This window comes from Cornus florida, unplaced genomic scaffold (assembly GCF_030987335.1).
Source record: "Cornus florida cultivar Cherokee Brave unplaced genomic scaffold, ASM3098733v1 CherokeeBrave_3.0.0_Hap2_Chr03, whole genome shotgun sequence".
Classification (NCBI taxonomy): Eukaryota; Viridiplantae; Streptophyta; class Magnoliopsida; order Cornales; family Cornaceae; genus Cornus; species Cornus florida.
The window spans coordinates 5,968,714-6,029,661 of NW_026775573.1; the positions used below are offsets into that span (position 1 = coordinate 5,968,714).

Sequence of the window (60,948 nt, forward strand, 5' to 3'; positions counted from 1 at the left end):
GTATACTAGGGATGGTTTGGTTTCAAAATACCAAAACCTACCTACTCTAGATTAAGAATTGGATTAACTAAAAGTTAAGTCCTATTAATTATAGTGTCATGGCAACGACTAGTTGAGCGGCACTACCAGGATTCGGGATGGACTTTAAATATATTATTATGGTACCTCGATATGAGCTTGAGTCTCAGGATCGACGGTTAGGGAGCGTATATGCATTGGGATGCATAACTAGATACGATGGTTAGAGGTGTACCCTGTTTAGGTCTAGGTACACATGCCCACTTCGTGTGCGTTTTTAGCATGTTACCTCTATTCAGGTTGAGACCGGCCTGTAGTCCAGTGAGAGTCATTTAGTATGACTATATATATATACACTTACGGACTATTAGCTATTGTTAAATTGTTTAGGATGTACATACGTATCGGGCCTCTGTTTGGATTGTAGTAGTATAGAACTTGCACGTGAGCCTGACCCACTTCTATTTTTCAGGTACACGACAGTTCCAGGCTTAGACGTGTTTGTGCTGAGCAGAGGTCTCTATTCACTCTTCCGACGATGTAGGATTCTCTCCATAGTTTATTTCTAGATGCTTATTACAGTTGCTTTATTTTCCGTTTGGATGTTAATAGGGGTCCACTAGAGATGGATTCCCGAGTTGCAAATTGATGGAGTTTTAGAGTTTGGGTTTGATGGATTTTAATAATTATAATATTTTGCGGATTCTATTTTTAGTTCCTTTCAGCTCTAATTTCATTTCTTATTTCATTTTCAATTCCGTGTTCATTATAAAATATTAATTGTTTGATATTCCCTCGGGTTTGGGCCTGGGCCTGATCAACCCATGTCTCTTATCCGAGGGGTATCACACTTTCACTCTCAAATCATCAAGTTGTTTCTTTAATTCGTCTAATTCAATCGGTATCATATGATACGGTGCCATGGAGATTGGCGCGGTATTAAGCATTAAATCAATAGCAAATTCCACCTCTCAGTATGGAGTCAAGTCCTCCGGAAACACATCTAGAAAGGCGCGTACAACCACGGGATAATCAACCCCACAAAACTCCACGTCATCATCAGTAAAAAGGCTAGTCAAGAAGAACGTCTGTCAATCCCAACTCCTAATACCATGGAATGAATGAGTGAGAGGATCACACCGATCTCCCACAAAACGGAAATAATCCTCATCCGGGGTACACACTAAAACGCTACCCCTGAAACAATCAATGACAGCTCTAAAGGACGACAACTAGTCCATCCCAAGAATGACATCGAATCCCGTCATCTCGAGAAGGATGAAATTGAACTCAAGAACACGTCTGGCAATCGTGATGGAACAACTCCTACAAACTCTACTAAGAGTAACTGAACCCTTGATAGGCATGTCAACATAGAGCGGTCTGTCTAACTGACTGACCTCTAAACCTAATGCCCATGCAAATGATGAAGCAATGAATGAATAAGAAGCACCGGAATCAAACAATACACGAGCCCAATAATGGGATACAAGAAATATACCCCTGACAACTGAAGGATGCTTATATGTTTATATGCTTATGTGTTAAGGTGTTTAATTATTTGAAAGGCATGCTTAATTGTTTAACTGCTTATATGATTATGTGCTAAGTGCTTAATGTTGTTGTATATTATTAGCACGATCATGTTTATCATTAGTTGGGTATTCTGGGAGTATGAAAGGTGTTTATGTGTTTCCATTCTTGTCAAATCATCCGTGTGAGGACTCTGTTCTCGTGTGTATTTTAGTGTCATCATTATTGATCCGTTTCCTTCTTCTTATAGCGTCATGCCACCACGAAGGGATCCCGGGGAAAGTTCTAGCTCGAATCCCGTGGAAAGGGATTATGAGCAAGTTGAAGAAGATATCTTGTTGTGTGATTTGGTCCCACCAAGAGGGACAAATGAGGGGGACCGTTGATCCACCTTTTCAGATAAATGAGGAACAATTGCAGTTAGCCGTTCAGGCAGCTCTTTTCAAAGCATTTCGACCGGCAGGTGCGTCATCATCACAGTTTGTGCCACCACCGGCACCACCACCACCTCCAAAGACAAATGAGTTGAATGATACTCTTTATCACATTGCAGAGTTTGTGAAATGCCAACTCTGTTTGAGGGCGGCCCAGATCCACTTGTTGCGGATAGTTTCATGGATAGGGTGGAGAAGCATATTAATGCCATGAATTTGGCAACAGACAAGTTGAAGATCATATTGGCGACTTACAATTTTATTGGTGATGCTGAGATATTGTGGAAGACCATTTCACACACCCACAATTTGGATACTATGACATATGATACTTTCAAGAAGTTATACTATGAGAAGTACTTTCCGGCGCCTAAGCGGAGGGAACTAAAGAAGAAGTTTGATAGGTTGAAGCAAGGAAACATGACAGTTACAGAGTATGAAAACAAGTTTACATCGCTTTTGAGGTTTGCACCGGGGATTGCTAATGATGAGGAAGAAAAGATAGAAAAGTTTGTTGATGGTCTTGATCTCACCATCAGGCCAATTGTAGCTGCCTCAAAACCGTCAGAGTATGCAAAAGCAGTGCGAAAAGCTTTAATAGTTGAGGCGGAAAGCAGGGACAGTAAGGCTATCAAGGAGTCCTACAAGCACAATAGGGGTATGAGTGCTTTCTCCGAGGGTCAATCAAGTAAGAAGCAGAAGTATGAACAGTCAGGGTTCAGGGGATAGCAGCCAGTCAGATCTGCACCCACAGCTTCAGTGTCCATAGGGTCTTCTAGACTGAATGTTACTTGTTTTAGATGCGAACAGCCGGGACATTATAAGTCCCTATGCACTCAGGCTCAGGTAGCTCAAGTGATTTGTTTCAAGTCTGGGCAGTCAGGGGATCACAAGTCCCAGTGTACTTAGATTCAGGTGGCGTCTAGTGGATGTTTCTGGTGTAGCCAGCAGGACCATAGGGTGAAAAATTGTCCACAGCGAGGCAGTGGTTTGGGCAGAGGTGGAGGTTCACAACAGAGGCAGATGCAGTCTATCATAGTTTAGTCAGGGTTTCGACCGCTGCAACCACCTCAGCCGTCTCAGCTATCCATGTCAGCCCAGAGTTCTCGACCAGGCAGAGGAACTTCTTCGAGTGCACCCACTGTAATACCCCTAATTTCAAAAGGATAGTCCTAGTATTTATTAAATTGTTTAAATTACATTTATTTTTATTTAATTGTTTATTTGTTTTTTTAATTTATTTAACTGGCCTTTTGTTTCTATTTGTATTAATTGTTGACGTGATCATGTGTTAATTGTAATTGTTTTCATTGTGGTGATTTAATGGTCTTTAATTATTTACTTGTTTTAATTGAATTAATTTAATTATAGATAATTATTTAACTGATGAAATTTAGTCGTTTTAATTGAATTAAGTTAATTAAATTTAATTATTTTTAACGTGACTGTATGGAAGCACACATATAGTTATATTAGGGTTTTATTTACACGGATGTAGCCGACTTAGGGTTGGTTTTGTATTAGAATTAGGGTTGGGTTGAAGCCTATAAATACAGTATTATACGTTGGTTTAGGGTTATAAAATAAAACCCTATTCACTGATACTTATACCGTGAGATAGAGAGATACAGAGAGTGGAAACTAGGACATTATCGGAGAGGTTCAAGGATACACTAGACGGAGTGTTTCTGGGTTGAACCAAGAGCACCTGAGGTGTAGAACAGGAGTCTCAGACGTGGACAGAAGTTTCAAGGACAGTGGTTTAGAGTTTCAAAACTGAAACTCAAGGCAAGTCACTATTCTATTCCTTCCCTTTAATTCGTGTTCTGTGCATGCTAGTTAGACTCCAGGGATTTAAATAAAGGTTAAAATAGTGGTAAACTGTAATAGCCCTAATTTTCAAAAGGATAGTCTCGGTATTTTGTTTAATTGTTTTCTGTTCATTAATTATTTTTGGTTCATTAATTGTTTTGAATTATGTCATTTTTAATTATTTGATTTGCTTGACTTATTTGTGTTATTTGAATTAATTAGTTGGTTTATTTGTTTTCTTTGGTTTAATTAATTATTTGAATTATTTACATTAATTGTGATAATTGTGATTATTTAAGTTAATTGTTTTAATTATTTATTTGGCTTTAATTTTCTGTAAATTGTATGTTATTTTCTGTTTTACGTTAACTTGGAATTTTATTGTTTCTTTAATTGAATTAGTAATTACATGTTTTAATTTATGACTAGGTATAAAAGTGTGGTTAGGGTTTTAGTTCTGTTTAGGTTTAATTTAATGAGCCAACAGGGTTTATAAACTAGGTTGTGTTTATGGGGCGCGTTTCAGACTTTAGATATAATTGGACTTAGGGTTTTGGTTGCCTATAAATATATAAGATAATCTGCTTAGGGTTTAAAAAAAAAATATAAAACCAAAACACGTCTGTGGAATTAGAGACGAGGAACAGAGGAAGTTGTAGTAGGAATCGCCGGAAATCGTAGAAGACAACGTAGAGATTTTTAACAAAAATCTCAAGAGGCAAGTTCTATCCTTACTCTCTCCCTTAGGCTTCGTGTTCTTTGCATTCCTAAACTGTTCCAGGATTAATTGTATTTTAAAATGTTTCTCTGTTCGTGCTTAAGTTTGATATGTGTTGCATGGTTATTAAACTGTTAAAACTTGATAGTTGTGTGCATAATTCTTGATTTAAGTTCATGATTAATAATGGTATAAGGACTTTAACATGGACCGGGGACACACTAGGGTTAGGTTACAGGTTTTGGAAGTCAGAACAGTGAGGCGTAGAGGCTGCAGAGTCCATCGGAGGAGGGAACGACGAAGCAGAGAGGGAGGGAGCCGGCTCTCCTTTGGAGGGAGCCGGCTCCCCTTGGTGTGGAGGCGGCTCCAAGAAACTGGAGCCGGCTCCAATGTTTAAAGGAGGCGGCTCCAATTTCTGGAGACGTCTCCTTGCACAGTTTTTCAATTTTTCTTCGGTTCTAGTTGGTTTTTCATGCAGTGAATGATTCTGGAACTTTTCAGATGAGGTTAGAACTGAATATGTAATGTTTATAAGAGCATAATGTCTGGGTTAAGGTTCCAGAAGGAGTGTCAATTAATCTGTCCACTTGGAATAGCTTGGACAGTAAGGAACTGGAACAAATAATTATACTATGTTTGGGTTGATAGACTTGCAGTGGTTAGTTCTCTGTATTAGTTTTCTGAGATGAACAATGGTTTCAGAACATGTTTCACCATATACCATGATCTTGTATTTGAATTATATATGGGTAGGATGCATTGAACTAAGTTTTAAATTTAGCATCAATTGGATTTTGTGAAACAACCAAAACTAAGCATGTATATATACATACTGTAATTCTATCTTGACGCTTGCACTTTTACTGCTAGTATCAACTGTTGGAGGAAATGAACTTGTTGATGGTTATATTAAATGTTTGTTATATCAACTGCTGGATGTGGATTCTACTGAGTCTGTGAAACATTAAAGATTAAGCATGCCTATGTATATGCTAAAATTTTGTTTTGATGCTTTCATTAGTACTGCTAGTATCAATTTTTGGAGCATGGACCTGGTTGATATTTACCCCAAATGTCTGTGATATCAACTACTGGATGTGGAATACTATTAATATTTAAACTTAGTATTATATCAGTTTTTGTGTAACAGTATGTACTGACTATGTTTACTCTACTTATTGATGCTCACATCACTACTGTTGTTATCAATCATTGGATGTATGGAATTAGTTGATATTCGCTTCAGTTGCCGATATTATCAACTGCTGGATGGTTGGATAGTATACACCGGCATGGGACGGTGGTATACTAAGGATGGTTTGGTTTCAAAATACCAAAACCTACCTATTTTGGATTAATGAATGGATTAACTAAAAGTTAAATCCTATGGATTTGTAGTGTCATGGCAACAACTAGTTGAGCGGTACTACTATGGATTTTGAATGGATTTTAAATATATTACTACTATGGTACCTCGATATGAGCATGAGTCTCAGGATCGACGGTTAGGAAGCGTATATGCATTGAGGTGCATAGCTGGATATGATGGTTAGAGGTGTACCCTGTTTAGGTATAGGTACATATGCCCACTTTGTGTGCGTTTTAGCATGTTACCTCTATTCAGGTTGAGACCGGCCTGTAGTCCAGTGAGAGTCCTTTAGTGTGACTATATATATATTTACGGACTATTAGCTATTGCTGAATTGTTTAGGATGTACATGCGTATCGGGCCTCTGTTTGGATTGTAGTAGTATAGAACTTGCGCGTGGGCCTGACCCACTTCTATTTTTAAGGTACACGACAGTTCCAGGCTTAGACGTGTTCGTGCTGAGCAGAGGTCTCTATTCACTCTTCCGACGATGTAGGGCTCTCTCTATAGTTTTATTTCTGGATGTTTATTATAGTTGTTTTATCTTCCGGTTGGATGTTTAATAGGGGTCCACTAAAGATGGATTCCCGAGTTGTAAATTGATGGAGTTTTGGAGTTTGGGGTTTGATGGGTTTTAATAAGTATAATACTTTGCGGATTCTATTTTTAGTTCCTTTCAGCTTTAATTTCACTTCTTAATTCATTTTTGTATTCTGTGTTCATTATAAAATATTACTTATTAGATATTCCCTCGGGTTTGGGGCCTGGGCCTGATCAACCCGTGTCTCGGATTCGAGGGTATCACATAAACAAACATAATAACATGTTTTATGCATATCAGAATATTTGTTTAACCTCGTGAATTAACTACTTTGCATAATCGTTGAGTTTTCTGGTACTTGTTTCTTATGAGGTTTATGATTAAACGTTGTTTTAATTGAGATTAGTAATACAGTTGGATGCCTTGTAATTAATCTGGGACTGAGTTTGAACTCTAGAACAAGTGCTTAGAACAGTCTTTAATTTTACTAAAGTAATCTGCATTAAGTTTGTGATGATTTGCTTAAAAGGTTTCTAACGGTGGTTCTGTAAGCGTGGTTTTAAAACTTGTGTTGCTATGCATGTTTATATTCGATCTCAGTGGTTTAAATTTATCTAGGACTAAGATTGAACCTAGAAGGAGAATTAAAACATATTACAGAGGCTCTGTTAGTCACCGGAGTTGGAGATGACAAACAAAAATGGACGACGGCTCTCAGAGGAAGAGAGCCGGCTCACCAAAAGAGGGAGCCGGCTCTAGGGCTTGAGGAGTCGGCTCCACAAGGGTGTAGAACCGGCTGCACAAGGGGTAGAGCCGGCTCCACATGAAGTGGAGGCGGCTCTACTAAGGGGGGAGCCAGCTCCAATGTTCTGGAGGCGGCTCCAACCTCTTCTCTCTTCAATTTTCGTGTTCTGGGTTTGGGTTAGCCTGTAAGGAGTTTTCTAAATTATTCCAGAGGCTATGGATGGTTTATGCAACTGTTCAAGAGATGTAAAAAGGATTAGGAAGTATGTTAGTATTAGTATTGAAGCATGAGACAACCTACGGTTACATAATACACTGGTAGGTGGAAGGGTGAATAATTAACTTAAGTTGCTTACTGTTTTAGCAAATTGGTTTCTTTGCATGATCTTAAATTGGAAATCATGTCTCAGCTGTTTTATAGGCATATATTATTTATTCTGGAAAAAAAATAAGTATGCTTAAATGGAAATTAATTGATGTTTTAATTATACTGTATATTGCATCAAGTTATGGTATTAATTGGAGGAGTTGTATGCGTAGTCCTACTTATGAATTTGAAGGACTGGAATAGAGTTTCTGAATCTTATATTAGATGTATATTTTAATCATAAACATATTAGACTGTATGTATGTTTTTCTGGGGTATGGTTGATGACTATCTATTACTGTGTTGTCAACTGTATTAATTGGAGGATGGTATGTACCGGTATGGGACGGTGACATACTAGGTATGGACTAGTTCAAATACTAAGTCCTGCCTAATTTGGATTAAGGTACGAATTAACCATATAGGTTAAGTCCATTACCTACTTGTGTCAGGTCAACAAAATAGTTGGATGACTTAATATGGTTTCAGGACGGATGATTATACATATACTAGACTACTACACAGATGGATGGTATTTTTTATTAGGAGGAGTACGGACTTTATGTATTTATTATATGGTACCATGGTATGAGCTTGAGTCTCAAGACCATGGTTAGGGCGCGTATATCGCCTATGATGGATAACTGGACATAGGTGTTGTTCCCTGGTAGGTTTAGGTATATATGACCACTTTATGTGCGATTTGCATGGTATCTCTACTCAGGCTAAGACAAACCTACTAGACTAGCGAACGTCCTATAGTGTGTACTATATATATACATATGGACTATTTTAGATATTGTTGAGTCTTCCTAGGATGTATCTGCGCATCGGATTACTGTTTGGATCGTAGTAGAATAGGACTTGCATGTGAGCCTGACCCACTCTCTTATTTTTCAGGTGTTCGTCAGTTCCAGGGTTAGAGCTTGGACGTGCAGAGCAGATACAGGCATTCATTCCTCCGACTACGTAGGAATCTTTTCTATGTTGACTTTAAGTTTCTATTTCAGATATTTTAGTTTCAATTGGGATTTTTAATAATAAGGGGTCCACTAGATGGATTCCCGAGTTGTAACTTATGGAGTTTTGGAGTTTGGATTTAATAGATTTCATTAATTATATTTTGAGGATTTCAATTAGCATTCTTCCAGCTTATTATTATTATTTATCTCATCTTGTATTCTGTGTTCGGTTATATATTAATTGTTTGATATTTCCCTCGGGTTTAGGTCCGGGCCTGATCAACCCGTGTCTCGGATCCGAGGGGTATCACACCCACTCAGCAGTCCGGCTATCAAGCAAGTAGTTCTAAGGGACAGAGGACCCAGGGTCGTGTGTTTGCAATAAAAAAATAAATCATAGAACATACAATATATCAACACTAAGCATGCTCGTTTACCGTAATGAAAATAGTCACGTGTATGAACTCAAATAACACATGGAACAAAATTATCATTTTAATTACACATAACTACAACAACAAGAAGCTAGGTAATCAAAATTTAGCATGCTTAGGATCAAATTTAAGGGGAAAATTCACAAAAGGCTAAGAAGTTGTAGATTAGAACATCCTACCTCAATTTGATGAAAACCCCCAATTTGAGCCCAAGAACCCTATAATTTCGAACTCCCTAGAGTACACCAAAACTGAAATTGCTTACACCCACTTGAAGATCTCGCCCGAGTCTGGAGTAAAAATGGCCACAAAATGATGTGTGTGATATAAAATATGTTTAGTGCTTTGTAGGGTCCACAAAAAAAACAAATATCTCTTTTATACATATGCATATTTAATAAACATTACACTCAATGGTGATACATATTGTTTCGAATTCAATAAGGACCAACCTTAACATGAACATATAAATCTTTTTTTATATATATAAATTTGCTACTCTTTATTTATTTATTTTTTTCCTAAATAAAATTACGTTAAACCAACAAAACAAGAATACAAAGCTACAAGAGAGCCAATTGTTGGGGATAATTAACTCTCTCCAACCCACTCAACGGTCGGCTGTTGTTGAGAGTTAAATCCCTTCTTCATCACACACAGCGGAAGCATCATCACATCACATCAAACAAGCATATATATAGATAACAATCCTACATATCCACGCACAACACAATATTTTACATGGTTCACCCAACTCTAAGGTTACGTTCATGAGAGAGAGATTTCACTATTATGAATCAAGGAAGAAAATATACAACCACATGTCAAAACCCCACTCACTCACTCATCATCTCTGTTGAGGCTACATGTATACACTCGGGAATTACATATACTCTCCCATCTCCTCACAACACTCACCCTTAAACCCCTTACATCTTTTCTCTCTTCTATCTCTCTCTCTAAACCCCTCATACCCATCTCTATTTATAGAATCTTCAAAACTCAATTCCTTGTTGGACAAATATTCCTTAAATCCAATTTCTTGTTGGACAATGATCAACTTACCTACAAGAAGTTACCATATCCATCTTCAACTCTAAAATAGTAAGTATAACTTCTTTCCCAAATCTTTAGCCTTTTTCCCCAAGTCTTCTAGATTCCAAAACCAATCAGGAAACTATTTCTCGCAGTTCCAAAACGAAAAAGGAAAATAATTTTCTGCACACAAATTTTGAGCCACAAACCCAACAATCTCCACCTTGGCTCAAAATTCAATCTTCACGTGCTTCTCCATAGCTTCACCTCGAACAAGGATCTCTTCATAACTCTACCTCAACTGAAGATTTTTCCACCTCAAATAAAGCACTATGATGAACTTGAGAAACACTATAACAATCTCCACATTTTCTCAAATTCATCATTCTTCATTTTTTCAATCTTATCTATCCACCCCGTTAGTGTTCAATTGCTCACACATGGCAACCCACCAATCTTCAACTCATCTTCATCAATTGCTTTTCTGGTTTAAAGCAACAAACCTCTCCTCCTCATATTCCCCTTTGCTCTGATACCATTTGTCACAGGCTTAGAGATTTAGCGCAGCGGCACGGCCCGTGCGGCACCAAGGCATTGCTTCAGCTCGCGCAAACGCCCTGGTCAGCCACTACGACCTGTCCTCCCAAGGATACATGCTGACTGGTTTCGGCCTGCCTTGGCCTCGTCAGGGGAATGGCTCCAACTCCCGACCAGTTTGTGCAGGGATGGCCAACTCCCTTCTTTATAGTCAAGTCTAGGACTAGCGACAAGCACCTCGAACTGAACCGAGTCAACCTACCTGAACTCTGAAGAGGTACCAACCTGTGCTCCTGCACACCCCTTCCCTGGAACCAATCCCAATCAAACTCTGTTTTTTGCAAACCAGCATGCGTGTCTTCCATCCTCCAAGCGTCTTAGGAATCACTTCGTGACACTTTCCCCCACCCAAATCTTGCGACGCCCTCGTCGCAGTGCGGCGCTTCACTACTGTGTCCACTCCCTTCCAAAGTCTGCCTCTAAGCGGTATGTTCGCCTTCCCACCATCGCTTCGTTGTGCAGCTCCCTGCACTGCACTCGCTCAATGATAAGCCTCAGACCAAGGGGACATCCACTCCTCAAAGACTTGACTCTTCTCCGTCATGCCGCCTCCGCGACATCCCGAGCAAGCAAAGGCCTTCTGCCGACTTGATGCTCACCCTTCACTATGGTTTGTATCACCCAAGGACTAAGCACAAACTTTGGTGCTTGCGGCCCTCCGGCCCTCCAGTGCACAACTTCAACGGACGCCTCTTCCTGGGGAAATGGAGGCTCTCCCCCCCAACTGCATTGATTCCCCCTCATCAACGTAATTTCAGTGCACCATCTTCATTCTCAGACCCCTCCCGGATCGACAAAGGGGCACCTAACTTTGCTTTACCCCAAGTCCTGCTCTGATACCAGTTGTTGGGGATAATTAACTCCCTCCAACCCACTCAACGGTCGGCAGTTGTTGAGAGTTAAATCCCATCTTCATCACACACAGCGGAAGTATCATCACATCACATCAAACAAGCATATATAGAGATAACAATCATACACATCCACGCACAACACAATATTTTACATGGTTCACCCAACTCTAGGGTTACGTCCATGGGAAAGAGAGATTTCACTATTATAAATCAAGGAAAAGAATATACAACTATATGTCAAAATCCCACTCACTCACTCATCATCTCTTTTGAGGCTATTTGTATACACTCGGGAATTATATATATTCTCCCCTCTCCTCATAACACTGTGATACCCCTCGGATCCGAGACACGGGTTGATCAGGCCCAGGCCCAAATCCGAGAGATATCAAACAATTAATATTTTAAAACGAACACGGAATACAAAAGTGATTAAAGAGATAAAATTTAAGCTGAAAGAAACTAAAATAAATCCTCAAATATAAATATTTAAACCTTGACAATCCAAACTCCATAAGTTTAACAACTCGGGAATCCATCTCTAGTGGACCCCTAATAAAATCCCAAACTGCATGGAAGAAAACTGAAGATAAAATCCAAATCTAATATCTGGAAAGAAGTCCTACGTTGTCGGTAGAATAGAAGTCTGTATCTGCTCTGCCCGATCAAACTCTAACCCTGGAACTGACGAGTACCTGAAAAATATAAGGGTGGGTCAGGCCCACATGCAAGTCCTGATCTACTACAATCCAAACAGGAATCCGATACGCAGATACATACTAGAAAGACTCAACAATATCTAGAGTAGTCCATATATGTATAAGTACACACTATAGGACGCTCACTAGTCCAAAAAGATCTGTCTCAGCCTGAATAGAGATACCATGCAAATCGCACATACTGCGGTCATGTGTATCTAGACCTACCAGGGAACAACACCTCTGTCCAGCTATCCATCCTAGGCAATATACGCACCCTAACCATGGTCCTAAGACTCAAGCTCATACCATGGTACATATAATAAATATATAAAGTCCGTGTCCTCCTATTACAAAATACCAACCATCTGAAAAGTGGTTTGATAAATGTAAAGCAAATCCATCCTGAAACCATATTAAGTCATTCAATTATTTGATTGATATGACACAAGTAGGTGATGGACTTAACTCATAGGGTTAATCCATACCTTAATCCAAATTAGGTAGGATTTAGTGTTTGACTAATCCATACCTAGTATGTCACCGTCCCATACCGATACATACAAATTCTCCATATAGCATAGTTATTAAAACAACACTATATAATCAACAACCATCCTCCAGTATATGCATTGGTATAAATTCATACATATATCAATATTAGGTATTCACTACAGAACCTAAATATCATGCTCCAATCATTTAAACAGCTAGAATAAGACATATCATTTGAATCCTCCAAAACAGCCAATAAATTGATACATATTAAACAAGTTAAATGTCAATTTAAATCCAACTAAGTATAGATAAATGTAATTAATTTACCATACTTATAACACAGTAACAATATAGGGTTATATATAATTGAATTATATATAAAAACTTTGCCAAGTTCCAGTTATATAAACCTTGCAAAAACAGTGCAACGTATAGCCATTATTTGATCTGTTCATTGCTCCTACCCTTAAACCATTATGGTATTAAATGTTTTAAACATTTATTTAAGTCCCTAACATTTAATTACATCTCACAGTAGCTTTTAAACGGCTTCAGAAAACACTGCACAGCCAAACAACCCCTTAAAACCAAATATATGCGCAATAAAAGAGAGCAGGCTCAAATTAAACATTGAGCCTACTTAATTTTCCACTTGGAGCCGGCTCCATTAGCATTGAACCGGCTCCAAAAAAAGATAGAGCAGGCTCCTTTGCCTTTGAGCCGGCTCTAAGGCTTTTTAGAGCCTGCTCAATCCCCTTCAGTAGCCTTTTGCCCGTTCTAGCTTCATCTTCTCCAGCTCCGGTGATTACAGAGCCTCTGAGGTGTTTCTAAAACTTTGTTCTAAGTTCAAGCTTAGTCCTAGGCACATATTAAACCACTGATATTCAACTAAAACATGCATAGAACACAAGCTTTAAAGCTACGATTACAAAACCTCTGTTGTCCAATTTTAAGCAAGTTCCAACAGAAATTTATTTCAGTTTAATTTAGTGCAACTAAATCATGTTCTAAGAATTTGTTCTAGAGTTCAAACTCAGTCCCAGATTAGTTACAAGGCATCAAGTCGCATCCCTAATCTCAACCATCAAAGCTTAATCGTAACCCATAGAAGGAAACAAAAACAGAATAGTAAGATCATGCAAAACAATTAATTCACGAGATTAAACATAAATTCCTATATGCACAAAACATGTTATTATGTTTATTTACAACCGTTTTAGCATTTATTAAATCCCTGGAGTCCAACTAGTCATGCACAGAACATGAATTAACGGGAGAGAGAAGAACAGAACTTGCCTTTGAATTTCAGATTTGAAATTCTAATTCACCGTCTCTGTAAGCTATGTTCGTGTCCTATACTGCAAGTCTGCTCCTCCAATGCCTTGGTTCAACCCCAAAAACACCTCTCCTTCCTCCTTCTTGGTCCAACCTTAGTCTAAACCTCCTCTCTTTTCTTTCTCTGTATCTCACTATTCTTTGTAGAACTCTGTTACGTAAATAAGTTTTATTGAATTTTCTAAAACCCTAAACCCACATGCGATTACATTTATAGACTTAAACATTAACCCTAATCGATAAATAACTTGGCCCATTGAATATTCTAGGTTTAAAACAGTGTCGGCTAAACTAGAAACATAAAACCCTAAATTCAGATAAATAAAATAAAATAATTAAATTAAAGCAAATAAATAATTAAATGCCCTAAAACAATTAAACCACACCAAAGAAATAAACAAATGCAATTTAACCAATTGATTACATAAAATACAATTTAAACAATTAATTAAATAAAAATACTATTTAAACAATTTATTAAATTCCAGGACTGTCCCTTTTAAAATTAGGGGTATTACAAACACTCACCCTTAAACCCCTTACATCTTTTCTCTCTTTCTTTCTCTCTCTAAACCCCTCATACCCATCTTTATTTATAGAGTCTTCAAAACTCAATTCCTTATTAGACAAGTATTCCTCAAATCCAATTTCTTGTTGGAGAAGGATCAACTTACCTACAAGAAGTTACCAAATCCATCTTCAACTCTAAAATAGTAAGTATAACTTCTTTTCCAAATCTTTAACCTTTTTCCCCAAGTCTTCTGGATTACAAAACCAATCAGGAAACTATTTCTCGCAGTTTCCAAAACGAAAAAGGAAACTAATTTTCTGCACACAAATTTTGAGCCACAAACCCAACAACCATACCCTCACATTACAATTGAAAAGGGCCATTTCCATAAACCAGAAAAGAAAGAAAAAAAAATGTAAAGAAAAAGAGCACCAACGAATAACACATGGCAAAAAAACAATGTCACTTCCACCTCTTGAACAACTGAATCAGAAATCTCATTATAAAAGGCACAGCAGCTGCAAGCAGAACATAACGAAAATTCACTGATTCACCTGGTACAATAGCGAAAACTGCAAAAGCATACTTACATTGAGGCCATAGCCACCCATATCTTTGGTTTTGTGGGTCTATTTTCTTCAATCACAACTCCCTTTAATTTCTAGAGATGCTCAGTTTCTTCTTCGAAAACTTCTTCTATATGGATACCATTATTCGGTTCTATTATGATTGGCCAGAAACTAAACTGTCCAGGGCTTTCCATGGGAGTACTTGTATCTACTACATCTCCTTCCATTGAATTTGGCTGATTTGGCTGTGGCTCAAAAAATAAGGGAAAAACCACTACCATATTACAAGTAAATTCACCTAGAAGGCTCCCAAAACAGATTTTCTTGCTGCTGCTGGAATTGTTGGAGATTTCTAAGTCTGTTCTATCTTTTGTAGGAGGGCCGTCTGTGGTCAAGGAATTTCCAACTTCTGAAACCAAATCCAATAAATCATCAGGATTTCTAACTCCTCCTTTAGCTGGAAGTTCTAATAAGTCTGATAGTTTAGCCATCTTCTTTGGCCAGTTGGACAAGCCATAGTCTTTCTCCCATAATTTCCTTCTATCAGTCCTCTTCCTTTACTGCCTTCACTTTTGTGTGCGGGTCATATATGAATCATTATGAATAGGGAACTTGGGATGATCAAGCCTATTCCATCTATCATTTTGCAAAGTGGGGGGCTTAACCATTCTTGGTCGGAGATGTTCATTCCCCTTTTTGACCCATACTTCCGAGGCTAATTTTGGCCTGGAATCTCTGTTACCTTCAGAGGTTCTGCCTTGCCATCTGCTATTTTCATACTTTCTGCTTGGACGAAAACTTGCCTCATAAGGAACCTTATTCCTTTACATGCTTCTTGGAAAGAATTCTGGTCTCCTCTCTGCTGCCCTTCTTTCTATATGGACCCAGCTTTCCCTTTCTGGAATAGTTACAGTAACTGAGTTTTCCACATTTTGGAAAGTTTGTCGATCATGCACCTTCCGCTTCTGTCCTCTATCAGTGTTGAAAAAACTTTCTTTCTGCTCCTCTTTTGGATAATCCCTATGGCACCCTTCGTTCTGAGTTTTACACTTGGGGCAACAACCTTGCTGGATTAAGCTATTTGAGCCTCACGGAGTTGTTTTTCCAACTCGGCCATCGTTTTTTCCAAGGATGCTGCAGCTTCAGGACTTCCAAGTTTTCCACTAGCTCTTGAATCTACCAAGTCCACCTTTTCCTTAGGGTGTTCCAAGGCAAGAGAAGTCACATTTGTGGTAATAACCTTGGGGAAAGGATTTCCATCAACACTTATAACCTCTGTTTTTTAAAAAAACTTTAACTTGCCATCTTCATTTGCCTTTTGTATAATGTTGCGGAAGAGTACATAATTATTAGTGGAATGCCTCCATGAATTGTGAAATTTACAATACTTTTTCTCGACCATTTCTGAGGCCAATGGCATCTTATAGCCTGTTGTGAAAATCAGTTACTTGTCAGCCATAAGTAAATCAAAAATTTGCTCAGCTTTAGAGATATCAAAAGAGTAGCTTCTGGAAGGGTCTGCCCCTTCCACTTGGAACCAGAGGTGGCTTGCGAGTTGGCCGTGGCAGACTTTGGTTTTGTCAAGGCCTCACAAGTATAGGCCTTCTTTATGTTAAGCTTGGCTACATTTACTTCAAACCTCCCTTCAGTTTCAGTGGTATACACCTCATAATTAGGATCACGATAGTAGGTGCCCTTGGAGGAGCTCTTCCGATCTTGCTCCTCACGAAGAAACTCTTCATACTTAGCCACTCTGTCGGCCAAGTCAAACAGGTCATGGAATTATACTCCTTCAAACTTCTTACGAAGTTTTAATTCTAGGCCGTTCACAGCCATCTTCACATATTCTTCTGGTGGCAAAGACAAATTACATTTGTACTTGGCTCTCCTAAATCTGGAAAGGAAGTTCATCACTGACTCTCCAGGTAGTTGATGAAATCTGGAAAGGTCTATCATGGACACTTCAAGCTCAACTCTATAGAACTGAGTATGGCATAAGTCCTCAAATTGCTGCCAACTTTGAATGGAGTTGGCTGGCAAGTTAGAATACCACCTTAAAGCATAACCCATCAATGTATTTAGAAATAAACGTATCTTCAGCCATGGATTGGCTGCTGCTTCTCCACATTAGACAGTGAACCTGCTAATATGTTCCAATATGGACTGTTCACCCTTTCCATTAAACGTTGCAAACTCCGGAATTCTGAAATTCCTTGGGAACTCAACTTCATCAATGAACTTTGGATAGGGTTTCGTGTAAATTGGCCTTCCACCCCTTCGAGTTAGGCCAAATTCCTATTGAAGAAATTCTGCAAATTGGCCTCTATCAAGCGTCATAGACTGTGGAAGGTTGTTGTCTGGCCAACCTTGAGATTGATTGGCCACTTGATGCCCCCCACCCGCCATAGGCAGTGGGTTGGCATCAACATAGTTGTTCCTGCCACGGTTCATTCCTCCTTGGTCAAGAAATGGCTCCCTTAGAAGAAGTTGCCCCCCAACTGCCATTGGAATGACTATTGGTGGCCTTGGAGGAACAGGTGCGGCTGGCTGAATGTTTACAGGTGGAACATTCTGTTGTGCTTGAGGAATGTTGTATGGCCATGGTTGGCCAAGCTGATCATGCGAAGTCTGCTGTGGAAATGCCACAGGTGGAGGATTCTGAACTTGCTGAATAGTTGGCATGGGCGCTGCTTGTGGAACAGTCATCTGTGCCACTGGAGCGATCACAGGTGCAGGTGGAATATAAGTCTGTGCCATTGGAAGGGACTGTACCTGCTGTTGAGGTGGAGGGAACGGCCCTGCATGTTACTGAGAGGAACTACCTTCAGCAAATGTGGCTGGCCTACCAGCTTGGAAGGTCCACTGTTGAGACCCATCAGAATTGTTTGGCCGATGGGCCAAACTTTGGTTTGAGCTTCCAAGGGTCTCTTCCAACATAGACTCAAACCTTTTAGAGATTCGGTCTACCATTTCTTCTAACTTCCGCTCGTTAGCAAGAGCGGCTTTTGCATGGTCTTGACTAGCTTTAGATTGGTCTTGCGCTACTCTGGCTAAGTCTTGGGCAACTCTAGCTTGGTCTTGCGCAAACCTATCATACTGCATTGCCATCTTGCGGATGTTGTCCATGATGGGTCCATTTGCCGTTGTTTGAACAAATTTTTCCACCATATCAATTTCATCAGGTGCAAATCGTGAACTTTTGACTGGAAGTTCACTGGCTTGCATCTCTTCTAGTTCGGCAAGGTCTTGGACAGACTTGCCTTGCCTTCTTCCACCGGCCATTGAATAATCTATTGAGATGTTGTAATACCCCTAATTTAAAAAGGATAGTCTCGGTATTTTTTTAATAGTTTTAATTGCATTTAATTATTTAGTTGTTTTCTTGGCTAATTGTTTACTTGTTTAATTGATTTAATTATTTGTTTAAATTGAATTGTATGTGATGATGTGTATTTATTTAGGAATTTAATTGTTTTATTTTTATTTTTATTTTTATTTTATTTATTTTATCTTTATAATTTTATTTTATTTTATTTTTATTTTGTTTTAGTTTGTCTTGGAATGGGAAAAGGATTAGGGTTATTTTAGTTGCCTATAAATATATAACTATAGAGTTGTGAAAGAGGTTAGAAAATATATCACGTACTATATTTTAGAGAGAGAAAGAAAGAAGAGGAAGGAAGAGAAAAAGGAAGAAGGAGGCTAGGGTTTTTATCAAATCCCTAAAGGCAAGTTTTAATTCTTCTCTTCTCCTTTGATTCGTACCCTATGCATGCTAGATTAATTCTAGGTTCTTAAATAAATTAATTTAATCAAAATTCATGGATTAATTTGAAATTTTAAATTCATGTTTTAATAGTGAAATTTAATTCTTTTCTTCCGCCGAACTTAGCACTGTTGGTGTCTATGATTTTAATTTAATTTATCTATTTTATTTTTTCATGTGAATTAATTGGAGATTGCAACAGTTTGTACTTTAAGTATAGAAAATCAAAAGTTGGTTTTATTTATAAGGGATGCACGCCGAACGAGGTGAAGAATCAATTTATGGATATAAACATAAAGTTAGACATTGCTAGGTCACAAACTGATTCTATGCATAAAGGGGTGCACGTGATGAAATTGGAAAGTTGGAATTCCATGTCTTTCACAAGGCAAACACGCCGAACGAGGCAACATGTAATACTGTTATGGTAGGAATAAATCAATTTGGTATAAATAAAAAAAAAAGAGATAAGTATGCATTAAATATTTTAAGGTTAATTTGTTTAGGGTTGGAATACTAAATTAATATTTATTATTTTTGAATTGATAGATCTATATTAAATATTTAATTGATTTAAATAAATTCATTAAAAATTGGAAAGCATGATTTAAGTTTACATGCTAAGTATGGAATATAATTAATTTTAAAAGGGATAAATTAATTAAATATAGTTGGACTAAATTATTTTAATCAATTGTTTAGATTTAAAATTAATTTAATCGGAACATGGAGATGTACAATTTAATTGAGATGCATGTTAATTTCTTATGATGTAAATTAAATGCATGCTACTTAAAATTAATATTTTTGTTTAAGTAAATGCAATGGATGTGTATATGATTTATATCATGTTTATTTGGATTATTACATGTAAATATTATTTACATTATTCTTGGATTGGAAACTTTTATTTGATTATGATATGGATTAATGCACCATTACGGGATGGGGGCATGTTAGGGACGGATTAACTTAAAAGTTAAGTCCTACCTATTTTTAATAAAGGAACGGATTAACCATAGTGTTAAGTCGTACTTATTCGTGTCAGGTCAACGGAATAGTTGGATGACATATTATTAAAATAATAATTGGATTGTTTATTTTTGATGGTTGGATATGACGGATTTTAAATATACAATTATACACCATGATATGAGCTTGAGTCTCAGGATCAGTGGTTAGGGTGCGTATATTGCCAGGGATGTGTAGCTAGATATAGCGTAGTTGTGTACCCTAGTAGGTCTAGGTACTCATGCCCATTATATGTGCGTTTTGCATGTTGCCTACTATTCAGGTTGAGACAACTCTATAGTCTAGTGAGGTTCCTTTAGCGTGTATATATCTACATATGGACTATTTAGTTATTGTTGAATTAATTAGGATGTGTACGTGTATCGGGTCTCTGTTTGGGATATAGTAGATTAGAACTTGTTTGTGGGTCTGACCCACCATTATTTTTCAGGTGTTCGTCAGTTCCAGTCTTAGAGATTGTTCGTGCCGAGTAGAGACAGTCATTCACTCTTCCGACTCTACGTAGGACCCGTCTTCATTAGTTACTTATTATTTTTATTTCGGTTCAGCTATTTCAGTTAGGATATTATTAGGGATCCACAGGATGGATTCCCGAGTTGTAGTTTAATTAATTACTAGTATCCGAAGATAGGAGGATTTTATTATTGGGTTTTTAATTATTATTTATTTGAGGATTTTAAAATAGGAATTTATTATTTAGTTTCCTTCAGCTTATTATTTATTTATTCTTTATTATTCTTTTGTATTCAAATGCTTGTTTAAATATTAATTGTTTGATATCCCTTGTGTTCTGTACTCGGACTTGATCACCCGTGGCTCTAGAATCGAGGGGTATCACAGATGTCCCACTGGGCATACCAAGAAATGTTCAGCTCGTGGAAACCGTGGTCCTTTCCAAGTGCGGAAAAGAAGGTGAATGTAGGGTGTGCCAGGAACTACTGTCATTCTAAAGTAGATATCCCAACAACTATCCAGTAGGAGATTGTAAGGATCAGGCGATTGTATGAAGGACTGGAATTACCACCTTCAAAGGTTCTTTTTGCCTTGAAAAAGGACTTCTGGATTAATCTATGGCTAATGGAAAGGAAAGCGGTATTGAAAGTGCAGAATTTCAAAGTAAGGTACTGGAAAGTAAGAAAGATAAGTGTGAAACTTGAATTAAACATATTGAAGGTGCATTACATGAATGTAAAGAGACATGAATGTAAAGATATTGAAATGTTATTTTTGTTGTGTGATTTGAACAGAATTTGCAAGTAAAGCATAAGTGCTCTATTTATAGAGCTTTCTATGCATGTAGCAGCTTAGTGCGGCAACTCCAGCGACTTCCACGTGTATTGATTTCAAGCTGCCAAGTACTCCACGTTCTTCTAGCAGTTGTAACTTCCTCTTCCCATCTTCTTCCTCCTCTGCCACAGACTTCTCCCTTCTTCAAACACGATTTAATTAGCCCTGTTAACCACTTTCTTTAACAACTGTTTCGGTTAGTGGTAGTTCCCTTATGAAGTTCCACTACTCTCAACCGACGTCTTCTTGTTTAGCTAGGTGTCCCACGATCCTTGTAATTGTTTCTTTTTTTTAAAAGTCCTTCTCTCCCTCTAATTTCATATCCCATGCACATATATGGGAAGTTATTCAAAACCCACGTTTCCCTCATTTGACTGAACTTTCCTACTTAAGTCTTCCATAAACATTGTGGCCTCCTGAATTTCAGCGTCTTCCTTACGTCGTGGGTTAGTCATCCTCAATTCCTGTAACTTCCCATCTCAAGACTCTCCTTCTAGGTTTAGAGTTCATGGCATCATGGGTTTCCTTTTGAATTTCAATACCTTCTTTTCCTCTGCACCCACGTTTTCGTTGATTCTAGCAACCTACCTCAACCAGAATTTCCTTTCTGATTTTTGAAATCCATGACGTCGTGTACTCATTTGTTTCAGCAACCCCCACGTTCTTTTCTCTTGCAGGCTTGTATCTTTACTTAGCAAAATTGGTAACTGAATATTTGCCAAAAATCCCTACAAAGTAGGAGACATTTGTGGCACCACGTTCTCCTCTTCTTGATTAGTCATCTTTTTGGTCTTGTCATAATTAAAGACCACATAAAAACTTTTAAAAGGAACTGATATATCGTGGTCAGGGCTATGGTAAGTTCAATGGAACTCACCACGTATGGTAAGATTCATTCACATAGGGAAATGTGGGCCTTTTTTAAAGATAGCAAAAAATGGAAACAAAATCCATACAGCAAACTATACTGGCCCACTTGTAATACCATATAGCTTCTAATAACAATTTATGAGGGTTGCGATCCAACGTGGTACGTTCCACTGGAACTCGCCACATACTTCCTTCCTATTGGTGAATAACTGAAAGATTAAACTTCAACAATTCCATAATGTGCTTCCTCTTTTGGACATTTTAAAGAATTGATCCAACGTAGCAAGCTCATTGGGACTTGCCACATGTCGCCTTTCCAATAGGCCAAAAATAGTGGAGTAAACAATACTGTGTGTGTGTGTGAGAGAGAGAGAGAGATGTATTAAAGTTTGGTATTGATTAGTGATGTTTATATACAAAGAGGTGGGAAAGGCGGGGGAAATGGCTCTTCCTCTCTGTTTTTATATTTTTACCCCAGAAACAACTGTATGTCTATTATGAAGGCCTTCTCCTTGTGAATTTGTGTGTGCATGATCTCATTGCGCTCTCAATCCAATTGTTCAAGATCAACAACACTCTTAGGAATCTGCGTCTTTGAGTATTGGAAATTCAAAATGTAATAAAACCATCTGAATGAGGTAATTGTTCTTGTAACAATGAATTAATAGAGAGCACACACTAAATATTTTTATTACGAAAATGATGAAAAATGTAATTACAATGCAACAAAGCTCCAAAGAAATAAAGTATCACCATACAGAACCTAAAATTAAGTAGGAGAACTATAATATAGAGACTCTGTCTGGACCTCCATTAACTTGCATGTCTCCACCTCTTCCAAGCTTTCTTTCCACAAACTGGCAAAAACCGCATAAAGAATGGTAGACATACGGCAATTACCATAAGTAGATTTGTGACGAGTTCGTTCTTCTGTCTGATGCTCTTAATATTAATTGAAACTCCATGAGTAAACATCAAGGAGTACATGGAAACCAGAAGCTCCCTATAAAAAGGAAATTCTACAGAGATATATTATGATGTTTACTGCCACAGAAAACCCCAATGTGTTGGAGAACCAAAACAAATAAGCTTTGGTAGTTGATTTTAGCATGTCAGTGGGAGGGTTCACACCTGCTTGAAAAGTGACCGTGGCAACCAGTGCAGCCACTACTAGCAGTGCATTGCGTGTTTCACCTGGTGAATCTCTTTGCCGCTGAAATTTGAAATATTCAAACAAATCTTCTGGAGTTTCTGGATCTTCTGATTGAGACTCATCCTGAGTTTGTCTGGCTTTTGAAACTTGCTGAAGAGATGGCGTCGACGGAATAAGACTAACATCTTGAGCCCCAATTGCTCCAGCACGTCGAAGGATTTTCCTGAGTTGGACATCCTTGGGACTTTCCGTTACTATATCCAGTAGATCCATTGCTGTCAAACCCTTTGAATTTGTGGCGTTCACTTCCACTATCCCTCTAATAGCATTCCTGTTACTAAGCAGTAGCTCTAAAATCTGCATAACAGAAATATGTGTGAAATAACTAATCTATTGGACCATGTGCTTATTAAAATGGTATGAAATGGACCAAATGGAAGACGACATAACAAGATGAGTGTAAGTTATTTAGATTCATTACGAATAGATTCTGATTAGTTACTACAAGGATTTGGTCTTAATTACTAGCACAATTTCCTCTCATGATTTATTAAGGAACTCTCAGCTGTTCTTTATCTTTCTGCACTAGTCTTTGGAAGCATCGTGTTATCATTAAGGCTGTGTTCGGTTGCATAGAATTGGAATAGGTGAAATTGAAGAAAAGCAACTTATTAAATTGAACCAAAATTTTCTCCAATTCCGTGCCTCCAAACACAACCTAACTTCTTTTATGACCTTTGACTTTCAAATTTAATGAACAATATACATATTGGTATACCAAGTCTTATTATAAATAAAGGGTGCATGAGATTTTTCTAAGGTAATGAATATATGCTCTGATTCTGCCAAGAGTGGAGAGCAAAGTCTGCTTCATAGCTGTCATATGAATAAAATTGGTTCAGGTTTGGAATTCCCATACAATTGATACCGTCACAAACATGATAATACTAACAAAAATATGTTTAAAAAAAATTAAATAAATAAAGAGTTAAATGTAAAAGAAGATGAAAACAGTGTCTCTAATAAAGTTAAACTCAGGTACCTGAAGTTGTTTTGTGGAGGCTGCAAGGTGCAAAACAGTGTTTCCATTGCAGTCAGCCCAATTTATGACTGTTTCCATGCCGGGACTTTTAAGCCATCTGAGCAAAGCACTAAAGGCTTCAATTTGGTGGTTTTCCACAGCTAGATGAAGCGCGGTTTCTCCAGAGACTGTTACATCTTTAACAGAGTTTGGGCAGGTGGAGAGCAACAGATCTATGACTCTAACTCTCCCCTTGATAGCAGCATAATGAAGTGCTGTCCTCTGGTCTTTGCCTTTGAGACGACAAATCGTATTATCAACTCTTAAAAGTTGTATCACTATTTCTACGTTCCCAGCCATCGAAGCAATGTCCAGAGGCATTAAACCTTCCTTGCTTGATTCTTTAGCTAGTTCAGGATTGCGTTTTATAAGCTCGCGTACAAAATCAAGCTGTCCAGCTTTAGTGGCAACATGTAGCAGAGACTCTAGTGGAGATGTTAGTGCAACATCAATAAGAATCAATGGCTTTTCTTGAAGCAATTTGTGCAGCAGTTCAACATTTCCTGTATAAGCAGCTTCAAACAATCTCTTAATATCCATTTTTGGATCTTAAACACCAAAAAAAACCTTTAGGGTGAGGTAGAACAAGTTGTTTAAGGAAGGTTGTGCGGGGAAAATAGACCACAGGTCTGATTTATAGAATCATCATGTCTCTGACATAGTGGGTGCATAAGGAATCACGTGTTTCTGGGTGCAAGTGCAATTGAAGTACCGCTTCAAGAACTAAAATGATTCGGGAGTGCTGGCGGTTAAGGAATTGGAATGGAGATTTCGGGAAAGGGGATTTCTTTCACATGGGTCTACCCGGATAAACTTCTTAAACGGGTCTAATTTATTTTTATAATTTTTAATATTATATTATTTCTTATCACACATGTCAAATTTTCAATCAACCACGTGGAGGACACAATCTGTCCTGGGTAGGACTTTATAACTGCAATAATGGGAAGATGATATAAACAATGTGTGCTTGGTGCAAAACTATTGCTATTTGCCGAGAAATCCCTTCGAGCTTTGGTGAGATCTCATCCCAATTAACTGAATTGTTTTGATTATTTGGTTTATACATTCAAATTTTGTTTGATATTTTTATTGAATGAAATATTAAGGAAGGTAAGGAAGAAAATTGAGCCAAAATAAAGAACATGAGAAGAGGGTGATTTTAGAAATAATAGTTAAAGGGAGAAGAATATACTTAAAAAGCTATAGATTGGAACAATGGTGACTGTCTTTTGTCTCTAATTATGCTTGCCCTTTTTTCTACTTTTTGATTTGAGTAGTTGTGACCTGATTTTAACATTAATAATCATTTTAATAATTTTAATTGAATAAATTTTCTTTTGACCTAAAAAAATATATATATGTGAAGTGCAATTTTAGAAAAGAGAAATATGAATATCGCCTCCCTAAATAATAAAATAATTTTAATAAATCTAGCCATTAGGTGGTGGTTGGGTTTGTCGATGGTTCACGCGGTTGAGCAAGTAAGGTCTGTGCGGGCTTGGGTTTACAAATTCACAGGCCGGGCTATGCATTAATAATTAATCCTTTAAAAAGGGCGGGTAAAAAGTTTCACCAAATATTTGGTTATTTATAAATTTCAAAAATAACTATTTGGATGCATGACAAAATCTTAGTTGGTAGAGGGGTAATAATGGAATGTACAAACATAGCTCTGTAGCATTGAAAATGAAAGAAACATGGCTTTTAGTCATTTGATGTCAACCATCATAGTAGGTCCACATATGATTTGTACTAGGTGAAAATTTTGTTAATGTAATCGGCACATTTATCCGTTCATTATTGTGCATGAAAATTTTCTCGTGAACTACGGTTTTTTGTATTTAATACTAGTTGTTAATGTACTCACTTACCAAAAAGTCATTTGTATTTGTTTTGTCACACATCTTGTAACAGATAAGGTATTGGGGACATGACGCATCATGCATCGTGTTATATTTATTGTTCGAATAAGTGCAGGGTGTGCTAGCACACCCAATTACTATCTCTATTCCTTGTGACATTAATATGGTGGGCTCCTCTCTTATCTCTATTTATTCACTAAGTACTTTGTATTGCCAACCCATGCAATACATGGAAGAGTTCTGGTAGATAAGTGCCATTAATAATTTCACAATTTTGGGGAACTCTTATGCAATGCAAAAATTGTAAAAGTGATTCTTATTCTCAGTCTCAGTCCTCGGATGAATGAGATGGGAGAGGAACTAGCGTGGTGAAAAAATTAGAAGAAAACTAGTGTCGATATTACCATTTCAAAAAACATCTTTTGTACCAAAACAATTACCTACACTAAGACCATAGCTTTGACTATGTATTTTGATGTCATGAATATGAAGTATGTTGCCTCATTTGAAACTGAGTGGAAATAAAGAGATAAAATCACTAATAATTAAGCACACGAAAAATAAATACATACATACCAATCATATACAATACATAACGGTATCTATGTGGTATATATAATTCCAAGTCTATGTAAACATTTACATAATTCTTATCATTGTTCAATATAATCGGCTATTTGTACTTGTCATTATACATTTTGATGAGAAAACAGGGATTAACATCATATTGTGGACATATATATACGGTGTAATTTTGATGAGGAAATTAGATGTTAATTAATTATTACAGGTCTTTATTAAATAGATGGACTTTCAACCTTGTTTTAAATTTTTAATGATAACTATTATCCCTCAGGATTCCATTTTAATAATCTTTATATCAGGGAATAGGAATTTTCTTTATTTAACAGTTAGCCATTTATCATGATTGGTAAATGGTTACATTATTTGAATGATAATATTTTATCATATATTTTCTATTTTGGGAAATCATAATTTGAGTAATCAAAATGATAACCCAGGTTGTCTGATCAAAAGAACTAGAACTTGCATTTAAGTTGAATTTCACGATTTTTGCAAAAACAAGTATAAAATCTATAATGTTCGTTTTGTTGAACATTGATACAACTACACTTGCCAAAAAAAGAAAAAGAAAGAAAGAAAATTGATATAGTTGAGATTAATTAGTAATTCCTTGAAAAAGATTCAAAAAAAATTATTTATCATTCGTGAATATTGTTTTTTATTACTTTAAATTTTGATTTGTTCTATAAAAACTTTTCTACACCTTTAATACTTTGTTATATTATATACGTGCCATCAATCTAAAGTCATATAAGATTATCAATAATTGAACAAAGTAATAAGTTGTGAGCGAAGCCAATTAAGGACACCGGTGTGGGGATGAGGGCGTGCCCCCTGATCTGGGCCAACCCAATATAATATATATGGTATTTTTTTTTTTTTTTTTTTACACTATATGAAAATAAATTATGGTGGTTAAATTTTCCTTTAACTTTTTTGGTTTAAATTTCTCTCATTTTTTTTTTCTTTTTCTTTTTCTACTTCCGGGTCATGCATATTTGAATAATTTTTTTCTTTTCTTCTTTTGTATTTTATACTACATATTTGTTAGGTTATGTTATATATATATATATATATATATATATATATATATATATATATATAAAATTTTTTTTGGCAGCATCATCATCTGGTGTAAATGGATTTTTTTTTTTTTTTTGAGAAATGGTTAATCTAACATGTTACTTACCAAAAACAAAAATAAAAATATGATAAAGAATAAGTTGTTTGTAATAAATCAACCATTTTTTAAGAAATATCATTCATAATATGATATGTGTTCAAAAAAAAAAAAAAAAAAGATAAAAAAAAAAGATGATTATAATAGACCCATTATTTTTTGTAAGGAATACCATCGATAATATAACTTGTATCAAAAAATATAAAATAAAGACTCTGCAACTTTAATGAAAGGCCTCATTTTACAAATTAAATCTAGCATCTCTAACACAGAATGCCTACAAATTAAATCTGTCATTAACATTTGATTGTTTATATAGATTTCAAAAATAAGTATTTGGATGCGTGACAAAATCAAGGTTGGTAGAGGGGCAATAATGAAATGTACAAACATGGCTATGTAGCATTGAAAATGAAATACTTTGTAGTATTCTTTCAGTCTTTAATAGCACTAGCTATTAAAGAAAAAACAAATAAATAATTTAATATATGCACTCATCTACCAAAAAAGCAAATTTGTATTTTTTTATTTTATTTGTATAATGTATGTTGTAACATTAATATGGTGGCCGCTCTCTTGTCTCTATTTATTCACCAAGTCCTTATCAATAAGGACCACCAAACGTATTCTTGCTATCAACCGTGTTCGGTTCGAATTGCAACTTTCTACAAATCATATTAAATTTAATTTTTATCAATTCTTTGGGATCAGATTGATTTAGGTTTGATACCCAAGCCAATGCAATCTAAATCCATGGTCACCCAAGATGAAATCAAATTTGTTAGTTACTTCGAATCTAAGACCAAATACAAGACCAGCGAAGTAAAGAGAGACAAATTCCCTGTAACACACTAAAAAGAATATAAGATTAAACACTGCAAGTAACTAATAGTAACTGAGTCCATCATATTACACTCTTTTTTTTTTTTTTTTACCTGCCAATGAAAATTTGTTAGATTTTATTTGTTAATAAAGGTAGATGGTGTTAGAAGCTTGAATGAAGAAGCTCAATGGTGATACATATTGTTTCGAATTCAATAAGGACCAACCACAACATGAACATATAAATCTTTTTTTTTTATAAATTGGCTACTCTTTATTTATTTATTTATTTCCTAAATAAAATTACATTAAACCAACAAAACAAGAATACAAAGCTACAAGAGAGGCCATACCCTCACATTACAATTGAAAAGGGCCATTTCCATAAACCAGAAAAATAAAAAAATAAAAAATAAAAAAAAAAAAAAAGCACCAACAAACAACACATAGCAAAAAACAATGTCACTTCCACCTCTTGAACAACTGAATCACAAATCTCATTATAAAAGGCACAGCAGCTGCAAGCAGAACATAGCGAAAATTCACTGATTCACCTGGTGCAATAGCGAAAACTGCAGAAGCATAAGTTGCATACATTGAGGCCATGGCCACCCATATTTCGAAATGAAAAGGGAATCCATGAGTCAAAGAAACAAGGACAAGGATGGACGCGGAAAGAGAAAATGTGTTAGATATCAAGAAAACGTAGAATGCTACTTTGTGAGATGCGTAAATTGCCCTTCCTGCCTTGTGTCCATTGCTGTCATCCTGCCAAACTCCACCAGGAGGGTTGACCCCGGCTTGGAAGGTCACCGCGGTGACCAGAGCTGCCACTATTAGCAGCACATTTCGGATGTCACTTGGAGTGTCCTTGTGTTCTTCGTACCCAAACCTGAACCAGTTCTTCCAACAAGCAGAATCTGAAGGCCTGCCCATTTTCCTGAAGCTAATAGTGGTACTGAAAACTTCATTTTCAGAGTCTGATATATAAGAGAAATTTTGGACTGTCTTCTAACTCACTTTCCAATACACTCATTGATATTTAATTAGGAAGGTACTTTCATTCATCTTTCTTCTATTGACTTCCTAGACAAGAGTTAATTTGCTTGATATTAATATAATTTCTGTTCTTGTTGTTGTAATAAAATATTTTGGTGTTTCAACAGTCGAGGAACAAGAATCATCGGGATGCCTTCATGAACATGTGCTTAGAGTAAAACAACGTTATGTTCATCTTGGAAAATGAGTTGATTCGGTTAGAAAAATATGATGTGAAATGGTTGGTGTTTACCCTTGGCGTCACTCATTGAAGACAAGCTTACCTCATTAATCAAATAAAAATTTGACTTTCATCCCTAAAATTTCTTGGAAGCAAGTGAAAGACTTTTAGAGTTTAATTGGCTTTCATGACAACTTACATCCATTGACCTAGCACTAATACAAGAGACAAACACGGTTATGGAGACCAGGACATTGCTCCTACGTATATGCTGCTAGTACACATATGCTTGGAAAATGTTAGGAGAACAAATTTCCGCTACATGAGCTACTCACTCTGTTCCAATTTAAATGTCGCTTTTGGGGAGTAGGAATTTTTAAGGGGACATGTGGGACGTGTCTTGTCTCCCTGAAAAATTACTAATTTACCCTTCTAAGTTTTGAATATTCAAATTTGAAATTTTAAACTCCAAAGACATATATGGAAAGATGTAAAATATATTATTTGAAAAAGAAAAGTGACAATTATTTTGAGACAGACCAAAAAGGAAAGCATGACATTTTTTTTTGGGGACTGAGGAAGTAAAATTTTCTCCGATTCACCTATTCTATTTTCAAGGCTCCAACTCCATGCATAGCTAAATAAGTTAATTTTTACAATATTTTCTTTAAATTAGTTTTAAATGAGTTTGCCTATAAATAAGGCAGGCTGTCTTGCAGTTTTGTTGAAATTAAGCATACCTATACGTTTAACATGACCATTTTTTAGTCTTTATGTTTGAAGCAGTTATTTTGAACATTAGGTTCTTTGTATTGTCTATATTTCGATGAGTGATGCTATCGAGAAAGCTCATTTGTTATTAACTCTTTATATTTAACCACTGAATTGAGATAATTTTTAAAAAATATAAAAACTTGAATAAATCATTTAATACAATTTTTAATTCAGTGATTCAATTTGGAGAGCTCGTGGCTCTTGTTAGGTATCTTCTGGTTATTGATATTGAGTATTGAGCTAAACATACCACAATTAAGTTGTTTTGTAGAGGCTGCAAGGTGCAAAACAGTGTTTCCATTGTAATCACCCCAATTTATGACTTTTTCCACGCTGAGACTTTGAAACCGCTTGAGCACAGCACTAAAAGCTTCAATTTGGTGGCTTTTCACAGCTAGATGAAGCACAGTTTCTCCACGGATTGTTACATCTTCAACAGTGTTTGGGCAGGTGGATAGCAATAGATCTATAACTCCAACTCATTAAAGGCAAGCTTAAAAGATGATTTAAAGTCCATCATATTATACTTTTTTTCTTTTAGCAGTCAATGAAAAGTTGTTGGATTTTATTTGATAACAAGGGAAAATGGTGTTAACGGATTTTAAAAATATTTTAAACTTGGAATTTGAACCGTATTTTCAAGATCAACAATACCCTTAGGAATCTACTTCTTGAGTACTGGAAATTCAAAATATAATATGTGATAATGCAAGGGCATTTTCGTCTTTTCACTTTACCGTCCGGGTTTGTGGTTGGGTCCAGTTACATTTCCTACATTTTAATTTATGTGGTGATGTAGCATTTGTATGGTGCAATTGTGTATTTGTGGTGTAATTAGAGACAAAAAAATAAAGAAAAAAGGAAAATAATTTCAAGTGGGGCCCACCACTAACTTATTTGGCCAAGAAATCTTCTTTTTCTTTTCTTTCTTTCTCTTTCCCGTATGCTCTCTCTCTCCCTCTCGGTTCCTTCTCTTTTTCTTTCATTTTGGAGACAAAAACTTTGAGATTTGATTACTCAATCATCTTTCATCGGATATAGGAACCGTTTGAGGTGAAACGAAGCTTGTAGCGAGCTCTACGCATCCATACTATTAATTTCCAGATTTGAGTCTACCTTGGAGCTCGAATTTGGAGGACCTATTCTAGGGATTTCGGCTTGGATTGTGAGGTAGGGACATCTTAAGCCATGGAATCTTGCTCTATAATGAATCATGCTCCTCTATGTGTGTTATAGCATGTTTGATTAAAATGATTTAATTAACAACATGCTAGTTATGTAAATGTGTATAACATGGTTGAATGAAAAGTATGTCTATGTAATGGTTGTTTACATTTTGTTTTGAGGTTACTAACATGCTATAATGATGCCATGAGAACATGCTTATTTATTATTGTGCTAAGTTCCCATTTGTCATTATATTGAGATCATGACATGAGCCTACATCTCATTGGGTTGCATGAAAAAGGGAAGTGGTTGTCTTGAAATGAAAATGGGGATTTGGGAATGAATGTTTTGAAAAAAAAAAATTTGGTTTTGACAAACCCGGTGGCTGCGGGGTTACCAACGGGCCGGAGGTTAATGTAGCCTAAGGAGGACTAGGGAGAGTACCCTAGCGTGGTTGAGCTATTCGGGCCCCTCGACGGCGCCACGGGGTCACCAAGGGCCTAGGGACGGTAGCCAATCCTCCTCTCGTCGCGGCGGGGTTACCAAAGGGGGTTACATTAACTTTGAACGTAATGGTTTTGAGAGTGAAAACGGGGAGTGACTTTAGCATGCATTGTATCTCACTCCATTTGCATTTGTGTGTGATTGAATTTGACTTGTACTTGTAATTATTTTTCCCTTCAATGCATGTCCCCAATCTTCCATTGGCCTATGCTTTATTTGGATTCACTAGGACACAAGAATTGTGTCTTAAGTGTCACCTGCTGAGCTATATGCTCACCCCTATATCTATATATATTTTTTTCAGGTCTTGGAAAGGAACTGGTGGATGACAACCCACCTTAAGCTTGAACGGCGTTAGAAGTCCACTTTTGTATCTTTGTATATTCCCCATTACTTTGTAAAACACTAGAAGTGCAAAGATGTATAATTATTTTGTGGAACTTTGTCATGTAATATAACTAAAGTATTGATGATGTTTTGGATGGGAATTTGATAATATGCAACTTGTTGATGAATGGATGGATAATCCTAGTTTGAAGCATTGTCTAGATTAGTTGGTTGTATCATTATCTTTTGTTGCCGTGAATTCGGAATTTGAGCCATGACAGGTTAAAAATGCAATTAAACAGGTTGTGATAGGCTTATTTTTAGGGAAGGTCATGCCGAATTTTTTTTTGTTTAAAAAGTATTAGTTTTGAGTCGTTACATAATAAAAGAATCTTGAATAAGGTAAATGTTCTTGTAACAATGCATTATTAGAGACCACACACCAAATACTTTTATTACAAAAATAGTGAAAAATGTAAATACAATAATACACAACTCCAAAGAAATAAATTATCAGCGCACACAACCTTACAAAAAGTAGAACTATGATAGCCTCTGTGTTTATGTGAGCCTAGAAATTAAATTTAAGGGACGTTGTTCGGACCTCCATTAGTCTTATTGACTGAATGTTGTCTCCACCACTTCCAAGCTTTGTTTCCCCACCTTGGCAGCCACCGTATAGAGAATGGTAGAATGAAGGCGATTCCAAGAAGTAGATATGTGATGACTTCCTTCTCCTCTGTGATGCTACTAATCGAAAATCCATAAGTAAACATCATGGAGTATATGGAAACCAGAAGCTCCCTTTGAAAAGGAAATCCTCCAGTGAGATAGATTATGATGCTTAGTGACGCGGTAAGCCCCAATGTGTTCGCGAACAAAAACAGAAATGCTGTAGCATGAGAGCCGAAAATTGCGGAGGCAGCAGCTAGGCCAGAGGTTGTTGCTGGTCCGATCAAAGTTCTATTACCGGAACTTGATTGGGTAGTTGATTCTAGTAAGCCAGTGGGAGGGTTCACCCCTGCTTGAAAAGTGACCGTGGCAATCAGTGCAGCCACTACTAGCAGTGCATTGCGCGTTTCGCCTGGTGAATCTCTTTGCAGCTGAAATTTGAAATATGCAAACCAATCTGTTGGAGGTTCTGATTTTGACTCTTGCTGAGTTTGTTTGGATTTTGAAACCTGCTGAAGAGATGGTGTTGAAGGAATATGACTAACATCTTGAGCCCCAAGTGCTCCACCACGTCGTAGGACTTCCCTAAGTTGGACATCATTGGGACTTTCCATTACTATATCCAGTAGATCCATCGCTGTCAAACCTTTTGAATTTGTGGCGTTCACTTTCACGATCCCTCTAATAGCATCGCTGTTACTAAGCAGTAGCTCTACAATCTGCATAACAGAAATATGTAATATAAGCAGTAGAACATACTAATCCATTGCTGTCAAACCTTTTGCGTGTGGATTGCATAACAAGATGAGCATAAAATGCACAGTATTAACTATCATCCTAATTTTTTTATTTAGATTCATAATAGTTTATAATTTGATGCTACTTTGATGTAGTTTGTAAAGGTACTATTGATCTTAATAGAACAATATCCTCTCATCAAATTTTTCCCAAATATCACATGATTTGGTGAGGAACTCTCAGCTGTTCTTTATCTGTTGTAGACTTCGGAAGTATCATCTTATCACATCAACTTCTATGGCCCTTGACTTCCAGTTTAATGAACTTCTAAATACTAGCTCAACATATTGTTATACAAGAAAGTCTTATACATAAAGGGTGCATGAAGTTTTTCTAAGATAATCGATTCATGCTTTTATTTTACCGGGAAGAGGAGAGCAAAATTTGCTTCATGGCTGTCATAAGAATATAATTGATTCAGGTTTGATTTCCATACCATAGTACTGTCACAAACATGAAAATACTAACAAAAATAAAAAATAATAAAAGATGAAAGGCAAATGTAAAAGAAGATCAAGACTGTGGTTCTAATGAAGCTAAACATACCTCAAGTTGTTTTGTAGAGGCTGCAACGTGCAAAACAGTGTTTCCATTGCAATCACTCCAATTTATGACCGTTTCCATGCTGAGACGTTGAAGCCACTTGAGCAAAGCACTAAAGGCTTCAATTTGGTGGCTTTTCACAGCTAGATGAAGCGCGGTTTCTCCACGGATTGTTACATCTTCAACAGAGTTTGGGCAGGTTGAGAGCAGTAGATCTATAACTCCAACTCTCCCCTTGATAGCAGCATAATGAAGCGCTGTCCTCTGGTCTTTGCCTTTGAGACGACAAATCTTATTATCAACCCTTAAAAGCTCTTTCACAATTTCTACGTTCCCAACCGTGGAAGCTATGTCCATAGGCATAAAACCATCCTTGCTCAATTCTCTAGCTAATTCCGGATTGTGTTTTATAAGCTCGCATACAAAACAAAGCTGTCCAGCTTTAGTTGCAACATGTAGCAGAGACTCTGGGGGAGATGTTAGTGCAACATCAACGAGAATCAACGGCTTTTCTTGAAGCAATTTGTGCAGCAATTCAACATTTCCTGTATATGCAGCTTCAAACAAGTTTTGAACATCCATTTTTGTATCTTAAACACCAACAAAAGACCTTTGGTTGAGGTAGAACAAGTTGCTTAATTAATGAAGATTATGTATGAAAATGAACCACAGGTCTGATTTATAGAAATCATCATGCCGCTTTCCTATACACTATTGCAAGGGGGTGTTTGGACATTCCATCAAAATATTGGATTTCATTGTGTGACAGTAGCAACATGATACATAATTAGGACACTAAAAAAGTAATGAGTCCATTCACACACATTTTTCTGTTGAAATACTGTGTAAAAGAAGAAAAAAAAAAAATGGAATGTCTATATTTTGAGGTATTGTCCAAACGCCTCCTAATCGTTGTCCAGCAATTAAAAAGCAAGTATGGTCATTCAAGCAATGATAAAATTTAATAAAATGCGTTTACTTGATGGTAATGTCGTCATGTTTGGATTCGAATAAGAGACTTTTTATCTAATACAAGGTTTTAATATTCAAAAGTAGTTATTTAACTTGGATTTTGTCAAAAGAACAGAATTTTTTTAAAAAAAAATGTATATAATAGCCAAATTTCTTGAGTGTTGAACACGTATTCTTAACCATATTGATTTGGCACCATTTTTCCTTTTGGGAGGTGGTGATTCATGCATTTGGGGAGGAAGACCAGTGACTACGAAACCCTCAACACTTCCATCCTTGAAATATCTTGGAAGCAAGTGAGAGACTTCCAGAGTTTAATATATAGATGAGACACAGTCAATTGTTATATACTGTGTGTGTGTGTGTGTGTGACCATGTATTAAAACTTGGTGTTGATTAGTGATGCTTATACACAAAGAGGTAGGAAAGGAGGGGGAAATGGCCCTTCCTCTCTGTTTTTTTTTTCTTTCTTACATTTTTACCCCAGAAACAGCAGTATGACTATTATGAAGGCCTTCTCATTGTGAATTTGTGTGCGCATGATCTCATTGCGCTCTCAATCCAATTGTTCAAGATCAACAACACTCTTAGGATCGAATCTGCGTCTTGAGTATTGGAAATTCAAAATGTAATAAAACAATCTGAATGAGGTAATTGTTCTTATAACAATGAATTAATAGAGAGCACACACTAAATATTTTTATTATGAAAATGATGAAAAATGTAATTAAAATACCACACAGCTCCAAAGAAATAAATTATCACCACCTAAAATTAAGTAGGAGAACTATAATATATAGCCTCTGTGTTTATATGAGCATAGAAATTAAATTTTTGGGAGGTTGTCTGGACCTCCATTAACTTGTCTCCACCTCTTCCAAGCTTTCTTTCCCCAAACAAGCAAAACCCGCATAATTTATTTATTTTATTATTATTATTTTTTTTTTTTATCCCCGCTTTTTTGCTTCCTTGCTCTACTCTCAACAGCAACCAAAAAAAGTTCCTCGAGAAAACTGTCATCCATTTTCCTATACTTCCCCAGTAGCCAAACAGAGAATTTGATTAAGTCAAAAGGGGAAAGATCTGTACAGGTTCATGAGATTCGATGTTTTTAACCTATTTGTCTCAAAACTTCTGATCTGAATTCAAGCAGGCCACCCTTTAAGAACCACGTCTGACCATAAGAATTAAACATTCCTTTACTGTTATTAATGCATACATTTTGGAAGTATTTAAACCATCCAATTTAAAACTTCTTCTGTTGAAAGTCGATTGATCTAATCATCAAACCAGAATTTTGGTACACTTGATTCCAATTAATCCAGTGAACTAATACCTTTTCACAATGCTTAAAAGGTTATATTTCATGCGATAATAGAGAAATGTACTGGGTGCAAGTGCAATTAAAGTACAGCTTCGAGAACTAAAATTATTCTGTCTATTTATTTTCTCAATGAAGATCGACAAGCGAGTCAATGATTACTATATATATATATTTACAGATCCTCCTAAGTAACAGAAATGTAACTAGGACGTCGTCTGACTAAAAGAACTACGTAAATTTCTCTAGAAAGGGCAGGAAAAACTACAACAGTACGAGTGGAACGAGAGATACCCGTCAACTATCACTACTTGAATCTGTGAGCATTGAATTTCAGGTTTCCAGAACTTGTCGTGTTTCTTCTAAATCGTAGCGGAACAGGTTTCTCCAACACAGACACTTTAACATTACTCCATTGGTCTGCTGTTGTCGGAAGCTGTGCGATTTTCTCTGCAATTTCAATGTCTTCTGGAAGAACAGAACCAAATACAGTATACGCTTTTTTCCACTCGTAATGGTTAGCTAGGCTGATAAAGAATTCCGGGCCAGAACCAACCCATGCAATTGATCCTCTCCTTATGGTGGGGCAGTCTTCTGCTGGGATTTTCTCGAATACGGTCCCATGGGATTCAAGTGTACCTTGAATCAATGCAAAAGGAGGGCCAAATGGAGCCTGGATAGTTCATGTATAAGTTAACAGCTTACAAAATACCAAAGTATATTCATAAAGCATACAACTAAAGAGGTTAACAGACACACACTCTTAACTGCAAAATCAATCCCTCTCATACCAAACCTCCACACCTTCACGGACATGTCAGGTTTTGAGCATGGCTAGCTTGAATCAATGCCTTAACAACCAATGTAATCCAGTTCAGATTCTCTCAAGATAATTTCTATTAAGCTGCCATACTACCCTCTAGACTCTGAACTAAACTTCAACAAAATAAAAAAGAAGAAAGAACAACTTCTTCGTCAAGGTAATACAAAAATCCAGTAAGCTGGTGCTCTGATTTCATCACAGCAAGTGGATCTTAATTTATATTTTTTCCCCCGAGAGGGTTCTGGTAAGCACTACACAAACCCCCATGACAATCAGAACCCTGAACCTCCTCTCACTGTTATGGTTGGGGATACCTTTCAAGCCAAGAGCTATTTTTAAAGTGAACTAGTTGTTAGACATCAATATGATGTAGTGGAAGTGAAAAATATATAAACAAAAGACTAACTAGCAAAAGTTCTAAAGCATCCTACTCCATATCATACACAAATGGCATGTTTAAAATAGAGATTTTACATTTTCTATGTGGTTTCCCTCTGAATCCCAAAAGCTCCCCCGGCTTTCAGCACGATAAAACTGGCAACCCGGACAATAAGGTGTTGCCAACAGCTCAAGAATATAGGAAACAGAAAAAGGAGCACAATCAGGGAAAAGCTGCAAAAAGGAAGCACAAATTTATTATACAGTTGGAAGGTTGTGATTTTTCAAATTAACTGGAAACAAAATGATTAAAGATTTCAGCAATTCTTACTTTTTTATCTTTCTTTGAAATCAAAGAAATGTTAACTAAGTTGACATGATAATTTTATACAGAAGTTGAGAAGTTTTTGGCGGGACCAAAAAAAACACTGCCTCTCAAAAGAAAAGAGGTTGCTCCTAACCAAAAGGACTCTCTCAAGCCTTTCTACATACTTCATATCCATTTTTACCATTCATGCGTCTGTGGGAAATAAGCTGGAGAAGCTACGATATGACTATAAAAGGGGAGTTAGGGATGGTGGCTTGGGGTTTAGAAGGTTAAGGGAATTATTTTAAGAGTTAAAGAGGAAAAACTTCAGGTAATAGGGTGGTTACTGGTTACACTCAGATATGCGGAGAAATGGGAAAGATAGAGGTCTTCGTATAGTGTTTGGAAGGGTATAAGAGCATTTCCAAACAATCAATGAGGCAGATTCTACCCATACTGATATGCTACAGCTTTAATAGCAAACTTTAAAACTTACTGTAGAAATGACAAAATAAGTGAACAAAATGTACTAGAACAGATGAATCAGGGTAAACAACTCGGTAACATATTAAAACAGTGTATGTTTAGTTTAGAAGCATATATAATTGAAGTTATGGTTTCTTTGTACTTGTGCGGAGAATGGCTGTTTAAGAAATCATTAGACAGTTAAATCTGCACCATAAACTTACTTTTACATGAAGAACTCCATAGTCTGTTTCCAAGCCAACAATACCCTGTGAGAAAAGAAGAAATATGAACAACTATACATCGTCAGTTTATTATATTCAGTAGTACTTGGATCAGAAAGGCAAATATAATGATGTTGATTACCAGATACGAAGTTCAGACACCAAGAAATTTCCATTTACCCTAATTTTTATAAGAATGAAGGGCTACATAATTTTTTTTTTTTTTTGATAGGTAATAAAGGGCTACATATTCCTATACTCATTATTGCAATAATACTATGGGTTTCAGATTTTGGACAGATGAGTTCTGTTTAACCTCATTTTACAGTATAATCTGATAAAATACTGATCAACATCGACATGTTCACTTATTAGGCACCTTGGAATCATCGCGAGAGATTGTAAACTTACCTGATTTTATTCAATAACCTAACACTTGTATTCATATACCAAAATGAGTAATACTATTTGATTTACTTCAAAGTCATTTTTAGCAAGAACAATTTCTTTGAAAGGCATAGCAACATTACGTTTTCACATTTCTTTCAAAAAATTTATACGAATTGAAAAACAACTTCTAAAAAACTAAAAGTTGCTTTACTTTCGAAAATAATCAAGCAAAAGCAGAACTTCAATGTTCTTACTGCTTGACCGTGCGTCAATAAGAATTATCATATAATGATTCTAAATTATGAAGTGTTATCCAGCAGATTACTGCAACAGGTGTTACAGGAAGATTATTACTGCAAATATGGAGCTGTCATGCCTGCCATCTATACTATTATAATAGAAAGAAATAACTTTGTCCAACTGCACTGGTTTTTTGCAGCATGTTAAAGGAATTACTGAATGAGGACCGCTGTGTTCTGATGGCAAGAAAGATGGAATAAACAGGGTCTACAAGAGCTTTGTGTACTCAAATATATGGAAAGACAATTACCAGCAAGTTTAGCATTGAAAAGTGAAGTCATGTGATGTTCAGCAGACTATATACCTCTTCTTTTCCGAAGAAAAGCCCAGAAGTCCAAATAACTTCTTTCCCTGAGTCTTTCCGATCAGGGGCCAAAGTATCCTTCTGTTTCTTCAACCAGCACTAAAAAAAAAAAAGAGGAAGAAAAGAATCTGAGAGTCGTGATGTGAATAACTGTCTAAAATATATAGTCACAAACATGTACAAATAAATATTGATTTATATAGAAGTATAGAACTATGTAAACATTCCCTGAAGAGATCAAACAACACCTGATATGAAATTTTGCTCTGAGACCACTCTATAACTTTATGAAGAAGCCATGTTTAAACAAGTCCATCATTTGTTGATAAGCCTTCCCCATATATGTCAACCTTTTCATTTGGCAAGCTGACAGACTCTAAGAGCCATTCAATCCATTGAACATTCTAAGCTAGAGGTTCCTTTCAACTCCCAAAAACTGCCTGCGTTTTAGTATTTTTCAAGTTTTACCCACACTTACATTGAAAAAGTGTGACCATCTTGATGCAGCAATTGCCAACAAATGCTACATGTTATTCAAAGTCCGGTATCAAGCAACCCATTTATGACATTCATGCCATTGACAAACAGATTCCACCAGTCCATTTTAGTATTAAGAATCTTTCTCGCTCCGAAAAGATCCGTGTTAAGCACCTATGTTTTTGTTCGCATGTGAATGGGACCAGACATATTTCGATCTAAGGCATGATGTGTGGTGCTTGTTAATAAATTTTTTTTTTTTTTTAATGACACTGGATCAGAGGTCAAAATAAAAAGTATGAATTAGTTAGGGTATGGAATTATATCATGGTAAAATTAGAATCCGGAATGTGATAAAGATTGACAGCAGGAGATACTCAAACACACTATGTTTATTATGAACCATACATAAAGGACATCAAGATAATTTTGACAAAGTGGGCCACTTATTTAAAAGGGATGGATGAAGTTGAGAGGCGCTACTAGAGTTTTGTTCAATTAATGCACCAAGTATCAAATTTGAATGTAAAAAAATATAAACAGCTCCAGCCATGAATTATGGCAGTTGAGACAGATTTTGATAAGAAACCGGAAAGAACCTGAACAAGTACCAATAGCTAAGATGATGACATCGACATAAATGAAGGTGAGATGAGAAAAGATAGAACTAAATGGAAATCCTGCATGAGAATTAAGAGTGTGAAGATACTGAGGACTAAAGACACAAGAAACAACTATAATATAGTCATGCCAAGTGCTATGAAGAGTGAAGACCAGTTTAAACACCTATAATGAAAGGAGAAAATTGCAATGGACTATCAAAAGAAGGGCAAACTGTGTTAAATAAAGAAAAACGTGAATAAAAAAACAAAAAAGTCCACTGCTCTACACCGAAACAACAAAGGCCAAATGATTAAAGAACATTCTAAAAGCACTATAAGGATTAGGGGAAGGCTCACCAAGAAAAAACTTGACAACCTACAATTTAAAAAAATAATAATAAATAATAAAAGAAGATGCATTAGAAATCCAGTAACTAATGCTAGATCCAGTAACTAATGCTAGATAAATAGAATAAGACTTTGCTAAATTGGATAGTGCATACAGCAAATGTAGCTAATTTTTCACACACTAGGGAACCAACAATTGAAAAGTAAGGCAACCAATACAGAATTTCAAGCTTCCAAACAACCCATCAAGTGTAGATGTGTGTGTGTGTGTATATATGTGAAACTAAAGTGAACCCAGTTCATCATTTCGAATTTTCAATCAACCAACTAAACCAAACTAATCAAACGAGAGAAGAGAAAAAAAAAACACACACACACACACACTTGAAGCCACAAAGAGAATATACCTCGCCATATTTCTGTCCACAACGTTCCTTATCCCCACAAAAGACCCAAGAATCACACGGACACGGCCCATCCTTACCATCACACATCTTTTTGCAAGCATCGCAACATTTTTTCGGAGAATTGAATCTGAAATCCGAACCACCTTTCACAGCATCACCCCAAAGTTCCAAATGTTCAATCCATCTACAGCATTCTCCATCTTCTCCGTCCAATCCACCATTTTCAATTGCTAACTCTTCTCTGCCCAATCCACCATTTTCAACCAAAGAACTGGCACTGGGTCGAAACATCAAAGAGAGCCATCCGTACACCATTAAACAAGAGACGAGAAACATCAAGAGAATCAGGAGAAACGCACAACGGCCGAGTTCTGCGTCGAATTTCCTACGACCCATTTGAGTTTGAGAACTGAATTGAAAAACCCAGAAATGTCTTCTCTTGATTCTCCTTTTAAACGGAGATTCAGTGAAGCTTTCATGGATGAGTTAAAGGTGATGACAAGGTGTTTGACGAAAATACTGAGACAACTCTCTTTGCATGATAACAAAACTAGGCGACATTTGTCCATTTTTGAGAAAAACTTTGCCAACTTTTACGTAAAGTTTGTTATGAAATATGTACTGTTAGATTTTGAGTGATGTTACTCACTCAAGCCAACAAAATAGGCTAATTACACGATGCAATTAGAAATGTATTTTTCTTTTTCTGATGTGACATAATCATATATTATCACATAAACAAAATGATTAATCACTTTATTTTTGTGTTGATAGGTTGGTTAAGTTTATGGCTTTCAGAAAATATTCAAATAGACACGGTAAAATTGCTATGATTGTTTGTATGCAAAACTGAATTATATATCATATTTGTTTGTAAGCACTTTGAATTTGATTAATCACTAAAATTGATTTGAATTTGATTAATCACTAAAATTGATTTTTTTCAAATCCACCTGAAGAATGATAGCACGAGAAGGCCTTAAAGCTTTCTAGAACATCCACATTTTAGTGAAGCAAATACCAAAAGCAAATACCAAAACCAGGATTGTTGTGTCATAAGCTCTTTGGAAGCTGTCATTGGCGTCAATAATAATAACTTTTTGGGCATTCGCTACTCAAATTATCACGTTTTGAGAATAAATTGCTTTAACTGGTCATTAGCCAAAACCCAATTTGATTTTCAGCATCAATTGTTGAACCGTGAATGAAATTCCAATTTATATTAATTCCAACAGCCTGAGATTGGGGCTGTAAAAAATAAAAAGAATGACTATTCAGGAATTGGAAGACTAGATTTTTTTTTTTTTTCTTTGAGATAATGAGATCTAATTGGACCACCTTCTGTTCACAAAATTGATAAAATTAATTCAAAATTGAGATGAATCGACTTCAACTTCTATAGTTTCACATTACAAGGAGCCAAGTAATTTGCAGTGGAATGCTTTCAAACAGCTTCGTAACATAAGTTTCCATGGCTACCTTGTTCCAAATTTTGTTTCAGTCTGAAAAAATATACTAAGGAATCAAAGTCCATTGCTCGAGAGAGTTGTTGCTGGGTTACTTCACAGCTTAGATTTGATTTGACAATGATTTCTTATGATTCTTACTCTCTCTACTTATCACAGGCACATACATAACTCGTTGACGTTACATGAATACATATCGAACTGATTTCCCAAAAAGAAAAGAAATACACAAACACATCATAAGGAAATTTCTACAGTTTATTTCAATAATTTTCTCTACTGGACTTTCTTAAGACTCAGCAGTAAAGAGTAAACTGCAACAAACAACTTTATCACACATAAACTTTAACAAAAAACTTTATCAGAGACATCAAAAAAGGAGTCATCAACCAATTTCCCTGACTTTTATTACAACATAAACATCTTCACAAGAATAGAGTACATTACATAGTGTTGCTTACAAAGCAAACATCACATAATCAAATGAACTAAACAATGATCTTGGGGATGTCGTCCATACAGAAATAACACTCTTTTGCTGGAATTTTGATGACCTCAATATATACACGCACACAAATACAAATGGAAGAATAACTAGAATTTGACAAATACCATTTAAGAATAAAGGGCCAAAAAAAAATACTAATAATAACAATGTCAAAATGTTTTCCTTGGAGTAACCATCACAACAAATAACAAGGTTATTTGATAGTGCCATAAGCACTTGTAGCATGTTATATTGATGATCATATATTGTTCCAACTCTTACAAGCCCTACTCCTATCCACCTTATTATAGAATACCACTTGCTTCCGACGAATACCTACTACATTATAGAGTTCTTCCATATACTACTATGCATATACACAAAGTAAGGAATTTTCTAGATATCATGCACACACCATTTAGTAAACCAATAAAACGCATGTGAAGTGTCTGTGAGGTATAATCTCTACAAAATTTATTTTCCATGCAAAACAAAGCTTACCTACAAAGTTGACCTCCAGCAAAGAAACAAGAATCTAAACAGCAAATTAGCTCAACTATTTGAATGTAAATCATAACAAAAACTAAAGACAGAAGGGAGAATCAAAGGCACAACTTTTAGTTAATGACCTCTATAGATCCCAATTCAAAAGGTAGAACTTCTATTCTAAAAGATGAAACATAGAACAATAAATCTAAACTAGTGATTTGGAGTTCTGCAGTGACACCAAATGTATAACTTGAAAATTACTTCCCAGGGTCAAAATCATCATTAAGTGCCACTAGCCCAAGATAATATGAAACATGCAAGCACAATCCTTTTTAAAGAGGGGAGATATTCAGGAAGGAAAAAAAGAGTTGGATTACACATGGCGGGTTTTGGGTAAGGTATATATATCCTGAAAACAACAATAAGGTCTAATATATTTGACAACAAAGCAGCAGCCGAGTCTCAAAAAGATATATAAGAAAATAAAAAATAAGGGATAACAATATATAGTCAAGATGTGATTCTCATACGCAACAGCAATTGAGCAAACATCACAAGATTTTGACCCTTTTCAAGATTCCTTGAAGGGGACACTTTCTTAATGAACCTTCACCTATGGTTATTATAATAGAAGAACACAAGTAGTTCACCTTTGAAGGATTGTCCCACTAAATTCCAGAGAAACAATAGAACACCTACCCTATCTCGTTGTATCGATGTCTTTGCTTCCCTTCCAATAATTATTTCTCAATCAAAAACCCATATGTAGTTCTTCGTATTTCCAATATTTAGAATGGAAGGCCTCTGCTCTATTTTCTACTACTATTCTGCTTCCCACTATCTAACTATGATTTCCAGACCAAACGTAGACCACCCAGACTAATGTCCCATTATCTAATTCCGTCCAACCTACCAAAACTATCCATGTCCAATGGGACAAAGTACATTTCCCCAACATCACCATCTGATGGTATCCATGAAATCTTACAACCATAAATATTATCAGATACCAAGCAGCCCATGCTAGAAGAAGACCCAACTCCAGTAAGTATCTCACATGCAGTGCATCAACTGAGCCCCTGTAACATAATTTTGCACCTTTTTTAAAATTGGTAACTATAATTTTGCACATTAAACTGAAGTTATTACATAATCCACTTATCCAAGGCAAAAGGTGGTGCTGTAAGTTGGCTACTTCGAGAAATAGGAGCCCCGCAAGAGGACCCAACAAGAAATCAGCCACGTAAAATGGTAAAAGTACAGGGCACATATAAAATAATATGAACAATTTATCAGTCCGATCAGGTACTAGTAGTTTGCCTTCAGGAATACGATAGGTTTAAGAAAACATAATCCACCTACTTTGACAAGGTAACACCATAAAAAAGGTCATCCAACAAAATTGGTTGAATAATGAATGATTTAGTATGCCAAGAGTAAAGTTCAACTTCAGCTCTTAAAACTAATGTTAGCCCAGCAAACAAACAAACAACTAATGGAAAAGAAACAAGGGTAAGCATCAAAGTACTCTCTTTTATCCAAACAAGTTGTAAAGCAAGTTGATCCAAACATGCTTGATAGAGAAGGCCATTAATAACGCTCCCCGTTATGAAGAAGTTGGGACGATTGGACTGGATGAAACCTCAACCTTTGGCACTAGTTGTACAAAGTAATGGTCCTCAGACTCAAACCTACATTCTCATGCTTGGCAGCCTAAGCTTTCATCCAAACATGCTTAATACTGAAAAAAAAAAAAAAAATCAGCAAATGTACCAGTGGCAAAAGATATATCAGCTAACAACCTCATTTTCCCATTTGATTCTAAACGTTCTTTGATTGGTTCAACACCAATGATGGTAGCACTGTATTATAAGACTAGTCAGAACTGACCAGAATGCCTTTAGTATTGTAATTAAACTTCCAATGAATTGTCCTTAAACCATATTGAAAGGCACCTTAAGCTCCTACTGATATGCGATGCCCATAGAAACAGATGATGCAGCATACCTCCTCTCAAGTCCATCAGGTGGAATCTTTTATAGAGAGAGTGAATAAAAGATGGTATTCACAAATACCGCATGCTAAGATCTTCTTTCAAACTCTAGATAACTCAAATTTCCTTACAGTAGCAAATACGAGTTTGACAAAATCCAAATTGTAAATCTAGGATGGCTTTAACCAATACATCCCTTCTACGATATTACTCAAAACTAATACCCTTTCCTTCAACATACAAAGAGAGGCTATTTACGCTTCGTAATTGCTTCCTTTCCGAATCTGTAGGCATCATCATGCATAAGCTTCAAATAATCCACATCCTAGTGCAGCCTCTTTGTCAACTCAAATCTGTGCCATAGACAAATCCACAAAGTAACCAAAATACTCCTTTTGCCACCAATCAGAGCTCTTAAGAATAATAAATGGATGCCATGCCTTCTGGCAACCAAGATCTTCAATTAAATGAACCAAAACACAAATATTTTAACTTCTCATGTGCCTTATGAAAAAAGAATGGCATAAAACAACAGTTTGGCATACCTCAATAGTATGATCCAGAACCACCACTTCCCATGTAACTGCTACCACCCAAACCACGACCAGAATATAGCGATGAATAAGAACTACCACCAACCTGCAATTCCAGTAGAAGAATAAATATGAATGATAAAGGAATTTGATAGTAAACATCAGAAGTTCCAAAAAAGGGTTGAGAAAAGATACATACATCACTCCCACGAGACACATAATCATCGCCATAACTTGATGAGTACATCCCACCAACATCACCACTACTGAAAGAGCCTGCAAGTAACAATGAAACAGACACAACTGCTTACCACACACTATAAAATCAAGGGTGAAATGTGTAAGCAAATCATGTCATCAGAAACTCAAAACGCACCTCCACCGTAACCCATACCCTGACGACTGCTATAAAGTCCATGTGAATCCTGACTGGAAATAGAACTCCTGCTGCCCCCATATCCAAGATTAGATCTCCCCAGTCTGCCAACATCACAGAGAAAGGTCAGTCACTGCAGCATAATAGATCCCAAAAAATAAGGTATGCCACTGCCACGACTTTAAGTTTGAAAGATGACAAAGACCTATCACTATAAGCATCGCCATATTGAGAAGCACTGCCACCAATCTCATAATCCAACCGAGCCCTCGACTGTCGCACTCCAGTGTCAGCATAACGTGGAGGAACGTCATCCTTTAAGCATTAACATAATCACAAATTACAGTTTTGTCAATAGAGGACGCAAAAGAATATAATGTCACCCCACAGTAAATGAATGATGCAGATATGCACTTACAAGTGCAGAATACGGACGTTTTGACCCAGAAATAGAGTCATAATCACGTGCACGTCCTTCACGATAACTTGGAGGAGGCCTTTCAAACCTTTGTCCATAGCCGTCATCCACATAAGTTCTCCTTGCTGCATTACGAGATGTGCTTCTGGGAATATCAGAGTAACCAGATCCACGAGAGGAATAGTCATCCCTATATGTTGGACGTCTCTCAGGGACAACCCTGGGACCATACTCTGCAGCAACTCTGCTCCTTGGAGGCAGCTCATCACGCCTGCCATAATCCCTTTTCAAGCTACTCTTGGGGTATGGAGGAACTGCAGACAAAGTTTTTAATAGTTATTCAGACATCAGCAAAACTGCAGCCAAATAGACATGAACATAGTGGAGACTTGATTCATACCAGCAGCTGGTCTCCTGTCATAAGATCTTGGTAGGGGAGCCAAGGGCCTTCCCCTAGGTGGCATAGCCATAGCAGGACGTCTGTCTCTAAATGCAACTGGTCTTCTCAACCCACGATCGCTTACAGGTGGTAGACGACCTCCAATCCCTCTTGCCCCACGCATGGGGAGGCTACGTGGCACTGGACGACTCCAGGGACTCCTGAGACCTCGTCCAACAGCATGTCCAGGTCGGAAATCTCCACGAACAACATGTTTTCCTTTACCTCTCTGAAGCGGTCTTGACAATCTGGCCCTAACTTTAGCCTGAAAAATAGCTAGCTATTAAACAAAGCCACCCACAACCAATAAAAATCCAAAGATATCTTGAGGTAAAAGGACAAACCCTGTTCGCTCCTTCGCCCAACTCTTCATTATTAATGCATTTTGCACATGTCACTGCTGCATCATGAGTGTCAAATGTAACAAAACCAAAATCCTTTCTCTTGGCAGATGGCATATTACGGGCAAGCTCAATCTTTTCGACCTTCCCATATTTTTTGAGAAGCTCCCTGACACGATCCTCATCCCACGAGGCAGGCAAACCATCCACAAACACTGTTTTAACCTGAACACAAAAATATGTTTATCAACATACTATCATAATAGTTTCTCATTACCACACCACAACATAAGAGCGTTAAGATAGGCAGCAGAGAGGCTAGCGAACAAAAATTCCCAATGTGGCTCAAACATGTAGTTTACCCAGTATCAAACCTAGTTGCATCTATGAATTTATTTCTACTTAAACCATGATGGAAAGACAAACATCCGAACAATCTACATTATAGTATACATCATGTGAACAGAAAAAGTCCTCCAAAAACCTACATATTCTATGAACACATGTAGCTCTCTTTTTTTCTTTCTATTCTTCCCTAACAAATTCGTTTGTGAACATTATACCTATGCCAGAAATCTAATAAATCGTTAAAATATATTTCTTCATAACATAATCTGCAAATTAAATTTCAAGTTCCATGCTTGAACCGTTCAAAAGATACCTAGCACTGTCAGCAGCAAGGTTGGAACTAAACAAATGAAACAAAAGGTAAACCAGCCAGACACCATGGACAATTAAATTGAATGCAGAGATATTTCAAGTATTTACCTGAGCCATGATTTCATCACCTGGGTCAATAAAGGAATCTGCAAAAGAAACCTTTGCAGTCCTATCAACTCCAAACATAACATCTCTCTTTTGGAGACGCTTAAAAGCATCCATGGCTTCCGAACGAGAAGAGAATTCCAAGAACGCAAAGCCTCGATTCATTCCATCATTATTACTGTCTTCAACCAATGTCAAATCCTCAATATTCTCAACTCCATAATGCTTCAACTTCTCTTTTAACTGGAAGCCAATTTAATGTCAGTCAGACAGGGATTAAGCAGCACCCTATAACCAAATATAAAAAGCTTGACGGTTAGGCAACATTAATTTGACCGACTTACAGCTTCCTTTGTCCATGACTTGCATATGTTACCCAAAAACAGGGTGTCGCTGTCTTGACTTGGAGTAACACCACACTGTTTCCCATTGACCTGGAATTGTGGTCATTAAGAAATGTATTTAAAATATAAATAAAATAAGTTTTCGTTTGAACAATGCCGAGATCAAGGAAATACCACTGGGTTTTTCATCTCAGCACAAGCTCGTTTCGCTTGTTCCACAGTTGCGAAACGGAGGAATGCAAAGCCCTTGTTCTTCTTAGTCTGAGGATTCATCATAAGTCTGACTTCATTAACCTCACCCACTTCACTGAAGACTTTCCTAAGATCATCCTCAGTAGCATCTTTGTCCAAGCCCCCAACAAAAACTTCAAACTCCTTTCGCTTGCGCCTTTCTTTAACAACTTTGTGGTGTTCTTCTTCCTCTGCATCAATCATCCCAGCATGCTCCTCACGGGCATGCTCATCATCATCCTCGCCCTCCATCTCCTCCGGAACATCTTCCATTTCGTCCTCAACCATATCACCAACTTCCTCTTCACCTACATCCCCCTCAGCTTCTTCCTCCACTTCATCTCCCTCTTCCTGAACATCCTCTGGTTCAATTTCCTTCTCGTCATAATCCACACCACCATATTCTTCAGGTTCATATTCAGGCTCATTATCCTCCAAGTCTAACCGTTCACCTTTTTCATATTCATCAACGGACTCCTTTACCTCATCTTCCTCTGCCAAGCAAAGGAAAAGAATATACAGACATCCACCCAGTCACTTTTCCAGTGCAATTGAATAAGATACATCTATAAGCAGTTCTAAGTCCTTTTAAGATCCAAATTAAATATAAGGCCTTTAGTTGAAAACAAATTCAAAACAATAAACATTTGCTATGTTTTTGTTACCACCACTCTTACCAACAATGATCCCTTCTGTGGAAGTATATTATACCATATGAAATCCTGTTCATTGATAATACTACTACCCGATGGATTGCTAAGGCAAAATTCAAATGTGTCTGCCACCATAACCAATCCAACTAGAGGCAATTATTTCAAGTAAATAGGAGCAAACTGCCATTCCATTGATTTAGGCTTTAGCTTTTTGGGTTCAACTGATTTTTCATTTTTTTTAAAGCCGCATATAGCAGAAGGTTTGAACAATATTAAAAAATTTAGTTGGAACACAGAGAAAACTAATAGGGATTTCTAAGATCATATGACTCGTTTAAAACCAAACAGCAACTGGTGCAAATTAAAGACAACGGATTCAAACATACACTATGTGATCATATATGTCATCATTGTTTAAAGGACTCATAAAATGATCTATTCGGAATTGTAAATCTAAACACCCTTATCCATTCTGTTTTCTACAACATTTTTTTATAACATTCCTAGATTCTACCATATCTTACCCAGAGATTTTTAAAAACTTCAATTTTTACAACCAATTCTACAATATTTAACCCAAAGACCCCTTGTCAAAAAACCCATTATTAAGCCAGTCTTTACAAAAATTTCAACTCACCCATCAAATAAAACAACACAAAAACCTATAAATACCCAAAATCCATCGATATCTCACTGTTTCAAGCCGAAATTCATGAGTATCCATTGCGTGTATTAGATCTTAGCTAAAACAAATAATTGTAAAAAAAAAAAAAAAATCAAAGGGGAAAAAAAAGAACTTACTCTTTTCAGAAGCCCCTCCATTCGCCTCCGAGTGCGGCTTGTTTTCAGGCTCTGCGACCACGGCCTTGTTATCCACTGGCTTTTCCTCAGCAACCTCCTCAACCTTGACCTCCTCCTTAATCTCAAGACTGTCAACCTTGACCTCCTCCTTAACCTCAACCTCAACCTCCTCAACTTTCACTGGTTCTTCGGCGACTTCTGGCTGGCTCTGGGTCTTCGGAATCCCTCTGGTGGCTCTCGCTCGCTTTGTCCCCGGCCCAGCAGCCGTCTTCCTCACCGTTCTCGGAGGCATTGTTTGAGTAAATTAAACAATCAAAAAGCCTCAAAAATATCACAAAACTGTAAAATCGTACCAAAAACAGAGGAAATCAACGAATCCAAACCCAAAACAAGCTCAATAAATACAGATAGATATAGAGAAAACCCTAGGCAAAGAAGAAAACCGGAGATATATAAAGCATTAGAAAGCGAATCTTAGAAAGAGTGAAAAGACCTAGAAATAGCATATTGGATCTAATGGAAACCCTAGTCCGGGTATATACGTGTGCGTGGGGTTGGGTTGCTGATTAAGGCAAGGGGTAGTTTTGGGTGTTGAGATAATTGGGTGGTTTTACTTTGGGTGGAATATATTAGTGTGAGATTTGCTCTCACACGTTGTAGAGAGAGACTGATTGGATAGTTGACGTGGCAGATGAATGGAAATTTTTTTTTTTTTTTTTTTTTTGAAGTCAAAGCAAACCCTTACCCACAATATATGCACATTCAGATAAAAAAGCTAAAAATTCTTTGATGTAATTTTTTTTAATTATTTCGATATATTTGATAAAATATTTAATTTTATGTCATTTCAAATGCGTTCAGAGTACATGAAGCTCAAATATCATAATCAAATTATTACTTAATTGTGAGAGGAAAAAATATTACTAAAATTTGTATCTCTCAAATTATATATTTTTATTCTTGAAAAAATAGGAGTAATTGAAGAGAAAATACTGTGAATCCAAAAATGGAGATACTTGTCAAGAGGTGAAAGTGGTTGAAAGAATATTTTTTTCCCTTTGAGCTATTCTCTGAAAATTTCATAGTAATTGTCTTATGGATATTGCATGAGATTGTGGATCCAAATATGCTCCAGTGCATCTCTCATTGGAGCAGGTCCATTGAAAATCCAAGGACAGAGATCAAATCACCTCAGTCTTTTTTGCCATATCAGCGTCTGACACATGACAACTCAGCACCCAGTCAACAACACAGTCAACAAAGTTACTGATGTACTCTTTTTTTATCACATGTACTAATACAGTAGCCAAATAAAAAGTACAATCTCCAACATACACTTATACATTATATATATATATATATATATATATATATATGTATACACAAAAATGTATATACAAATATTATACAGATCTTATATACAAAAATATATTATATACAAAAATATTTTATTCCATTCCTTTTCAGTAAAATTACAAATCTCAATACAACATACACTTATACTAAAATATATATACAAATCTTAAATACAAAAATATATCACAGTTTAGTATTCAAATATACATATAACAATATATTATATACAAAAATATTTTATTCTATTCATTTTCAGTAAAATTACAAATCTCCATGTAACATACAATAATACATTATATATATACAAAAATATATATATAAATTACAGTTCAGTATCTAAATATATGTATAACAATTTATTATATACAAAAATATTTTATTCCATTCATTTTCAGTAAAATTACAAATCTTAAACATTGATTATGTATCGGTACAATTCAGTATCAAAATATAAATTTATTTGAGATTTTAGGATTTTGAAATAATTGACTAATTATATAGATTTTAGAGTTGTAGAAGTTAATTTTTTTAACGTACTAGGAAAATATGTTGATTTTATATGCAATTCATACATGATACATGTTTTAAAAAGTTGTGATAATAATAATTTGATCTCTCCAACTTTTGTATTGTATGCTGTTACAAAAAGTAAGTGATGGAATATGCAAATCATCCTACATACATGTTGAAAATATTTGTGATTCTTATTATAAATTTAGGAATTGTAAAATTGAGTTGTAGAAGTTAATTTTTTTTAACGTGTTAGGAAAATATGTTGATGTTATATGCAATTTATACATGATACATGTTTTAAAAAGTTGTGTGCATAATAATTTGATGTGTAAGTTAATTTTTTTTAACGTGTTAGGAAAATATGTTGATCCTATATGCAATTCATACATGATACATGTTAAAAAAAAGTTGTGATAATAATAATTAGATCTCTCCAACTTTTATATTGTATGTTGTTACAAAAAGTTATTAATTTAGAAGTTGTGAAATTGAGTTGTGGAAGTTAATTTTTTTAACGTGGTAGGAAAATATGTTGATGCAATACTCAATTCATACATGATACATGTTTTAATAGGTTGTGTGTGACAGCCCAAGTTTTATAAACCCGGTGCGTCAGTGATGACCAAAAGATGACCCGATAAAGGATCCGAAATGCAGAAGCGAAAGATGATCAAAGCAAAGGAAAAAAAGGATTATGAGCACCCGTTCGGCACTCAGCACTGAGCACCCGTTCGGCACTCATACAAGGTCGATCATTCTGACCTACATGGTCAGGCGTTTTGACCTACGTGGTCAAACGTTCTGACCTACATGGTCAAGTGTTCTGACCTACATGGTTAGACGTTTTGACGTTCTCTACATGGTCAGGCGTTCGGACTTACATGATCAAACGTTCTGACATTCTGACCTACATGGTCAGACGTTCTGAAGTTCTGACCTACATGATTAGGCGTTCGGACTTACATGATCAAACGTTATGACGTTTTGACCTACATGGTCATGCGTTCTAACGTTCTGATGTTCTGACTGCCGAACGACGAAATAGAAAGCAACAATCAGCCGAACGACGAAACAGAAACAAATTTAAGGCTAACCTTAAGGCTATACATGTATTCCAAATGATACAAAATAAGTTTAAAAACATACTTGTGTGTACTTTAAAATTAATGGCCCTTGGCCTCATATTATACATACAAAATAGGCATTTTCAAGTGTTCTTAGATACACATTACACATCAAGAAAGTCATCTTAGCTTCTAAAATATCATACATCCATGGGATGCACAAATATAACATCAAAAGTAAGCATGCTAAACATTTGCATGTCAATACACAAAAAATATTCCCAAGTGCTCATAAGCCTCTAAGGATGATGAGAATCCGAGAACATTGTCTCTTTACCTGTAAAATAACCCAAACAACTAGGGTTAGTAATCAAGTTACTTGTAGGAAGAAACATATGCGTATACCCTAAAGTTTCAATATCATTGTAAGATCAATATAGATGAATACAAGGGATCATTTCACTTAACGTCTATGTTCAAAGTGTTCTAAGGGATCATCTTAAACTAACATAAATGATTCTTTAACAGCACAACATCAAATCGCCAATAACCAAAATTACAAGTCACAATTAAGCATTGGTTGTTAACTTGGAATTGAATGCGAAACCAAATAGTGAAAAACTTGGACATCAAATCCTGGAGTAAACCAAAACCTAAACGGTTATTCTGTGCATTAACCCGCTGGGAATACCACCTTAATGCGCACTATACAAAATAGGGAGAACTCATACCTTCCGCACTAGAGCCAAACTCTAGCCATATGAATTGTAACAATGTCCCAAGAGAATCCACAATCATGATTAAATTCAAAACTTATATACAACAATCAGGCGTTATGTCCTGTCAGGCTTTCGGACTTACATGGTCCAACATTCTAACATTCTGACCTACATGATCAGGTGTTTTGACGTTATGACGTTCTAACGTTCTGACCTCCGAACGACAAAATAGAGAACAAAAATCAGGGCATGTAAACCACCTTCCATGCACAAGTAATTTGAAACCACACAAACTATGTTTTAGGGTTCCAAGTCTAGAATGGCATAATAAATAACAAGTCCTCATCATGATATAATGTATAAAACAATACCACCAACTTATCAATTAAATCATGTTTCAACAATAAGCTTTATATACTAAAAATAATCAACAAGAATGTAGAATTATCATCACAATAAATATAGCAATTCAAGTCAATAAGAATTGTATATAACATTAATAATTCTACACAAAGTAAATACATATCATACATGCTTAAATCAATAAATCCTAAGTCACATGTGAGGATTTCCTATAAATGCAAGATTACAATATTAAAAGCATGTACACAATATCTATTAAACCCCAAAGGATCATAAAACACTCAAAGTATAAACATACTACCACCCCTACCTCAATATAGAATTGAATCTCTATAATCTAAGCAACCAAGCTTTAAAATGGAAAACAATTATAGGGTTTTGTAGAGGAGAGTGAGGGGAAACTTTTACTTCCCAAAGTTTAAGGTCTAAGGTGAGTGGAAGGAGGCCAAAATGATGGAATAAGCTTTATGCCAAGTTTTTCCTTCAATGGAGGCTAGGTTCGAATTGAGAGCAAAGGGAATGAAAATGAGATAAAATGAAATGTGGTGGGTGGAAGATCTAGTATTCCTCCACTTACTAGGTGTTCTTACACTAACTCTTTCACACACACAATGCAAGACTCAATTTGGTGCCTACACTTGTCACCAATCTATGACTCCTCCATAGGTTTAATCCTAAGCCTACACTTGTCAACCATCTAAGCCAACAAGTGCACCTATCATATGCCAACAAGTGGGTGAATCTCCACCGTACCCTCCACATACCACAAGATAATGTTTCTAAGTGACTCCACCTCAATGCCAACAAGTGGTTCCATGAGAGTGTGACACTGTCACACTTTTCAAAAATTGCAAAAAGGTCATTTTCTAAAATATCTTCCAAATCAAATTGCAAAAAAAGTCCCTAAGAAGAAAAATAATTATTTTGCATAATTACACTAAAACCCTAAAAAATCAAGAATGTTTTCAAGAAATTATGCATTCATGCCCTTTATAAAAAAAAGTAAGCAACTAGCATGATTCCCTACAAAAGTAAAAATACAAACACCTTGGAAATCAAATATTATGGATGCATGCAAAGCCAGAATCAAATCCGAACACGAAAAGTGAGGTTATGTAAGGAAAAACGATAAACAGGAAAAAGACGAAATAGGGAAAAGGACGAATAAAAAAAGAAATTACCAAAAAAAAGAAAGGAAGAAAAATGATCGGGTCATTACATTGTGAGCATAATAAATTGATCTGCATGTTATTACAAAAAGTAGGTGATTAACTCAGCCTTCAAATTTTTTGATTACCGATAATCACCATTGGATTGCCGCCATATAAGATAAACTTTGATATATCATTATGAATAAAGTTACGAGAAATTCAAAATAATAACTTAATACTTATAATGATCGGAGCTTCAGCTTCAGACTATCAGAAATGTTTTGGGGGATCCTTTTCGGAAATTTTAGCTTATCGCTGAAATATATGGTGATTTTTCTGACTAGATCTCCTTTTGTTTGCTATGCCTCTTCGACCTTCACCAAGTGAGTTTTTTACACATAAACATAAATAGCAGAGTTTTGGGTAGAGTTTCTTCACCGGATTTCAAATTTCAGAGAGAGATTTCCTATTTGAAATTTCAGACATAGTATATATAGCAGAGTTTTGGGGAAGGTCAACTTTCCTTTTGTGGAGAAATTAAAAATTGAAACTGAAATACGATTTTAGAAAGATGCAATACTACGGTGTATAAAGAAAATGTTTAAATTACGCCGGAATGGATGATCGGAGCTTCAACTTCTCACCGGAATGGATGATCGGAGCTTCAGCTTCTCGTCGAAAGGGACGATCGGAACTTCAGTTTCTCGCCGGAATGTATGGTGATTTTTCCGAACAGAGTTTCTGAACAGGGACCTTCTCTTCAAAAGTCTTTATCTTTATGTGTCTAATGTCTTGGTTGCTTTCTTTCTCGGTTTCCCTTTCCCTTGGAGTTCAGTTTGGATGTTTGAGAAAAGAGTTATCGTCTGAACTTTACAGAGCTATATTTCATAATATGTATATATATATATATATATCAGTATCAGTTTTGGGGGCAACCTTAATTTTGGTTTTGGGGGGAATTTGAAATTGAAAATCAAATACAGTATTATGTACAGAAAGGGTAGAAGTATGTACATAAATGGTATAAGGAAAACTACAGTGGCTACCCTTTTTAACCCCATTTGCCACATCAGCCGAGTGGCCCACCACTAGACACTTTCCAATGAGATGCGAATGGAGAGGATTTCTTTCCTAAGATTGTATGTCAATTATGAAAGGCTTTAACAAAACACCACCATTGTTGAAAATAAAATATAATAAAATAAAATCATAATTTTAAAACTAATAAAAGTATATAACAAAATTATAAAAAACTTATAACTCACAAGTTGAATCAAGTCGAGGATACAATATAATATATATATGTGTGTGTGTGTGTGTGATGTACTTCCGTTACATAGGAAAAATGATATTTTCTTCCAAGATACGGAATGGAGATGATGACTATAAGATATTCATCTAGATACTAAAGGCCCGTTTGGAAAGTATTGTGTTTTGTAGTGTTTTGTTTTAGTTTAGAACAAAAAAAGTGTTTTGTAATGTGGTATTCTGAAATGAGAACAAAACGTGTTTGGTGACGAAAATTTGAGTGTGAGAATTTTGGAACAAAAATATGGTAGAACATGTCTGGCAAGGTATTTCGTTTCAAGAAATATGAGAACAAAACATGTTTGGCAGAGTCAAACTGTAGCAAAAAATTAGTGACAATATAAATTGTGTATAACAATCATTGACAATATGGAAACATGTAATTCCATTTAAATTGATATCATTCCTATATAAAACATTTAAATTAATGATGAACATGATTCCATTAAAAATCATTCTATACCATTCCATTAAAAATCATTCTATTTGAGCTCTATAAAACTTGCATATCATCAATAATCTATTTCATACTATTAAAATTGAAAGCATTTACAATACTGATCGTGTGTATAATGAACCATCTACCAATTCAAATTCATTTCATACTTGAATATACAAATTGTCTATAATTAACAATCCAACCAATATTAAAATTGTACACAAAGTTGTCACATCTCTCTATACATAGATCTTGAATTAACTATTTATTACAAGTGGCAAACTGAAAAAAATTCAAAGTTGTCCGATCTCTTTTAAGTCCAGTTACTGAAGGAAACAAATGTCCACTCATTTCCAATATTTGTCAACAACATCATCGTTGGCGTTGGAAAACTTCAATATAGAAGCACAAGTGCAATCCACTCCAAACAAGTGCATTCCACTCCAAAGAGCAACAAATATATAGAATAACACACTTGCATTAGTGAACTTACAAAAGACAAAAAGAAAAGACCAAAAAAAGCAGTTGATGCTGAGAATGTATTGATGGATGCCTAAATTTCTTCTAATGTTTTTCCTTTGGCTTCAGGTACTACTTTGCAAGATAACTATAATGAAATGCACTTATTAATAACTATAATGAAATGCACTTATTAATTAAGCCACGAAAAATATTAGATCTATAGTCAAATGTCATAAAGAAGTACATAGAAATGAGGAATTTAAAGGTTATTCAAAAACCTCATACATTATCACCCATGGAACTGCTCTCATTCCATAGAAAATAATGCTATATAAATCTGGCCAAATACCTCATATATTAACTTTGTATATTGCTTGATTATATTTATGAAAGATAATGCACTTTCTCTGTGACTGATTACTGATATATGTGATTATTGATTAGTTATTTAAATCAATCAATTATTTAAAGCTCAATTTACAGCCTAAATTTATCAAAACATAATTAATATATTTTGTAGGAACATAATTAATATATTTTGCATGTTAATTTGGCAAATTCCACATAGTATCTAAGACCTTACCATGAAATAAAATTTACAACTCAAGATTTTTCAGATGCACACAGTATTCCACAGAGAATTATATATAGCAAGGCTTGTTATACATTCATCATTGTTCCCATACATTAATCAAAATTGTAAACATGCAAATCAGATACAAAATATTCGTGTTGCTCTCTCTCTCTAAACATTCCATTTGTGTTTCAAAAATTTTAACTATTGCATTTATACTATATATAGAAACAACATGGATGATAGATAACAAGCAGATTTTTGCAAAACTCTTTTTATTGAATTGATTTCAAATACCGATTTCAAACATGCATACATTAATTAAAAAATTTCTCAAAAAAATTAAAAACAAAATTATATTGATTATACTGCCTGTGCCCAAATCAAAATTCTCTCAAAAAAAATTAAAAACAAAATTATAAAATAACTCAACATACCCGAGATGAGAGAGATGAGGAAATAGAGTTAGAGAGGTTGGGGAGATTCTGGAAATTTTCTTGCCAAACCGTCGCCGGAGAAGAAGACTGGAGCTAGCTGGAAGTTGCAGACGGCTACCGACGTTTCTCGTTGGCGTAAATCGGCCGAAGAAAGAGAGAAGAGAATCCGAGAGTGGAGAGAGACGCGATGAAGAGAAAGCTCTTCAGATCTTCATACACAGTCGTCGATTTCAAGCTTAATCTTCACACACCGTTGAAATTTTAGAGAGAGAAGGAGTAAGTATGTTACACATGAAATACAAAGATCTAAAGGAGCTCACCATGAAATAGGGTCGTCAATTTGTAGAAGACGTCAGCCAAAGAACTCGCCGAAGTGACAGAAGGCCAATTTGAAGCCCGACCCTATGCACTGTGTAGGAAAACGTCGTCGATTTGCAGCACAGGAATCGCCTCCGAAATTGCCGTTTGGAGAGCACAAAACAAACCCTAACATATGTTGCATCTTTCCTTTTATACCTGTGCTGGGTTGGACCATTTTGTTCCTTTCGCTACAGTGACTTTTAAAAACTCGGAACAAATGAGAACACCAAAATGGTGTTCCAACTCTGGGCCCGAAATCCTAGAGTGTTTTGGTACTGTTGAAAACAAAACAAACTGGCCCAAACACGTTTTGTTCTCAAAATAGGCTACTTTAGTGGGCCTGGAACATTACAAAACATATGGGAACACTTCCCAAATAGGCCCTAAGCTATGTTGGGTAGGAAAGAAAAAAAAATTGGATGGAAGGAAGAGAAGAAGAGATAGATGTAGGGATGGCAATTTGCCCCGCCCTGCCCCGTTTTAATAGACAAATTACTTAAGTACCCTTATTTCATTAGTATATATATTTCCCAGTATATATATTAAGTACCCTATATAACAATATGAAAGTAACAAATGAATTTGATTAGAAGGAAAGTTGCAATGGTGAAGAATTCAAGATGAGGGGAAAAAAATAACAAATCTATTTCAATAATAAATGAATTATGGTCTTAAACGGGGCGGGGCGAGTACCCACGGGGTAAAAATGTTAAACGGTAGTCGGGATGGGTGAAAAGTCCCCCCGTTTTTATGGTTTTGGGCGGAGACGGAGGCGGGGTTTTTAAACAGTTGCGGGGGAGGCCCGTCTATGTTGCCATCCCTAGATGGATGAGAAAAAGGGATGGATGGGATAGATTATGTATTTACTTCTTTT

General features: G+C 36.1%; 6 protein-coding genes and 1 long non-coding RNA gene across 10 annotated transcripts; 1 reads left to right on the forward strand and 6 right to left on the reverse strand.

The window, feature by feature from the left end:
* Window positions 1–1,920: 1,920 nt before the first annotated feature.
* On the forward strand, window positions 1,921–2,714 carry LOC132300995 (uncharacterized). The gene is made up of 2 exons (XM_059798294.1): window positions 1,921–2,030; window positions 2,105–2,714. The coding sequence occupies exons 1-2, from the start codon at window positions 1,921–1,923 to the stop codon at window positions 2,712–2,714; spliced, it is 720 nt and encodes a 239-aa protein (XP_059654277.1).
* Window positions 2,715–22,652: 19,938 nt separating this feature from the next.
* On the reverse strand, window positions 22,653–25,001 carry LOC132298620 (ankyrin repeat-containing protein BDA1-like). 2 transcript variants are annotated; one of them, XM_059795022.1, is made up of 3 exons: window positions 24,180–25,000; window positions 23,116–23,494; window positions 22,653–22,987 (listed from the first exon to the last, which is right to left on the reverse strand). In XM_059795022.1, exons 1-3 carry the CDS (start codon window positions 24,756–24,758, stop codon window positions 22,959–22,961), a joined length of 987 nt encoding a protein of 328 aa, XP_059651005.1. In that variant the 5' UTR covers window positions 24,759–25,000; the 3' UTR covers window positions 22,653–22,958. The 2 variants fall into 2 exon arrangements, with proteins under 2 accessions (XP_059651005.1, XP_059651004.1); XM_059795021.1 differs by having other exon boundaries at window positions 22,653–23,494; window positions 24,180–25,001.
* A 4,131-nt stretch (window positions 25,002–29,132) lies between these two features.
* Window positions 29,133–29,606, reverse strand: LOC132300996 (uncharacterized). Its single transcript, XM_059798295.1, has one exon. It carries the CDS (start codon window positions 29,604–29,606, stop codon window positions 29,133–29,135), a length of 474 nt encoding a protein of 157 aa, XP_059654278.1.
* A 3,639-nt stretch (window positions 29,607–33,245) lies between these two features.
* On the reverse strand, window positions 33,246–35,256 carry LOC132300997 (ankyrin repeat-containing protein BDA1-like). The gene is made up of 3 exons (XM_059798298.1): window positions 34,678–35,256; window positions 34,496–34,594; window positions 33,246–34,052 (listed from the first exon to the last, which is right to left on the reverse strand). Exons 1-3 carry the CDS (start codon window positions 35,254–35,256, stop codon window positions 33,246–33,248), a joined length of 1,485 nt encoding a protein of 494 aa, XP_059654281.1.
* Window positions 35,257–37,066: 1,810 nt separating this feature from the next.
* On the reverse strand, window positions 37,067–42,557 carry LOC132299190 (uncharacterized). Of its 2 annotated transcripts, XM_059795677.1 has the most exons (5): window positions 41,993–42,555; window positions 40,159–40,257; window positions 39,165–39,209; window positions 38,265–38,402; window positions 37,067–37,640 (listed from the first exon to the last, which is right to left on the reverse strand). In XM_059795677.1, exons 1-5 carry the CDS (start codon window positions 42,386–42,388, stop codon window positions 37,275–37,277), a joined length of 1,044 nt encoding a protein of 347 aa, XP_059651660.1. In that variant the 5' UTR covers window positions 42,389–42,555; the 3' UTR covers window positions 37,067–37,274. The 2 variants fall into 2 exon arrangements, with proteins under 2 accessions (XP_059651660.1, XP_059651661.1); XM_059795678.1 differs by lacking the exon at window positions 38,265–38,402 and having other exon boundaries at window positions 41,993–42,557.
* Window positions 42,558–46,178: 3,621 nt separating this feature from the next.
* On the reverse strand, window positions 46,179–51,854 carry LOC132299191 (heterogeneous nuclear ribonucleoprotein Q-like). 2 transcript variants are annotated; one of them, XM_059795679.1, is made up of 12 exons: window positions 51,329–51,853; window positions 49,818–50,368; window positions 49,644–49,733; window positions 49,303–49,542; window positions 48,538–48,759; window positions 48,155–48,458; window positions 47,755–48,068; window positions 47,542–47,651; window positions 47,337–47,440; window positions 47,160–47,236; window positions 46,973–47,066; window positions 46,179–46,780 (listed from the first exon to the last, which is right to left on the reverse strand). In XM_059795679.1, the coding sequence occupies exons 1-11, from the start codon at window positions 51,618–51,620 to the stop codon at window positions 46,974–46,976; spliced, it is 2,397 nt and encodes a 798-aa protein (XP_059651662.1). In that variant the 5' UTR covers window positions 51,621–51,853; the 3' UTR covers window positions 46,179–46,780; window position 46,973. The 2 variants fall into 2 exon arrangements, with proteins under 2 accessions (XP_059651662.1, XP_059651663.1); XM_059795680.1 differs by having other exon boundaries at window positions 46,746–46,884; window positions 51,329–51,854.
* A 6,512-nt stretch (window positions 51,855–58,366) lies between these two features.
* Window positions 58,367–60,289, reverse strand: LOC132299192 (uncharacterized). Its single transcript, XR_009480034.1, has 2 exons — window positions 60,035–60,289; window positions 58,367–59,955 (listed from the first exon to the last, which is right to left on the reverse strand). It is a non-coding gene; the product is annotated as an uncharacterized LOC132299192 (long non-coding RNA).
* Window positions 60,290–60,948: the final 659 nt, after the last annotated feature.

Excerpts from the sequence above, each read along its gene's own strand:
- LOC132300995 (XM_059798294.1), top strand. The coding sequence starts at position 1,921 with ATGAGGGGGACCGTTGATCCACCTTTTCAGATAAATGAGGAACAATTG. Across the intron at positions 2,031-2,104 it reads GCAGGTGCGTCATCATCACA|AGTTTGTGAAATGCCAACTC; the intron begins GTTTGTGCCACC and ends ATCACATTGCAG.
- LOC132298620 (XM_059795021.1), bottom strand. The coding sequence starts at position 24,758 with ATGGATATTAAGAGATTGTTTGAAGCTGCTTATACAGGAAATGTTGAA. Across the intron at positions 23,495-24,179 it reads CCTCCACAAAACAACTTCAG|ATTTTAGAGCTACTGCTTAG; the intron begins GTACCTGAGTTT and ends TCTGTTATGCAG.
- LOC132300996 (XM_059798295.1), bottom strand. The coding sequence starts at position 29,606 with ATGGGCAGGCCTTCAGATTCTGCTTGTTGGAAGAACTGGTTCAGGTTT.
- LOC132300997 (XM_059798298.1), bottom strand. The coding sequence starts at position 35,256 with ATGGATGTTCAAAACTTGTTTGAAGCTGCATATACAGGAAATGTTGAA. Across the intron at positions 34,595-34,677 it reads CCTCTACAAAACAACTTGAG|TATTTTCATGTTTGTGACAG; the intron begins GTATGTTTAGCT and ends TATTTTTGTTAG. Across the intron at positions 34,053-34,495 it reads ATTTTGCTCTCCTCTTCCCG|ATTGTAGAGCTACTGCTTAG; the intron begins GTAAAATAAAAG and ends TCTGTTATGCAG.
- LOC132299190 (XM_059795677.1), bottom strand. The coding sequence starts at position 42,388 with ATGGGTCGTAGGAAATTCGACGCAGAACTCGGCCGTTGTGCGTTTCTC. Across the intron at positions 39,210-40,158 it reads TTTTCTTCGGAAAAGAAGAG|GGTATTGTTGGCTTGGAAAC; the intron begins GTATATAGTCTG and ends CTTTTCTCACAG. Across the intron at positions 38,403-39,164 it reads ATGGAGTTCTTCATGTAAAA|CTTTTCCCTGATTGTGCTCC; the intron begins GTAAGTTTATGG and ends TCCTTTTTGCAG.
- LOC132299191 (XM_059795679.1), bottom strand. The coding sequence starts at position 51,620 with ATGCCTCCGAGAACGGTGAGGAAGACGGCTGCTGGGCCGGGGACAAAG. Across the intron at positions 48,459-48,537 it reads TGGGCGAAGGAGCGAACAGG|GCTAAAGTTAGGGCCAGATT; the intron begins GTTTGTCCTTTT and ends GCTATTTTTCAG. Across the intron at positions 47,067-47,159 it reads ATGTGTCTCGTGGGAGTGAT|GTTGGTGGTAGTTCTTATTC; the intron begins GTATGTATCTTT and ends CTGGAATTGCAG.